This window comes from Pinus tabuliformis, chromosome X (genome assembly GCF_031772625.1).
Source record: "Pinus tabuliformis cultivar Carrire ecotype Pingquan chromosome X, CPIR1, whole genome shotgun sequence".
NCBI classification, from domain to species: Eukaryota; Viridiplantae; Streptophyta; class Pinopsida; order Pinales; family Pinaceae; genus Pinus; species Pinus tabuliformis.
Window position 1 is genome coordinate 1241469947 of NC_142308.1, and position 72089 is coordinate 1241542035.

Consider the following 72089-nt stretch of genomic DNA (forward strand, 5'->3'; position numbering starts at 1 on the left):
AAATTGCTTTTACGCCCGGTGAATTATCGCTAACCATCAACGGTCTCGTTTTAATGTTAACATTAATTCAATTCGTATTATCTGTAGGGGTATGCTAAGGTTTGGTAAGGTTTGGATTTGATCTTAACGGGTGTTGTGCAGGTGTCCGTGCATGGCGGGAGGTGTCATGAACCACCGCCTACCCGCTCAGCATGGGGGTATAGATAGGCTACGGCTGGTAGGGATCCCCAATATCAACACCTCTGACGAATGTTCATATGGAGCAGCAAAACCCTTTGGAGCAGTGAACTCATGGTGAACATGATGGATCTTTTCAACCTTGAAATAAACTACAAGCTGCGCAAAAATTTCCCACAGGGAAGGCAATGGCAGGCCTGTTCTGATACCTACAAGCTACATCTAGATATGTACCTGGCTCAGATGCTGCTGATCAAACTTTCACTGCCCGTAGTTGCCTAGCTTCGTTATTAAGCCCACGAATGTGATGTGAGCAAAGAAAATAGTAATTATTCAGGGTTTAGGACCGGTTCTGCTACGCGGTCAAACTAATGGCAAGGGATCTCAATATGATGCTGGTAGCTCTGGATCCGTATAACCTGAACCTGGTCCTGTCGCTGCGGTGGAGATTGAATCAAAACCAATGCTCTCTTTGCTCCCTTCGCCTCAAGGTTTTTGGTTCCAGAAAAAATTGTTGGTTGTGTAGCGATTTTCAATATAGAGAGGTGATAAATTGCCAAACTCTATTTCTCCCCAAGTACTTAAAGATTTCCATAAATATAATTAAATTGAAAACAATTAACAGTACTGTTTTGATGGATGAATACAGATTTGCCGATTTAACAAGTACAGAGCTCATTTTGTTCATACAGCGTGAACCTGGGTGGGCGGCGGGCCGGGGCATACCGATGCGTACGCAGGGAAGGAAAGAGGAGAAGGTAGAGCCTGACGCTAGGGTTTCTTGGCCTTCATGGCCTCTAGACTTGTCATAGGCGGCACTCCAGGCTTTATGCTCCAGGATGACATACACAGAAATCCGACTAAACAGGGAGGAGAGGATGCCGAATACTGCAAACGCCACAGACAGACACGGTTAAGGAACCAGATCCCGCTGAAGAAGGAAATAGAAACGAGTTACACCAAGGATCAATCCGAACAGAAGTAGCTCCCGACCCTTACAGAACGCCCTTTACTTTCAGACATATTGAGAGGGCCTAGAGATAATCACAATGGGGGTTCCTGAGCGGCTTTGCATATGGAGTTCATTCCTGGAACACCCATATATCTCTTTGCTGAATGTTTCTGCTAAAACAGGCAGGAAATTACTAGTACAGTGCACAAGCAATTGATATAAATATGCAAAAGGGGTTTTGGACAGGGGTTTCTACAGGAAGTAATCATATGGCATTGACTATCCAGAGTAGCAAGGGCACTTCAATACATGGTTACACTGTTTCCCTTCTCCCTGTTATTTTAGTTGGAATGCCAGAAGCACCTTTTCCTATGGATATGGAACTAGGCGAAAGGATTCGATATTCAACTAGAACAATGACAACAGACGGGTCTAAGCTGGAAGAACAAGACAAACTGACACAGGTTGGAACTGGGCAAGCAGCACTCCCCTCAGCTTATAAATTAGTAGCCTGTCCTAAATTTATCCGCACCATTTGTTGGGCCATCGCCTAAGCTGATTTGATGGGGGTTAAGGTAATTCAGGTGATATCCGCAACATCTGTTGGGCCATCAGCTAAGCTGATTTGACGGGGGTTAAGGTAATTTAGGCCATATCCTTAACATCTGTTGGGCCATCACCTAAGATGATTTGATGGGGGTTAAGGTGATTCAGGTGATATCCTCAACATCTGTTGGGCCATCACCTAAGCTGATTTGATGGGGGTTAAGGTAATTTAGGCCATTTGTAGCTGTCTTGTGTACACATTTCATTCCAGCTGACATTATACATGCAGCGTCCGCTACGTGTAAGGTAATTTTGTTGTTATATAATAATCTTATAGATGATTTCGTGGTTACTTCGCGTCGGCTTGTTATTTCGCTTCGGGTCCACTACACTGGTTTATTTCAGGTATTGTTTATGTTTTCGCTCTGCTACATTGTATTTGTATTCAAATTACCTCTTTTGTATTATCCTTCATGTAATGTATGCATTTTTATAATAATAGATTGTTGCTGATATCTAGACTCATATATTTGCATAAAATATAGAGTAGTGATCTGTTATCCAGTGATCATAGAATACGCTAGCATGCCACAGGAAGATTTACCATTTTGGGATCCTTCGACATTGATTTACCCTGCCCTTCTCAGAAACAGCTTTAGGAGCTTGCCTTCATCTTTGTGTGCCATTTGTAGGAATTTACAGGGTAAGTTCCACAGAAAGAATACCAAAAGACACCGCTCACAACCAGATCTCAAATCAATACACCAGTATTTTTGACGTGGTTAAAACCCTCAGAGTGCAAGGAGGGAAACAGTCCACGGCCTGTCCCAACGTGGGTACTACAGGCAATTTATTAATCAAAGAATGAAAATTTACATAAGCTTCTCTCATGCACGGATTACCCGAACAATGACCCTCCATGCGCTTTAAATAGAACTCATGGACCAATCGGGTGTCAAGCCACGGATCAAGTGTCGGTAATACCGAGGTGAGAGTGAACCGTCGGATCACTACATATCGTGACCGTCGGATTGTAAGTTACAAAATGTACAACGGTAAAGAAACACACTTTACCTAACTCTAACCTAACTCTATACTAGACCAAGTTGAACTTAACTATATCCTATGTGTCGGAATATCCTAACATCCCCCCTTAAGAACAACTTGGGATAGGATTGAAGGATTTACAAATATGACACAATAGGAGAAGGAAGGAGGCACTAGAGCCTATCCCCCCTTAGTGACAACTTCCTGAACTCCAAGCATATATCGAAGTTTAGTGAACTTCGCCTCTGTGAGAGCCTTTGTGAAGATGTCTGCAACCTGATCATCTGTTGGACAATATTGCACTTCAAGAACATGGTCATGAATGAGCTTTCTGATGAAGTGCATGTGTAGTTCAATGTGTTTGCTGCGCTGATGCTGGACTGGATCTTTGCATAGCTGAATGGCACTTTGATTATCACACCAAAGTGTGGTTGGATGCTGCTGCTCAAAGCCAAACTCTGATAGGATCTGACGAAGCCACAAGGCTTCCTTACTAGCTTCCACGGCACCACGATACTCTGCTTCTGCTGACGAAAGAGAAATGGCAGCCTGTTTCTTACAAGCCCATGTAATAGGTCCTGAACCAAGAGTGAAGACATAACCGGCAGTAGACTTCCGATCATCAGGGTCACCAGCCCAATCAGAATCAGTGAAACCAACTAACAGAGGAGCTGCTTTGGCACTGTAATGAATCCCAAACTGTACTGTACCTCGAACATAACGAAGTATTCTTTTAGCTGCTTTCCAATGACTTTCACGGGGGTTTTGCATAAAACGAGCAACAAGGCCAACAAAAAAGGAAAGATCAGGACGAGTATGGGTTAAATACAAGAGTTTTCCGACAAGTTGACGGTATAAGGTAGCATCAACTTCAGGAGAAGTACAAGAGACTGAAAGTTTGACTCCAGACTGAAAGGGAGAAGGGGCTGGCTTACAGTCTTCCATGTGAAAATGACGAAGAATATCACAAGCATACTTGGACTGGGAAAGGAAAATACCCTCTTGGGATTGCAAGACTTGAAGACCGAGAAAATAGTGTAAGTGTCCTAAGTCTGTCATTTCAAATTTCTTTTTAAGGCTGGACTTCACATGGTTTATAAGGTTGGGATCACTACCAGTAAGAATAAGATCATCAACATAAAGAACAAGGATGATAAGAGAGTTGCCCACTTTCTTGGTGTAGACAGTATTGTCAGAATGACACCTAGAAAAGCCAGATTCTAAAAGAAAGCTATCCATTTTGGCATACCAAGCCCGAGGAGCTTGCTTGAGGCCATAAAGGGATTTCTTAAGTCGACAAACAAGGCTGGAGTCTGTTTGTATGAAGCCAATGGGTTGTTCCATATAGATTTCTTCCTGCAAGTCCCCATGCAAGAAGGCAGATTTAACATCCATTTGATGGACTTCCCATTTTAAAGAGGCAGCAAGGGAAAGAACAAGGCGGATAGAGTTCATTTTGGCAACAGGGGAGAAGGTTTCAGTGTAGTCAATGCCTTCAACCTGTGAAAAGCCCTTAGCAACGAGACGAGCTTTATGTTTATCAACTTTCCCATCTGGTCCATACTTGGTTCTGTAAACCCATTTACATCTAACAAGTTTGCGTCCCTTTGGTAGAGGAACAAGATCCCATGTATCATTTGTCATCAATGAATGATATTCTTCATTCATAGCTGCTTCCCAATGTGGATGGCCTGAAGCTTCTGCAAAAGTGTCAGGATCATGATTTACTGGAGCTTGAGCCAGTAAAGAAGAGGCTCTTTCAAACTGAGAACGTGTACGTCGCTGATCTGTAGGATCACCGGCAAGATCACCTGCTGCATCCCGAGTAGCACGGACCCATCTTGGAAGTTGAGGATCCTGAGAAGGTGGGGGAGGATTATCATCCTCGCTTTCATCATCTGAAGAAGAAATGTTTTCAAAGGTAGAAGAGATAGGAAGAGGTGGCACATCCGCCGGACTAGGCTCGCAGGCCGATTTATTTTCATCAAATTTTACATCTCTTCTAATGATAACATTTTTGGACTTAAATGGAATAAGTCTATAACCTTTTACATCTTCAGAATATCCAACAAAAGTACATTTCTCACTCTTAGGTTCTAAAGCTTTATGCTTTTCATCTGGAATATGGGCCCATGCTTCACTTCCAAACACACGAAAGTGACTTACATCTGGTTTAATGGAACTCCAAGCTTCTTCTGGAGTGATATTCTCTAGAACCTTAGTAGGAGTGCGATTGATTATATAATTTGCACAATTAATTGCTTCGGCCCAAAAACTAAGACTGAGTCCTTTAGATTGCAGCATACAATTAGCCATTTCCTTTAAGGTGCGATTTTTCCTTTCAGCTACACCATTTTGTTGTGGAGTGTATGGAACAGTATGTTGCATTTGAATTCCATTTTCGGTGCAAAAGTTGATGAATGTGTTTTTAACATATTCTCCACCATTATCAGTTCTTAGCTTAAGAATTTGATGTCCAGATTGTTTTTCAACAAATGCTTTGAAGGCCAAAAAAGTGTTAAATACTTCGCTCTTGAGTTTTAAGAAGTATACCCAAGTGCGTCTGGAGAAATCATCAATGAAAGTTAAGAAGTACTTGCAGCCAGAGAATGAAGCAACAGGAAGAGGACCACATAAATCACTGTGCACAAGCTGTAAAGGGGCTGAGGCGTGCCAAGAGGCACGTTTGTCAAAACTGTCCCGATGATGTTTTCCGAGTACACATCCGGAACAAACACCATCTCTGCAAGATACCATAGGAAGACCTGTCACCATATTTTCTTTACATAGATGCTGAAGGGAGCGATAGTTTAAGTGACCAAATCGCTCATGCCAAAGTTTGCTCACTTCATCATTATGAGCAACAAATACTGAGGGAAGATTTGATGACCCAAAGTTGTGAAACTTATACAACCTTTTGGAATCATCAGCAAGACCAGTAGCTAGAATCTGTTTAGGATCTTTTAGATCCTTGATTACAACATCATGAGGTGAAAATTCAACAATTTTACCTTCACCTGAATGAGTTATCTGATAGACAGATAGAAGGTTGCAGGATAAGGTTGGAACACATAATACATCATTAAACTGACCATTGTCTAGATGAACAGTTCCAGTCCCTACAACATTAAGAGATCTATCATCACCAATATATATATTTTTGGTGTTACAATCATTTAAAGAAGAAAACATGGCTTGGTTTTTGGCCATGTGACAAGAGGCTCCAGAATCAATGAGCCACTCATGAGAATGAGAAGAAGAAGAAGATACATTTAATGCATAACCAGACTGAGATGATTGACAATGACATGCAGAAAGTGCCATTCCGGAAGTTGAAGTTGAAGTAGGCTCCACATGGATGTTATGTTTCTTCATTGCGGCTTCCAAGGCTTCCATCTTCTTAAAGCATTTAGATTCTAAGTGGCCATCTCGATTACAAAAGTTACAATGTCTATCAGTCTTCTTCCATTTGTTTTTATTGGTCTTATCATTTTGCTGAAATGATCTTTCATTTTGAGGCTGAGATGGTTTAGGACCATTCTTTTGAGGATATGACTTCTTAGGATTCTTTGAATTTGGTTGCTGCTGGGCGGCTAACGCTTTCGTGGAAGAGTTTCCAAGATTAAGAAGACCAAGGTGTAAGAGTTTTTCTTGTTCTCTTATTAAGGAATCACAAAAGGAGTCAAAGGAAGGGGCCTTGTAGTCTTGTCCTTGACAAATGAAAGCTTCCCTTGTAGAATGGAAAGTGGAAACAAATACAGAGTAGGCTGGTCCCAACTTAGTAAGGATGGAATAAATAAGGTTACCATCTTCTTTCTTAACTTTAACACCTTCCAAGAGATATCTAAGGGTCTTGAATTTGGACAAGAAATCTTCAATGCAAGAAAAATTATTAGGATCCAAAGTAAGCAGCTCATTTTCAAGTTGATGGGCTCTAATTTCATTTTTAATCCCAAAAACTTTAGCAAGTTTTTCTAATGCTTCATGAGGAGTCTCAAGTTCTGCAATGTGGAATCTAAGATCAGGAGAAATAGACATCCCTATCAAACCACGTGCTTGATCTTGTCTATTTTCCCATTTTGCCGCCTTGTCTTCATCTTTTGGTTTCTTCTCTTGGTCTGTGGCTATTCTGAAGAGACCTTTACTTCTAAGTAAATCTTCCATGTAGGCTACCCATTGGAAGTAGTTAGTGCTGTCAAGAATGACTTGGCATGGACTTTCCATTTTTTTTAAAAACTGAAGCTGAAGATGCTGAAAGTAAGTGTTCCAATGGATAGATCTCGAAAAAATAGGCGGTTTTAAAAAAAACGGCTCTGAAAAAGGCTTCCGGATGAAGAAGTTATGGCTTTTTGAAAAAAATTGTTGACGTTGCCGGCAAAGTGCGCGAATGTGCGGGAATGAAAAAAATCCGCCCCCACAAAATGGAGACTTGAACCCAAGACCTCTACTCTCTTAAAATAGCTTTGAACCAATTGATCTATACAAAAAATTTGAGAGAGAGAGAGAGAGAGGGGGGGGGGGGGCCTTGGTTTGCGTGCTTGCCTTGAGAAAGCTCTTTTTCCCTACAAAACACAAAACACAAAACCCAACACGAATATGCAAAGAAAAACGAACCTTGCGGCTCGAAGTTAGCTTTAGCCAAAAAACTAGAAATTTTAAAAAAAAATCTCAAAGTTAGCTTTAGCCGAAAAACTAAATATTTTTCTCAATGTTTCTGATTTTCCGAGATCACACTAAGGTGCAGGGAAAAGAGCATACGCATGAGAAAAATCCTTCCTTTCTGTTTCTGATTTGCCCAGATCGCACAGAGTCGCAGGGCAAAGAGCATACGCAGAAATGAAAGGTATAGATCCGGTTAAAAAAAAAGGCTAAATAAACTAAGACCGAAATAAGCAGAGAGAAATTAACAGTAAACTGCAAAAAAACTGTATACCTCCCGATCTGAAAAATGACGCAGCTAGGGCTACCGGAAACCTTTTCGCTTGAAACGAAAGGGGTTCCTCACTGGAACAGATGCTCCGAACGCAACAGAGCAGTCCTCTCGGCCCGAAAGCAGTCAGAAACAGCAGATCTAGGAAACGACAGCCGCATGCAGTTCTACCGGCTTCAGATTTGGATCACCAACGGACGCGGCCCTCAAATAGCTCTGATACCATGTAGGAATTTACAGGGTAAGTTCCACAGAAAGAATACCAAAAGGACACCGCTCACAACCAGATCTCAAATCAATACACCAGTATTTTTGACGTGGTTAAAACCCTCAGAGTGCAAGGAGGGAAACAGTCCACGGCCTGTCCCAACGTGGGTAGTACAGGCAATTTATTAATCAAAGAATGAAAATTTACATAAGCTTCTCTCATGCACGGATTACCCGAACAATGACCCTCCATGCGCTTTAAATAGAACTCATGGACCAATCGGGTGTCAAGCCACGGATCAAGTGTCGGTAATACCGAGGTGAGAGTGAACCGTCGGATCACTACATATCGTGACCGTCGGATTGTAAGTTACAAAATGTACAACGGTAAAGAAACACACTTTACCTAACTCTAACCTAACTCTATACTAGACCAAGTTGAACTTAACTATATCCTATGTGTCGGAATATCCTAACACCATTGCCATGTATAGCTTCGATCTCAACATCTTTGTGTTCATTACAAAGGAAGGGTGGTCTATAGACTGAGTGTTTGATTGATCTCCTTATTATTTCTCAAACCTCTATTTGCATAGAGAAATGAAAGCATTTTGGGTTTAACTGTAAAGGTAGCAACCCTGAAGATGGCCCGGCCGTTATTTTAGACTTGTAGGGTTTCTGATTGATTCTTCTATAATAGAAATAAACAGTTAGAATGTTTGATTATCGTTTCACCATTTCGTTGATTATTATGTGAGATTGCGCTTCAATATCTTTGGTAAGGTTCTTGAATTTCTAGTCATTCTATACTATCTAGTTGAGGTTTTATCCTTTTCTTCTTTGAGTTTAATTTTAAGCACTAGCTTGCTTAACAATCCATTATGGAATGTTTTTGCTGCTTTTATGTGAGGTTAGGGAACTCCTTTACATAGTTTGCTGCCTCCCATGCTTCTACTATAAAATTAGCAGAGCAGTCAAAAATCAACGCAGCAAATAACAGGATCAGCCATTCATAATTTAGCTCCATGAACTATAACATGCATTGGCATTTCCCAGACATCCGTGCACAGGTTTTATATTCATCCACAGAAATAGCAGCAACCCAAGTTTGTATCTTAAATGATAATATTTTCATGTATGGGAAAGGGAAAGCCTCCTCAACCTCCATTGGCAATAGAGTTGGCCTTCTCCTGTCTTCAACAAACTCTGATTTAAGTCTGTGATGAGGCAGACTCTAAACCAGCCCTCAAATGCCATGAAATAGGCCTCGGCCTACTCTCCTTCAGCTGTGGTTTGCTTCAGCTTCCAACATTAGCCTTCTTGATGGACATATCTAGACTCAGCTCCTTCTAGAACAGACTTTCCTATCTGTAGTCATCCTTCAAGGCCTGTGGCTCTCCATGAGCAGAACTCAGCTCTCTAGGGCTCTTGTACTCCACACAAGAAGTCCTTCTCTAGTGTGTGTCTAGGCCTCTCCTTTTGGCCTCTATTTATACCTTTCTCTAGGGGTTTCTTAGACAAAACCCTAGATCCTTTAAGGTTTTGTCACTTACCCTTAGAATAAACAATTATTTTCTTTTAGGTTCTAAACTCACATCTCTGGGTTCAAAACCCCACTTTGATGCTATATACATGTGCAAACTTTGCAAATTTGGTGTCTAAAGGTTTGAATTTACATTTAAGTGTGTGTGTGTGAACAAAGTACCTTGTGCATTGGTTTCTTGGACGAGTTCTTGTGAAATCAACCACCGTAACAATGCTGCAGCAACCCGTCTATCTTTACCAGAGTTTGCCATTTTCTCGTTAGAGATTAGTCATAATCCTCATATTGAAAATTCATGGGTTCGAATACTAAAGCTTATTTATATCTATAGTCACAGAGACATGATACATTTTGTTAGCAAGAGGGAATTCTTCTTGTCACAACCAGTGTTAATGAAAACAGCCAAATCAGATTCTGATTTGGAATTTCCCTCAGAACCAAGGTCATACTGGTGCGCCCTCCTACCTGAGTAACTGAAAATATGCAATAAAATAGGAGAGAAAGGCCTTTGCAAAGTTTTAATATGCATATAGCATCAAAGGCCTTTTTCTCCTATTTTATTGCATATTTTCAGTTACTTAGGATGACGGCGCACCAGTATGACCCTGGTTCTGAGGGAATTCCAAATCAGAACTGATGGCCAAACTTGTCGATCCAGCCAGTTTGGGAAGGAACTTGCCTATCAGTCCAGATCACTCTCTCTCTCTCACACGTACATTATATATATATATATATATATATATATATATATATATATATATATATATATATATATATATATATATATATATATATCTATGTATTTTTTATCAGGCTAGTTTTCCAGCTGGTTCTGGTCCAGTCCCAGTCTGAGCATTAGCCAGTTCCAGTTCCGGTTCTGACCATCTTGGTCACAAGATGCTTGTAAATGCCAAATACAACATCGCGGAAGCAATAGAATCATATCAACTCTTGAATCCCTTCCACCAAGTCAACATGAACTATGATATATAGTTCCAAATTTCACAAATGAATTCCAAAAGAATTTGCACTTAACATTGAAATGATAAAATCAAATGAAATGCCAATATCTCGCTCGACAATTGGAGACAACAAACAATTGCTAAATGCACTCTCCAAAAGTGCCAGCATTTTGTCTATTAGAATCAATGACTGGAGGGAATGCTAATAGAAAACGGTGCATGGATCAAAACCTAGAACACAGATCAACCTGTGAATGATGTCTAAAACTGGAATGACCAAAATAATTGCATAACAGTTTCTGATTATGTCACTGCAAGCATTACAGCTCTTGACCATTGTCTAAGGTTGTATGGTGATATTCACATCCCCAATGGTAAGCATCTTACCAATGGTGTAACATTGTATGTAATTCTAGTGCTCTTCTGTATCATTTAATATAAAGTTTGTTTGAGGCAAATACCCAGCTTCTTTCATCTGCCCAGCTAACTTTTGCAACATGGCATAGATCTCTTGTATTTGTGGGTGTGATCTATCTCCTACAGGGAAAACGTGTACCCTGCTCTTTACCTCAATCCAACTGCATCCAGGTTCCTTCTTTATACCTCTGTTTTTCATTGCTTTCCTCAAATTTAACATGTCCCCCCACTTACCAGCTGTAGCATAAATATTTGACAACATGACATAATTTCCAGCATTTTGTGGATCTAACTCAAAAAGGTGTTCTCCTGCAACTTTTCCTAGCTCCATATTGCCATGGGCTTGGCAGGCACCAAGTAAGGCTCCCCAAATAGTAACATTAGGTTTAAATGGCATTTTTTTTATAAAATCATATGCCTCATCCAAAAAACCAGCACGGCCAAGGAGATCAACCATACAGGCGTAATGCCCTGCTCTTGGTGGGATACACTGATCTTGAGTCATGGTATTGAAATAATGCCAACCTTCATTCACTAGACCTGAATGGCTGCAAGTAGTCAGAACAACCAAGAAGGTGACATCGTCAGGCTTCAAGCCCGATTGCTTCATTTCTTCAAAGAGTTGGAGAAACCACATCCCTTTCGCTCATTATCTTGTATACAAGGAGCGCATTGTCGAGGCTTCCACACTTAGAATACATGTCAGTGAGGCCATTCCCTAAAACTAAATGCAACTTAAACCCATTTATAACCATATGGGCATGGATCTGCTTGCCTTGCTCTATGTCTCTAGTTCCCCTATAGATCCAGTTGGTTCAGTGAATGAAGCAGTTGCTTATGTCAGTAAACTGACAGTTAGGAAGAAGCATGTTGCTATTCTCAACCTTGATCATAGCGTTTGCACTCCCCTTTATGTTCAATACTGTTGTCTCCTGATGCAACCTGTGTTGAGCTGTTTGTATCAAGAGCATACCTTTATGTTCAGTACTGCTGTCTCCTGATGCATCTACACTACTGGGCTTTGTACCTGCATATAGTGTAGTGGCTTGGCTAATTACAATTTTGAGCCCAAAGAGGTAAAATCAACACACTTACTGTAATAGGCATAGATATAAAGTACATAAGCTTAGTTGATTACATAGGTTAATCTTAGTTAGCTTCATTAAAACACTTTCGAAAAGGTAATGTGGCTATGTAAGCTATGAAAAGGGCCATTGGTTCATATGCTCTTGCTTCTCCTGCTTCTTTGTCAAATCAATTAATTAACTACTAAGTCTCAAGGAACAGATGCAAGTGTAACAAGGGTACTTTTCAGAAAACATATAGAAATATTTCTTCTTCTTCAATAAATGTCAAGGTTGAAGTACCAGTTTTGGTAACGTATATAGGGGGGTTGGTATATCGGTGTTTTGATAAGACCTGTAAGTAGAGACTACGTCAACTTCTTCTGAAACTCAGACAATAGGCAATGATAAATGTCAAAATAGTAAACAAGAAAGAGTGTAAGACTGTAGAACAGATCAATGAAATAGGGATCAAACACGAGCTCCTCCAAATAAACTCGAGCTGTTTCATTAACTATGGCCTGCAATATTACATGATATATTACTGGAAAGGGTCATCCACAAGCCTATTGTGCCAACTCAGGAGATGTTGCAACATCTATTGAAGTTTTGGGCTTGCACCAGTTTCAGTAATACATAAATCGAGGGCTGTCGAATAATATAATATGCCCTGCAATATTTAAAAACAATGCACCAGTTTATGTTGCTAGCCCAAAATCACACAACTACTTTTGATAGTATAGGCATGGACTTGCTTCCCAAATTCTAGTGCTACTAAGCTAGCACACACCTTGAGAAAACTTCCAAGAGAAAACTCATCCGGTGTCATGTTTGTCTCTCCCATTTGCCCAAAAAGACTTATAACCTCCTCATCCATGCCACGATGAGAGTATTCTGCAAGCAGAACATTCCATGAGACGGAATTTCGTTTGGGCATTTTGTCAAACACTTGGCGTGCATCCTCCAGATTGCCAGACTTCTCATAAAAAATGATAAGTTTTGTGCTCAGAAAAACGTCTGGTTCAAATGCATCTTGGATCATGCGAACATGCAATCCCTTTCCCTCTGCAACCTTTTTCTCATAAATGCAGTCCTGCAATAGGCAACAATAGTTATAGGAATCTGTCCAACTCCCTCTTTGATTACCAGTAGACAGAACATTCAAAGTTTCATTCATTGGCAGTTCTTCAAGCAGTGTGTTATCATATTCCTGAATGCCACTTTCATCATGGCCACCTCCCAGTTCTTTGCTAAAAAATTTCAATGTCTTGGGTTGTAATTTAAAGCCATTATTGTCAGTTGTGCTTGCAGAGGGATTACTTTGCTGATGCAGTAGCTTAGCGAAATAAGTCATTTTCTTTTGTCTTAAATGCCAGCATAAGAAAGAGAAACAATATACCTGTAACAATTTGGTGTGGCTTGCTCCATTGCATCAAAAGCTTCCAACCAGTGTCAAATTTGATGGTACTACTGACATTACATTACTTTTAGTTTGTTTCATTTGCCTTTCCAAGTTATGTGACATTGCATTTACTTGCATAATTAGCAAAAACAAGGGCATTTGGTTGATATAGATTGATCAATGGATTTACAGTGACTTATCCTAACGTACAGCAGGGACTGCAGGTTCTTTTTTTATCTTGGCAGTCATATTTTGAACTTCATCCCAAAGGTGCACACAATCACTTCGTGTTCTATATTCATTTTCATTGTTCAACTTGCTATTATGATTCTGTGGTTGTAATTGCATTGCATCAATGGATTTACGTTCTTCTTTATCTTGGCAGTCATATTTTGAACTTCAGTATCAAACCTGTGCAGTGGATGCTACCTGACATAAGCAGTCTCCGCAGCTTAGCAGGCATTTGCAGTCCCAAAGGTGCACACAATCACTTCGTGTTCTATAATCATTTCCAGTGTTCAACTTGTTATTATGATTCTCTGGTTGTAACTGCATTGCGTCAGTAAACATAATATTGCATCGAACACTTAGTCGTCATCATGTCTTCTATGTCTGATAAACACAAGTTGCAATTAGTATTGCAAAAGCATCACTTATTTCGTGTGGACAATTTCTCATATCTAATTGGAGACTGTTTATTTGATAGTTTAGAACTTTTGCTAGATTTCCGATACACATCAGTGGAGCTAAGGAAAGGAACAATACAATATTTTAGAGACTATCTCAAAAAACAAGATAGTGAGGCAATTTTGTCTTATGAACATGAACTGCATGAAGCCTCACTTAAAGAAATGCATAACATTAGCAATCGTGAAGTCTATTTAGACAAAATGGCTAGATCTGCCTCAAACAATATACCCCTAGCATCTAGAGGTCAATGGGGAGATATTTTCTGCATCCATTGGCTGTCAAACTGGTTGAAAATTCCAATTAGGGTTTTGTCCAAAACAAAGATGCGAGTGTATTTGCACTTCAATTCAGGTATTGCAACAAATACTCGTGACATATTGTTCCATGACGAGGACCCTTTGAATGGGCACTTCGAGCCTTTGGTTCATAGGCAGCTTACAATTGGTTGTACCTTCCAACAACAAGACGATACCTCAAAGAACAATATCGAACCACAACTTGAGACAAATGTTGTGTTATTTGAGCAATATCAATCTCCAATGGCCATACTAAAAGTCTATTTCTTGTAGCTCCCTTGCAACACTCTGCGTTAACTGATCTAGGTATGTAACGACACATAGAATAACGTTATGCACAAATTTATTATTACATGGAACACATTTTTCTTGTAGACCTAATAGAGTACATATTTATTATTACATGTAACATATTTTGCTTGTATACCTAATAGCTTGTACTCATGTTGTACAGATAACTAATAAGAAAACACAGCATGAAGAAGTAACTCCTCCAGAACCTTGCTGCCTCTCAGATCAGAGACTGATAAACAGATAATTAATATGAAAAGACAACACGAAGAAGTACCTGCTCCAGAGACATGCTCCCTCTCAGAGACTTGTGACGTCTCAGAAACTGCTAAAAATTAACTAAAAAACCTTCAAATCTATTCTTACAAGTTTTGTAGTATAAACATAATGTTAATTCAGATTCTTCAATATTGTTCTATAGGCAGAAACAGGAAAGTACATCAAGTTTTGTAGTACAAACATAACACTAATTCAGATTCTTTAATATTGTTCTACAGGCAGAAACAGGAAAGTACATCTGAGATAGCAGCTAAGCATCAACTATGCAAAACAATCACAATACAGGAGTTGAAAGGGCTGAAAATGGGAACAATTTTTCACGGCCAGATTCTAGTAATATACAAAACACTGGTCGACGAAGTCCACGGAATTGAATTGTTACGTGCTGACCTAGTGGACAGCAGAGGGAATATGACAATCACGCTAAATGTGCCACACAGCCTGATTGCTGCTACTGAAGCGAAACTTGTAGTGGGCCAGGCAATCTGTATTACAGATTTCAAGGTCTCTCCCAAGACAGTTTACGACCATGGAGACTGTCCGTGCATACTTGTTTTGCATGGGAAGAAAACCTTGGAAGCAATTTCACCTATCTGTACGGAATACAGATTTGTTCCCACGACGACTATTAACCAGCTCACCAACACAACAGCTGCATTTGCAATCGGCACAGTAGTCGGCCTTGTAATAGCTGCGAAAGAAATAGCTGGTCAATATGTCCTAACTATCAAGGACGGCCCAGCTCAAAAAGACAAAGCCACGGTATATACAAATTCAACCATTTATTCTTTTTAACATTTAAATCAACTATACATTTTAAGTAACCATTTACTTAAAAGCAATTACATTTAACACTAGTACATTTTGCAACGCAGGTGCATCTTTTTAGTACATTTCAACCAATTTTCAAATCCATCCAACAACAAATTTCGAAACAAGAAGCACCAATGATGCTGTTTCCAAATCTTGCCCGAGGCAAAGAACGTGGGTCATTACGCACTTGCAGATCCACATTCATTACAGCCGTCACTTCACACAGGGTACTTGCAGACCTGAGAAAACTACCTGCCTCAACAACAAAGGTTCTTTCATACTCCACAAAATATATATTATAAATCTTTATTTCCTGTTCTCCTAAATTACGCTCGTTCATTTAACATCCTCTTAGCATTTTTATTACAATATCTAACGCTAGGCTTGTAGTGAAACATGGACCAGGTTAAAGGAATGCTGACTATAGCAAGCATACATGCAGAACCCTTTGTTATAATCTGTAACAATTTCTCTCTGCCCGCCGATACATTTGGAACAGTTATCATCGACCAACTTAATTGTTCCACATGCAAATAGCTAACCACATATCGACGCAGTTTGCAATTGAATTGCATTATCCAAACAGAGGCAAATGTTCAATACAAGTGCATCCTAAAGGACAGTTTGCTGCTCGAACTTTTTCCATCCTTAACAGGACTGACGTATGAAAAATATCTCGAAGAGGTTGCCGACGTTACATACAGTTTACGAGATTTCCATGTACACAGCAGCTTTCTGTTGGATAGTTTGGATGTCATTGTCTATACAGATTGACATATTTTATCCTCTGTAGGATTTGACTTTCTCTGGTCTACGAGTTCATATCTGGTGGAAGCTTGGAATACCATCTTCATGATATTGTTATATCTGTCTTTATTATTATTTGAACATAAGAACTCTTCTTCTGGGCATTTTAGTTTCTGTTGGGCTGAAAATAAACAACTCTGATGAGTGTTTTGATGGTTCGGATTACCATCTTCATCCTACTGTTATACCTATAGTTATTCTTCCTTTGGGCATTTATTTTCTATTGGAATGAAAAGAAAGAAAGCTCCTTATTGTTTAACGGCAGGAGTTTGTCATGCCATTTTCATATACTGGTGAGAATGCAGAATATTGTGTTCTGGAAATAGAAATACGTTCAGATCTCTCTACATCGGTCTGGGTATGCCAAGTGGGTTCCTCTGTATATGCGTCTAGATTTTGTGTATGTTCTGTTCGACTGTCCAGTTCATCTTCCACATTCTTTGTTCCTACTTGGTGGATGCCATGCTGGTTTCTTCTCCTCGACAAAGAATATTAGAGAACAAAAGTCTTTTATGCAACTGAGTGTTGGTGGGCATGTTTCTGCCTCTGAAAAATGGATTGGGGAGGAGTAAAGCCTCTTTTTGTTGAGGAAGACAAGTTTTTTTTGGAAAAGGAGAAAAAAATTACAGGATCTGGAACATGAGCTAAGCGATGCTTCTCAGCAGGTAAGCAAGGAGCATTTATTCTTTTTTGTGTTTCTATTGTCCATGTATGCATAAGGTTGTTCTTAACACTCTGATTCTTGTTAACTGGAAATTGAAACCAGTGTCTAAACTTTCTTTAAAATATCGCAAAATATTGTGTTCTGGAAATAAAAATACGTTCAGATCTCTCTACATCGGTCTGGGTATGGACTTGTGGGTTCCTCTGTATATGCGTCTAGATTTTGTGTATGTTTTGTTCGACTGTCCAGTTCATCTTCCACATTCTTTGTTGCTACTTGGTGGATGCCATGCTGGTTTCTTCTCCTCGGCAAATAAAATTAAAGAACAAAAGTCTTTTATGCAACTGAGTGTTGGTTGGCATGTTTCTGCCTCTGAAAAAATGTTCTCTCAGAATTATACTTCTCTAATTCTTCATGTTGTTTTGAATCTGGTTCTTGGAAATGTGCCTAGGACATGCTTTTTGTTTCTTGCTTGTGAATAAAATGTGTCCAGGGCACAATTCCGTGTCTAAGTTCAGGTGGCTTGGCTTCTGCTAATATGATAGCCTCAGATCAATATAGCGCAGCTTGCTTGCTTCTTCTACTCGGGTGTTTAACTTCCTTGGATGGTTAAATACCTTCAATGTAATGGATGCTATAATGAGTTTGTAAGTCAAGGTTTTGAGTTTTCCAAACTGATGGTGATCACTACAATTTCAGGTGGATCTAGGACAAGTCCAACATTTGTCCTTCTTCCTAGTCAGTGCTCCTACTTTAACTTGCTACTTTGGATTACTGGATAGCCTGCCTAACTCTGTCTCCACTAATCTGTTCCTTATACAACGATGGTTGTCATTTTAATATATTTTCTCTCCATAAAGCTATACATTAAACAGGTTATATAACAATAAGATTCTTTGACTTACATGCCTTCCCGAACAAGTAGGCCTTCCTGAACATGCCTATTCACTTCATAGGTTTTGAATCAGTAGCAGTAGTGGTGGTTAATCAATTGTAGCTTCTAATATGATCAATATGAAAAAAATCCTTCTCAACTTAGCCTTCTCAGTTTTGATATTTCAAAACGGATGGTCAAATATATTTATATGTATAAGCTATTGATCATCCATTCTCTCAAATGCAATTTCAGAAAAATGATTACTGCGCTAGCACAGGCTCATCAAAACTCGGGTCTGGCATGCGTCACACCTTGATCCCCACCCAATCTGTAACATGCTCTTCACTTCTGTCAGTGCATTAATTTTCCTTATTAGCTGATCGATACATAGATTGCCTTTGTGTTGTACATAATTTGATGTTCTAATTTATATCTGCATGCCTAAAAAGCACAAAAGTTCATTCCGGCCTTGAGAAGCAGCATGTAAAGCAATTAATTCTCTTTGTATTACTACACTTTCCTCTTAATTGACAATTGAGTGAATAATTTCAGTAAGGAACTGGAAATTTTCAATTATTTTAATAACACGTGAATTTGAATCTTACACAAAACTCTCTTGTTTTTCTTTGCAGTGAAACTGTCCCCTCACTATCCCACTCTCTCTTGCAAATCCAAGCTATAAAGAATGATTCAATTCAATTTCTTTCTGCCACATCTTCAAGGAACAGAACTCTCAAGTGGACCTCCTATCTAGGAGGGGGATCTCCTTGCTCTTTGGACTGATTAGATGTCAATGCATTGATCAGGGATCAGTCATCTCTCTATAGTTCATTTTGTTCTAGGTAAAAATAGAGATTGATCTGATCCTGCAACTGGAAAATGTTGTTGTAACTATTGGCAACTCAATGAAAATGAAGCAGGCTACTAATATTTTGGACTCTTGTATCAGTTGAATTGACTTAATATCCACTTGAAACATTTTTTTTACTACTGTTTGATCTGAATGACTATGCTGACTGCTTTTTATCAAATACCACCATATTGGCTTAAACATACATTCCTATTAATTTAGATACTAGCGAATCACCTGGCACTTTTTGATACTAAACCAGATTGTTGGTTCACTGGACATTGTGGGATCAGTGAAAACTCCGCCAACAAAGATTTCTGATGAATTCAGGCGACCTGTTAAAGTATGGTCCTCTATCTTACCATAACTAATTAACAACCTTAATTACTCATATCTATGTATCTATGCTTACAACTATCCAACATTCAATATTGCTGCAGGTGATACACCCATTGCAAGATTTGAATTTAAATTGCTTTCCAATATACCACCTCCCTTCAATTCCGTTTAGCTGAGTGAATAAACATGACCACGCTTATTTACCAGGTTATTGAGCTATTAATACGCGGGATAATATATGTTATATGTTTATGGTTGGATACTATTTCGAATCAACAGTGCCCATATATTGCTTTAATTTCTTTAATATAGGTTCAATAGACTTGGAAGTATTGCTCCAATTTATTTATGGCTCAATAGAATTGGAACTATTGAAATATTGCTTGCCAATAAACATGAGCTGAAGTTGCAACTGTCTCTCCACATGGATTCAACCCTATCCTCTGCTTAACATACGATGCACACGAGCTTCTGTACAGTTTGTCAGGTATGCATTAAAGGCCTAATTGACTGAGTCACTTCTCATTCCATTGAAAGAAGCTATTCCCATTTCATTTATAGAAGCTAAGGCAACGTTTAAAAAGTTGTGAAACAGACCTCTGGCCATTAAAACATACATGTTTTAGGTTGCAACAACGTCTTATTTTGCCTACTGTCTGTGTAACCCTAGGCCTTTGTACAACATAGGATACACACATGCATGTTGTGCACTTTTTCAGGTACGCATTAAAGGTCTATATCCTATATGCTGTTGTATAGATACATTCTATGTTTCCATATTAGCTTAGAGCTTTATAAGGTTGGTATTCAGCTCCATTATGGAGATAAGCATAGTGAGTGTTAGACATACCTATACCCATTGAGCTATGAAACACATTGGCTTGTTACTCATCAATATGAGCTTAGAGGTTGTGATATCATGCAAATAAGGCACATACACGAGCTTGGTTGATTCAAACACAGCTTCTATACCCATACGTCTTACCTATGATCTCTATTGATTCGGGATAAAGAGTGGTGAGTAATGTGATATCCATACTTGAGTAGTCAGATAAGCATTAGATTAGTGCTATTCTCATTGCTTAGACCATTGTTGTTGTTGCATATTACTGGGTTTCCTATATTCGATCACAACTCTCATACGTAAATCACTACTAGCAACAGGTCAATGGTAATAGGGTAACATAAACCTAGCCTCACTTGTTAATCATTGTCTATTATGGTTCCACATTCAGTGTTGACCGGTATTGTCTAGTCCTATTTGCTTAGTCAATCCAGAAGTTTGATATAAAATTATACAGAAGGATGTTTTGTATAATGTTCAAGAAAGCCTATAGGACACATAACATTCAAGTACGACTCAATTGTATGATAACAATGTCTTAGACAGTTGTGGCATATGTTTTGCCTTACTGTCTTCTATAACATCAGCATATTTAATCTACCGCAATGGGCTCAAAGGGGCTATCTTCAAGAAATTTGGCTGGTTAAGATGCTCTTCTTGTGGGCACACTGGCCACAGCCACCTAATTTCGCATTTACTACTGCCGCCACATCCATCATTCCATATGCCATTTGCTCCCCATGTCAGATCGATCACCTAATTGCACCGATCGCTCACTTAACGTAAGGTTCTCGTTTTATGCCCATCATTAAATACTGGCCTGCTCCAATATGATCTTCAAGTATTTCAGCTCCATTCCAAATCAATCTGTATATGTACTTATTTCTGCACCTAGATATTGACATAGATCTCCTGTCTAGCCAATTGTTTATTAGAATAGCTTGGACCCAATCTACCACCAAGATTGCCCGATGTCAAATACATCACCTAATTTCGCATTTACTTCTGCCGCCACATACATCATTCCATATGCCATTTGCTCCCCATGTCATATAGATCACTTAATTGCACCGATTGCTCACTTAACGTAAGCTTTTCGTTATATGTCGACCATTAAATACTGGCCTGCTCCATCCGAGCTTCAAGTATTTTAGCTCCATTCACACTTAAAACCAGCTTACAAACACGTTGAATTTTTTTATTAATTGGCCTCTTCTGCACCTGGATATTCACATACATCTCCCCGCTTCACATAACATGGAATCCATTAGCATAAGTCAACTTACTCAACTCGCGGCATTGTTTCTCTTAGAACTTGTTCTCATGGCTCTTCTGATTATTGACATCGTAAAAGTCGAAAGACAAAGAAAAAAGAAACCAAGAAAACAATAACATCTCTAACGAAGAGCATATGAATATACAACAAGTAATTCTGAATCTCAAGCCTATTTTTGCATTATTTTACGCATTGTCTTATTTCCCTGCTTCCTTCTCTGTTACAGGTGTACGACGGATGCTTCAAATATGCATTTGGGTCTGCCATGGTGGTGCAACTCGCATTTTTTATGCTTCTATCGTCTCTGCTCGGATGCTGGTCTAATGTCCTAATTGTTAGAATTCGTGCTTGTCTTGTATTCTTCACATGTTACAGTCTGTCATAAGAAATGCTTATTTTCAAGGTCAAATGTAAGCTTCACGGCGGTTTTCATGTTACTCGTGTCTTGAATTGATGATGACTCTCTGCAAGTTAGTTATTCAATAATGTTCAGATCTTTGGTATATAGTGCTCATGTGACTATTTCTATTGCAGTTGTGTGATTTTGGGCTAGCAACATAAACTGGTGTATTTGAATTGATGATGATTCTCTGCAAGTTAGTTATTCAATAATGTTCAGATCTTTGGTATATAGTGCTCTTGTGACTATTTCTATTGCAGTTGTGTGATTTTGGGCTAGCAACATAAACTGGTGCATTGTTTTGAAATATTGCAGGGCATATTATATTATTCGACAGCCCTCGATTTATGTATTACTGAAACTGGTGCAAGCCGAAAACTTCAATAGATGTTGCAACATCTCTTGAGTTGGCACAATAGGCTTGTGGATGACCCTTTCCAGTAATATATCATGTAATATTGCAGGCCATAGTTAATGAAACAGCTCGAGTTTATTTGGAGGAGCTCGTGTTTGATCCCTATTTCATTGATCTGTTCTATAGTCTTACACTCTTTCTTGTTTACTATTTTGACATTTATCATTGCCTGTTGTCTGAGTTTCAGAAGAAGTTGACACAGTCTCTACTTACAGGTCTTATCAAAACACCGATATAGCAACCCCCTATATACGTTACTGAAACTGGTACTTCAGCCTTGACATTTATTGAAGAAGAAGAAATATTTCTATATGTTTTCTGAAAAGTACCCTTGTTACACTTGCATCTGTTCCTTGAGACTTAGTAGTTAATTAATTGATTCGACAAAAAAGCAGGAGAAGCAAGAGCATATGAACCAATGGCCCTTTTCATAGCTTACATAGCCACATTACCTTTTCGAAAGTGTTTTAATGAAGCTAACTAAGCTTAACCTATGTAAGGTTGAGAATAGCAGCATGCTTCTTCCTAACTGTCAGTTTACCGATCAATTGCAGATGCATACGCCAACTTTTGAATTTTGTTCCACTACACTATATGCAGGTACAGAGCCCAGTAGTGTAGATGCATCAAGCTAAGAATGGGTATCTTGCAAAAAAGCTTATTGGAGCCCAGCTCAACACAAGTTGCATCAGGAGACAGCAATACTGAACATAAAGGTATGCCCTTGATACAAACAGCTCAACACAGGTTGCATCAGGACACAGCAGTACTGAACATAAAGGGGAGTGCAAACGTTGTGATCAAGGTTGAGAATAGCAGCATGCTTCTTCCTAACTGTCAGTTTACCGATCAATTGCAGATGCATACGCAGAACTAGTAGATCTTTAGCCCTAGAGCTTAAATGTTAACTTCATGCAGGGACTCGCTGCCTCGCAGCTTCCCTTGTTTTATATATATTTTTTTATATCTAAACTCATTTTAAAATTAAATTGGTTTATTTTATCATAAGCATAAGCATTGACTTTAAATTTGAATAACCATTTTGAATTTACAAATGTTTATTGGTAGATAATTTTATAATTTATTAATTTTGAATTTCTAATATTAAAATATTATAAAGCAACTATTTACTCCAATTTAAAAAACAAATATATTTTTTTTCCCAAATTCAACTAACTGATAAAATAAAATACATATTAATATTAAATAAAATTGATTTTTCACCGACCAATTCTATAGTAAAACAAGGCCCTACCAAATTCCTAAACCATAACCTTTAATCAAATAATACTAAAGAAAACTAAAAGGAAAATAGTTATTTTAAAATGTTAAATACTATGTTTTATAACATTTCACTTAAGTCCACATTACAATTTAATTTTAAACTATTTGTAGCAATATTAATTTTCTTTAATTATAAATCCATCAAATTTATATAAATTGATGAAAGTGTATCTTCCATTCTTTTAAACATTAAAAAAATTACAAAATAGATTAGTTAAAAGTTTAAATTTTTTATTAATATAAATTAAGAAAACAATAATCATAAAAAAACATCTAAAATTTAAAATAATTTTATTATAATTTTATTAAATAATAAATTAACAATGTATTATTTCACAATGTAATGACATGTGAAATTATATATCTCCTCATTCAAGTTTAATTAAACTAATTAAAAAAATGTTTATTATGTTTTATAATATTTCACTTATACTTCTCTTAAAATTTGATTTAAAAATATTAATAATAATATCAACTTTCTTAAACTATTAATCTATAAAAATTATATAAATTTAAGTATATATCTTATTCTTTTTAAGATTAAAAAAAAATTCAAAATAAATTAGTTAACCTTCTAAAAATTTTATTACTATAAAGCAAAAGCCGTGATCATAAAAGGATCTCACATCTAAAATTCCATTAACTATTTTCTTTAAGTAATAGATTACAATGTAATAGCCATACTATTCCAAAATATAATTACACATGAAGTGATATATGTTCTGATTCAATCTGAATAAAATGAATAAAAAGTTGTAGACTAACACACTCACTGCATGTAAATGTATGATCAACCATACAGCAAGACAGTAGACTTCCCTAGAAATGATACGTTAATCTGATCTACCATGAATAATTGTTTTTGCCATTGACGGCTTTATTATCCTTCAGGCGTTGATCGTTGCTAGTGAGCCACGTGTTAAAGTTCATATCTTTGTCTCTTAATATTGTTTTTTATTGATATATTAAAAATGAGATGTTAATCTAATTATCATGAGCAGTATCTTCTGTATGGAATATCTATATTGATTCTATTGAGATTTCTAACAACGTAGGGAAGAATTCTAGCAATATCACTCATAATTACTGCAGATCACCAGTGTAGAAATTTATCACTTTTAACGTCCTTCTAGTCTCGCTTGTTGCCGATATTTCATTTTGATGTTGATCCTGGCATTTCATGAAATCCAATAATTTCTCTGTGCTCTCTGTGTATATGTAATGTAGGTTAACTGTGTTCCCTCAAAGCATACTGTATTTGATTTCTGTTATATTATTCTAAGCTCCATATGAAATATCGGTATATTTGAGAATATTATCGAATATTTGTGATGAAGTTATAATGAAATAAGTAAAAAACACAATTTTTTCTTTGAACAAACAAATTAAACTATGTGCTTTAAATGAAGAATTGAGGTAACTGTATGAATTTTCTATGTATGTCATAGCTCATGTGGTTAGACGTTTGAAAAGTGGTGAGTAGTTGATCACGAGATACGAACGCCGCCTCTATTGAATTGATTTTGATACGAACCGTTGACATTTTTCTCAGATTTAGATGGCAATGAATTTATATTTGACTTTTTATATCAACTTGGATCCATAAATCTTTCCCCCGTACAACTCTCTAACGAAATTTCCTGTTCATATCTTGACCATTCGTCGTAATAATGGCCACTCAATTAAAATTTAATGAGATAATGACGTAGAGAGCCACCAGGCTTGAATGAGGCAACACAATTTAAATCAGGCGATGAGCTAATGGCGACGCATACCGCCTGTATTGAATAAATTTCACTTCCGTTATCAAAATTTTAGATCAGCTCAAACAAAGTAAGGTATGTGCTTTACGACGCAAAACAAAGAACCACGGTATCTTAACATCAAGAGTCCACTTACTGCGACTAGGTTAGGTTTAAAAGATGCTAGAAATATCATCTGCATGGTCGGAATATTAAGAAATTTTGTTTGGTACACACTACTTTTATGTTAATTATATATATATATATATATATATATCTTCTTTCTACAACAACCCACAACAAGAGCTTTCTTTACCTCAATGCTACAGCAAGATGCATTTTCTATTCTATGGGCTGAACCGCCACACTCGGCACTCGAAATTGCTGTTAACATATTTCGCTAAATTCGTCTTTCACCAAGATACTTCATTTCAAATTCACCAAGATACTTCATTTCAAATTCGTGTAATAATTTCGTTGTGATCGATTAAATCAATAATACAGAATGAAATGAAAACGATTTTTCAATTCTATTTCTTCATGGGAAAATTTGGATCGGTCTTGTTTTTTATTATACTTTGATGGAAAATGAAAATGTCAATTTTCGCCCAGACATAGATACACTTTTACTTTTACTTTGCCATTCAAAAATGCTTAACCTTACATACAACAAAAAATAATTTCTAATTATATAGGGCAAACAATGTCATTAATCTTTTTGTACTGGTTACAATTAAAAACTTGTGACCGTAATCTATTTCTTCTTCTTTTATTTTATTTTTTATTCTTCTACATTTCAATTAAATTTAAACTAGTTTATCTTATCATAAATATGGAATTTAAAGTTAATAACAATTTTGAGCTTATAGGAATTTTATGGGCAGAAAATTTCATAACTTATCAAATTTCATTTTTGTTTATTGTACTAAAAGTGATTAATTTTAATTAAAAGTATTATAAAAATAAATAATTTCCAATAAACCTTTTTTTAATGGTTAATATTATAACTTAATATAAAAATGTGAAAATATTGCACTTTCACTCTTTTAACAATTAATAAAATATATATAGATGTATATGTTAAATAATATAATTTTATATCAACTTAAAAAAATAAAGTAATTAAAAGTACATAAAAAATAAAAATAAAAATAATATGTACTTTAAGAATATGTCAATATAAAACATAAAAATGATGTTTGAATATTCATGTTAATTAATATATTTCAATATAAGCTTCAGATATATAAGAAAAAGTATATATAGGAAAGAGTATATGTGTGTTGATCATATTAAAATATTTCAATACCCAAAAAAAATAAAAAAATAAAAAAGTATATATAGGAAAGAGTATATGTGTTGATCATATTAAAATATTTCAATACCCAAAAAAAATAAAAATAATAATTTAGTTAATGTGTAATTTATTCAATTCTTAAGATAAAGTAAATATGTAACATGAGAGAATTTTTATTAAAGTTAAGTAATATTAACGTGTATTTAAAAATATAATAATAACAAAAAAATAAATTTTAATATGAATAATATGATTCATCATTATTTTAATTAAAAAAAAAAAGAAAAAAATCAATCATGATTCATATTAAGTAAATATTTCAAGGTGACTCACCCACATACACCCATATAGAGAGAGTAATTAAAAAAATCATATATTCTAATGGTCAAAACATTTTAAAATATTTCAAGTAATCTCTCTATTTTGACCTAAGTATAATTTTTTTTTAGTAATTTTTGCCTAAAATATAATAAAAAATTGTATTGCAAATTTAAGTAATCTAGTCTGCACAATCCAAGTGCCCAATTTCTACTTTAAAGACATTGTATTCATTTATGAAATCAAAAATTGTAGTTTAAACAATGAAAAATTACACATGCTATGTGTATATATAGAACTAGTGTAAATCTATTTTAACAATAGATATATTAGGCCTCAAGAGAGATTGAATCTCTTATAGTGCAAACATTATTTTGAATTTTGTAGTAGAAAAAAGATTTTCATATCAAAAATATTTGATCCCTCTCAATGCTTGCTATATCTATAATTAAGATAGATCTACACTGGCGATATCATATTTTTATTTCATACCATCCATCCATTTCTTATGATCTTTTATTTTCTCCTAATTTAAGTATTCTTCTATGATCATAAATTTACACATCCTACCATAATATCTATGCTTAATAAATGCCCTAATTTCCCTTGTTAACCTTTAGAATGTCTCATTTATGTGCAACGTTGATCCATTCTTTCTTTGTGTGATTTCACTCTATGTTGTTCCAATGCTACCTTAATGTTAAATGTAATTTAGTTGATATGTACAATGCTACCTTAATGTTAAATGTAATTTAGTTGATATGTACTTTAAATTCCATTTGAGGAATTTTTTTGGTACATCTTCATCATCTTGTTTTGAAAATCATTTCCATATTCATGAAATATAAGTTTCTTATATAGAAAAACTTTGAGTAATATCATAATACATTTTGTGAGCATTAAGGATAGCATTATTCGAAATAAATATACATATGATCAATTTTTGTAATGATCTTCATTTTATATGTATTTTGGAATGAAGAAAAAATCCTTTACTCTTAAATTTTTTGAAATGATTAACAATTGATCTACAATAATAGCTTGCTCTACATATCCAATATAAAATTTTATTTTCTCCACCAAAGTGTGGTAGTTTCCTATTTTCCATATATATAATTTGTAGTGATAATAATTTATTAATATGGCTTAAATCTAAAAACTAAATAGAGGTACAAGCTACACAATAGAAGTAAGAGAAATCGACAACCTTTAAGAAACTCCCCATCCATAAATACAAAATTATAGAAGATTTTAAAAAACTATTCATTCAATATCTTAGCGGCATAGGGAACCATTGCAAGTTTCATTAGCCACATCCCTTGAGAACATTATTACCTCCATTACTATTCTCATAATCAATTTATAAGTATAATTTAATATAGGCCAAGATGAGAGAAATATACTAAGTTGGTATCTTATTAATGTAAAGAAAAGATAAATATTTGAATATCACCAAACAAATGATTGTGGGTTGTGGGGTTTCTTATTCACCATTGCTCCAACCAACCCCCTAGTACAAATACAAGACAACTTTGCATGGATTAGCATAGGTTTGATTTATGGAAAGAGCATTAGATGAGCTATAATTTATAATAATAGTGAGGTTCCATTAGCCTTTGCATGGATTATCATAGGTTTGATTTAAGGAAAGAGCATTAGATGAGCTATCATTTACAATAATAGTGATGTGTCATTAGTCCTTTCATGGGCCATGTTTGTGATTGGTTTCTAATATAACTATTTTGACATTAGTGAGTTCAAAGTGGTTTTTAATTACTAGAATCAACCAAATGTTAAGTGAAAACAATTGAGAGTGCCACTTATTTCCTATGAGTATGCCTAAGCCCTCTCCCATGGGAACTTAAGATTTTTAATTTTCTTGATGACAATATCACTGCAACAAAACATTTCAAATGTGTAGTCTATTTGTGGTGGCTTCTAGATGAGTTCCATTTGAGGAATATCTTAGACCTCCACATGTAGGTCCTTTGGGCGAAACTGATTTTAAACCATCTTCTCCATGTAGTGACAGTGGTGTTTCTTGTTCCAATCAAATAAAACATTTCAAATAGGCAGTCTATTTGTAGTAGGCTCTAAATAAGTTCCATTTAGAGAATATCTTAGACCTCCACATATAGAGCCTTTGGGCCAAAGTGATTTTAGACCATCTTCTCCATATAATGACACTCATATTTCTTGTTCCCGTCAAATATTATCAAATATATACTCTCATCACACCCATATTTTCCATGACTTAATAGAAAATCTTATTTATAAACTTTTTTATGGATGATATTAGTACAATTTTTAATTAATGCTAAATCATTAACTATATATTTAGTTTTACAATTTTCAAATATTTGACAATCTTAACTTTAAAATGCTATGAAAGATATTCATTTCTTCCTCAATACAACCATGGCTACAAATATAACATACATATATTTGAATTGCTTTATGCTCGTGTACTTTAATAATAACTTTAGTAGGTTTTAAAAATTGGTTGCTTCTATACAACACGGAAGAATAAAGAATAAAAGAGTGAACGACTTATTTGCAATAATACATACTTATCGTTGCATACTTTTATCCAGTTTTCTACGGAACCAATTAATATTGAATACTTTCGTTGAATTTTTGATCCGTTAGCCTTCATCTCTTTCATCTCGATATATATTTTAAGAAAAAGATTGACAACGAAATGGTAAGACATTTTTGCATTATATGATGAATTTTGCTGAAATTTTGTAATGGTTTTAAAAAATCACAAGTTTAAATTATTTTCTGAAAGGTTAGAATCTTTTTATAGGGCCATTTTTATATTTTACTCTTGTAGTAGTTTTAAAAAATTAGAAATGTTAATTTTTTTTAAATAACTAAATCAATTAAGAGTAATTAAAAGAATTCTTCACAAATAAAAAAAATAATAATAACAAAAATCATTTATCTATTATTCAAACCATTGAAATAATCATTTCTCTTTTATTTACAGTCTTATTGATCGAGATTGACCCTCGTTTTACCAGAGGCATCTTAAGAAATGACTTGTTACAGAAACAAGAACTATATGAAATGATAAATTGGCAAGATGACTTTAATGGAAAATACAGTTTAATTCAACTAAAAGTATTGGACTGTTTACAAACTAAAATTACTAATTGTTCTGTGAACGGATGATTGCAGTGATTCTTCGGGAATAAAAAAATATATGTTCGTATGAAAATTTCATTTAGTATTGCCATGGGTCTAAATATATTTGCACTCAAAGACTGCCATGAAATATGCTTACAGATTACATATGTACAGGAGCGCACTACAGATACATGCGAAAACATAAAATATTTAATAATATTATGATTGCATTTATATGGTTAAAGCTGAAAGTATATTTGTGCCCAAAAACCCAACAGGACACCGATATCGATACAGTCAACCAAGAAAAAACATAAATGTATTCTTTACCCAAAATATATTTATTTATTGAGGAACACATTCCAGATCTAGAAACATTGATATGGACACCATTTCGTCCGAAATGTATCCATGGGGCCTTGAACATTGTTGGGCTACCTAATAGATAACGCAGTTGTCTATAACTCGATTTTTTGAAAGTTTTTTTTGCGGGTTTCCGGTCGAATCCGGCAGGAATTTATTGGAATCGCAAGTTAGATAGCTAGCTTCTGCACAATGAAAGCGTTCCAAGGGTTTTCCAGGGTGCTGAATCCAAATATGCAATTAAAAAACCATTTTAACTGCAACAAATCAAAATTTAACCTGAATTTCTTCCGCCAGATTCCGTCACCGAAATCTCCAAAAAGTCACATTATAGACAACTCCATAGATAACACCCTGACACACTACGAGATAGAACAAAGCACGAGGAGCGTTCAATTTCATCGTTACGACAAGGCCGAGGAGGATTTCGAAAAAGTCCGTTTAACCCATCTCCTAAAGCCAGAGTTGGTGTTCTTACGCGCACCAGGACTACTAATTACTCTCCTGTACGTACGATGATCTTCATGACGATTGGCAGAAGCAGTGCAGGGCGCGAGATTCGATCCGAGGCTTCCGCTCTGATGCAAAACTTGATTTGTCGAAATCTGAGGCAGGTTCAACATATTTTCCGATAAAACACCATCTGCAGCAGCATGAATATTATTATTAATGGCCAGAGTTGATCTGCCATATCCGTGTGATTCCCGGGGAATACAACCGTCGCGCCATACAAAACCCGATGACCCCTCCCTTCTAAACGACAAGGATGATCTAGTAAAGGACGAAGCCATTGGATACAAAACAACTGGATTAGATTTGAAGGGTCCTCCCTCCCGTTTGCTGCTATTTAACAATGGCCACAGGTAGCATGACAGATTTGAAGGGTCGATGAGGTAATCATAGTAAAAACCCACTGTAATTCATTTTCTTCTGTATTTCTGTACCAGTCAATTAATGTAATGCTTACAAAATACGACCTGGTCAGCTTGAAAAAACGCTGTGAGATTGCTTGCACGGTCGGAGAACAAAGGAAAATTTGTTTCATACACGATAACTCTATGTTAATTATGTTTTTTTTAATACTTTTTAGCTGCTTCTAGAAACAAGGCGCAGGAAGATTCATCACCGGTGCTAGTGCTAGGGCTTTCTTTAGTTCAATGTCACAACAAGAGGTATCGTTTATGCTAATTTAGCTGTGCCTGAAATGTCATACTGGACTCGCGCTTTCTGGTTAGACGTTAAATTGTGTGATGACATATTTCACTAAATTGACCCTTGCGGAAATATCAAGATTTACATTTCTTGTGTTTACATGATTTCGCTCATATCCATGATATATAGGAAAATGGATATGCAGAATTTATAACTTCCAAAGTGGTTTAAATGTTAATAATTATTCATAGATGTAATTTTTCTCTTTATTTATTTAGATTTAATGGGTTAGAAACGTTAGTCATAAATAACTTGAGTCAAACTCGACTTAACTCGACTTAACTAAAATTAAACTGAATTTGACACTTGGAATGAACTTGACACTTGGAAGGGTGGTTTTGACACCTAACAATCGCTGAAATTAGATTTTCCAACACTCCCTCTTAATTACAACCACATAAAAATTCAATTAAGATACATGTTGGTCTATGTCTCACCTAGGTTTACAATTTAAAAATTGACCTCAACTTTTCTTTTTTTTTGAAATCCTATAGCCTCTAAATTGTTTTAACTTATTACAACCACATAAAAATTCAATTAAGATACCTGCTGGTCTATGTCTCACCTAGGTTTACAATTTAAAAATTAACCTCAACTTTTCTTCTCTTTTTTCAAATCCTTTTATGCAGATTTCATCAAGCATGGTGTTTCAAGCCATGGTTAAAGTAAATTTAATTTTTCTTCGTAGTCATTATGTGTACCCGCACAATTGAATCAATGGAAAGTTTAAAAACATCCACATAACCACATTGACTATGTTATTTCTACTCTGAAATGAAAGATTTTTCCTGCTGCGTTTCTTTCTCAATTGTTGCTTCTGCATGGGTCTTTGTTTTTTCTTTCTAGGCTTCTTTCTTTGCTTTTGCATATTTCTGCATGGGTCTTTGTTTTTTCTTTCTGGGCTTCTTTCTTTGCTTTTGCATATTTCTCGGTCTCTATCTTTTTTACTTCTATACTAACCTGTGCTGGTGCAAACAGGTTGCCTTCAACTATCTCACCAAATAACATCATGTCAATATGATGTTTTTTGTTGCATCACCTGCACCATTCATCATTAGCCAAATTCTCTTTATCAAATTTTATATTAGCAATATTAATTGCTTGATTCACCATAGCATAGAGTGCTCCAATGGCAGTTTCATTGCCTTCAGCAAGCTCTATTGGTGGATTCACCAAACTTTCATCAGCGAGCTTTCTTGGTGGAATCACCAAATTTGCCTCCACTTGTGTCTGTGCACAATGGAGTTCACAAGCATCTACATGCTCCTTCTCTTTTTCTTCTACGACGTCTTCACAAATATCATCCACTTGTGGCTTAACACAGTGGGATTCAACAATCCTTTCATATGGGTGTAGATCTGTAGCTATAGATCCACCTTCATCTTCAACTTCAATGCTCTCCCTTGGACCAAAACACCTCTCAAGGGTATTCGAAGCCTCCTTGGTTGTCTTGGCTTCTGAAATCAGGAGTAGAACGCTATCATGGACAAATTATTTTATGCATTTCAATGCAAAAGCATCATTTTACCTTTTTATTTTCATATCTAAAAACATCTCAAACATCTCTAAGTATAGTTCTGAATTTCTCATCCTCTTGAGTTTTCCCATTTCTTAATAATTTTTAACCCAAAAAAATTATAACTCCCTTTCTTTAATTCTCTTTTAAAAAAACCTTCATTTACACCACATAATGCCATTTTAAAAACGTTACATTATATCTCCTTTTCCAAATCACGTGGAGCCTATATAAAAAATTATATGAGAAAAAAACTCTTTTAATAATTTCATAAGCCCTTTTAAAATATTACTTGAGCACCTTTTTTCTTTTTCTTTTTTAAAATGACAAGGTTTTTCAAATCTTCCAACTTCAAACCTTTTAAAAACTTTGAAACTCATTAACGTGAGCCTTAAAAAAAATACGATTATATAAGAGGAATAAGACTTTGAAATAAGTTTTGTTGACTTTTGATATAGAATGGTGGCCGCGGACTTTTAACGAATGAATGGCCTAATTTTGTTACCTTAACACTATGTGCGTTGAACAAGGCCCACGTACTAACTCTTCTATCGATTTTGAAGGGCTGCGTTAGTGCTCTAACGCACTGCCCATCGCAACTAACCCGCGCCAATTTAAAAACGATGCAAGGAAATGTCGATTAACGTGCTTTCTCTTATGACTGGTCAGCGTTAGTGGTATTACTAACGCACTTGTTTTAACGCATGGAAAACGTTAATTTCCTAAAAGATTTCATTTTGTTTCATTAGCTTTGTTGTAGCTGGCTTCTTGCCGTTTTTTCGCAGGCTTTTTTAAATTTATGCTCCTCTCCTTGAGGCTTATTCTATCTTATGTTGCTCTCTCAAAGAGGTTTATATTTTCTCTTCACTCATTTCTGCCGTTCTCTCAAAGAGGCTTACGCTTTCTCTTCACTCATATTGTTTCTCTCTCACGTAGGCTTATGCAAACTCGTCTCTCTATGTTGTTCTTAAGTAGTCTTACACAGGCTGAGCTCCGATACCATGACAAAAATTGAAGAGAAACAAAATGTGGAGGAGAGGATTTTGTCTACTTAATTTTCTCAGTATTACAAATCAGTTAAATAATATTACATTGGAAACATCAGTCATATATTACTCGAGTCAAACTCAACTTAACTCGACTTAACTGAAACTAAACTCGACACTTGGAGGGACAGTTTTGACACCTAACAAGTGGCTGGAATTAGATTTTCCAACAAATGCCAATAACTTAGGATAACTCAATAAACACCCATTGTTTTGTATCTAATTTCATAGTAATTAGAAAAACATTTACACTATGCAGTCAATATAGGAGTATGAATTCACTTCGCTCAAAAACATAGCGAGAGATTCTCCATCTAACCTTCCAATCCTTAGATTATCCAATTACGTGGGATTCCAAAACAAATTTAAAACCTAACACACAGCTCTGAAAATTGTTAGTTGTAAGCGCTACAAGTTGATTTCATGGCATTGTTATGAAATCCTATAAGAGCTACGCGCTCATTTTGTAGTGCTTCCAGAAAACTATCTGTTCACATTCTTAGAAGGTGAAACTAGTCAGCCTTGCTACCAATTGGTTTCACTCAACATAGACTTTCCTCATAATATTACACATGAATTCATATGCCCTCCTTCATGGGGTTTACAACTCTAACTCGAACTTACTAAGTAACTAAGTAGGAATTAATCTAATGGGTTTGGAGAACACTCAACAAAATTGGTGCTTTGTTTTCTCCATATGTAGACACTCTACCACCACAACTACTCAAACAAAGCTATAATCTATAGGCATGGTTGCTCAACTCTTTGAACACACTATTTCTAACCTCAAGGGAACCAAACAAAACATATTGCATTCTAGTCAAAATGGCATGATGACGTCCAAACGGTGGTGCTATGTTTTATTCTAACAACATTCAACTCACACATAGTTGCTACCAAAACACAAAAAATATTCCATTATGGGGGATTGAAACCATTTCAACTAGACCACAAAATGTATGAACAAACCCCAATGATCTATGGCTTCAATATTTAAATTATTTAACACAAATCAAATTACAAGTGCAGATTTCTCATGACAACAATGCACATGAATAAAATACAATTGCAACAATTTATAGACAAAAATTGATTTTCCCCAAATACTAGCACTTCATTAACCATATACAAATAGAGAAGTAAACAACCACAGAAGCATCTTAACGAACTCCTCATTAATCAAACTCAACATACACTAAACTCGCTAGATTATACAATGTGGGCATGTACAGACTAGGCCTCTCGACCTCTCCCTCTTCTCCTCATTCTAGAGCTCCTCTCATCCTCTCCACAGCTCCACTATTGTTGTGTTCTCTCTTCTCAAACACTCTTTCTCTTTAAAAAGGAAACTAACATGTGACAAACAAGAGTCACGAGAGATGATTATTTCCCCCTTCTCACAAAATAAGAGAAATTGAAACTACATTTACATAGGAAATATTTCCCCTAACTTATTCTAAAAAAAACTCACGTCTTAATGTAAAAATTACAATTTCCTACCAAACATTTAAAATATCTCCAACATCAATATGTCACCATCCCATCAAATTAACTTAAATATTCATAAAATTCAACATTTCTCAATTTAATGTCAAATTCTCTCCAAGTGAAATGTTAGAATGAGAATATTTTAAATCATAAATATCAAAATTGGAATTTTTTATTTAACTTAAATATTAATATATTATAAACTTTCATAATCTTACATGGCATATTGTATGATTTGAGATATCTATTCTATGACCTAATTATACATATTTATTTTAACAAATCGAGTGAATAGTGAATTTTTTTCAACAAGGGGTTAATTTAATGAATGGTGTTGAACTTCTTTTAATATGGAGAATTATAAGAATGGTATTAAACTTTAGATCTCTCCATTTCAAATTAAGAATGGTATTAAACGTTAGATCTCTTCATTTCAACTTCAATATCAATAATATTGAAAACTTTGAATATTATTTCTATTAAATTTTATAATTTAGATATTAAGTATGGTATTGAATTTTGTTTTGATTTAGATGTTAATAATGAAAATTCTTAATGTGGATATTTATTAAGCGTAAATTTTATTGATTTTTAAATGGAATTTGTTAATATTTTTTAAAATGATTATGAAAAATAATTTATAAGTGATTTTTTTTTTTGGGTATTTTTTGTTTTTTTTAATTTATTTTAGTTAGAATAATAAGTTAAAATTAAATTTATTTAATTTAATGATAAAAAAAATAATAATAGAATTCCACCCATATCATGTACAACTTTTTATTAATGTTATTTTTTAACAATATGCTATTGAAATTATATACACAGTAAGGATAGTGAAGTTCACTTTGCAGTAATTTAATGTGGATAAATGATAGGGTGAAGTTGGGTTACTCCAACTACCCATAACTCAGGAAACTCCAACATAAGAACCCACAACTTTGTATTTAAACACATTCTAGAATTTTAGTAAATTAATTAAAATATGTATCCAAAATAAGAATGGAGATTTCCTTTGCCAATTTCCATGAGAGATCTTTCTCAAGACTTCCAACCCTTTTATTTACTGCATACAACTCACATGGGGTTCACTTATCAAATAATATGCTAAGCAGGCCAAATAGGCTTTAGAAGCCCAAGCTTGTAATCCTAGAATATGCTTGTTGTAGTGCAATCAAAATTGTGTAGGTGCTGCAAAATATTTTTATAGCGCCCCAAAACATTGTCTTTTCATTTTCCAGCAAGCTGAAACGACTCCAACCTTCGTAGAATCAATTAATCATAACCTATAATTTCTCCCTAACATTACAAATGACCTCATACACCCTCCTTCATGGCGATTTACAACTCTAACTCGATAGGGACAAATCAGAAATGGTCTTGACAATGTGCAAACAAAATTGTGTGCTCTGTTTTCATACGCACATGAAGACATTCCACCTTTAACAATAGGAAAGGGAATCAACTAGCATACCCACACATACCACGTAGCCTTACATATGCTGCACAAACCATCTATACAAATCACAGTTCATGGTCTTTAATAGAGTTGACAGTGTTCACCAGAAATTGGCACACACATCAACATCTACATTGTAGGGTCTAATTTCTAACAGGCATATAACATCTGATAAATTATCACAACCCACCTACAACACGACCATATACAAACAATAGTAGCACACATTAATAGCCCAATAGCTTAAATTCATAACACGTCAACAACATTATGATAGTCTTGTGAATCTACAACTTCATACGCACAAGGTTGAATATTTTTAGGCCCAGATCATATTTAAACCAAAGCATCACTTTCACATAGTGACAAACAACCACGACACATTCTAGCATATTTCATATTCTTAACAACTGCAGACAAAAGACTTACTTAATAATCGATAGACAGTGAAATTACCAACACATAGGCACATAACACATTTGCTCATTATTCAACTTGAGTATATATTAAACTTAGCCAAATATAAAATGTGGGCATGTGTAGCCCAGGGCTCTCATCCTTTTCCTCTTCTCTTAGTGTTGGATCTTCTCCTTTCCATTGTTGCACTTATCCTTTGTTGTACACACACTTCTTCTCCAACACTCTTGCTCTCTAAAAAGAAATCTACATGGGATAACCAAGAGCCACAAGTGATGATTAATTTCTCCTTCTCACAAAACATGGGATACTGAAATTACATTTGCATTACTAAATATTTCCTCCAACTTATTCTAAAAACAAAACTCACATCCTAATGAAAATACCTATAAAACATCTAAAATCTCTCAAAACATCACCATATGACCATCCCATTACATTAGAAAGCTCTGGTCCAGTCTTCATCAAATTTTGTGCTACACGTATGCACATGCATCAATAAATTAATGGAAAAGTTTAATGAAAAAAAAAAAACCATAACACTAATCAAGCATACATTCATCTTAATTTTTTATACTAAAATAAATTTCTATTAAGAGGGCTATCAAAAGGATTTATGGGGTCACTTAAAAGGGGTGGTGAAATTTTCATTTGAGTGGGTTAGTTTGATTATATTTTTTGGGTGAGATTTTTTATTTTAATTTCACTAAAATTTAAGATTATGTTTCATCTTAATGTTGTTAGAAAGAGAGGAAATTTTTTATTGGAAAAAAATATAAATTAAATTGAATTATTGTTTATTTATATTAATATTATCATAAACAGTTTAGATCCTTCTTAATCTCGAAGCACCTTCTTAACCTCGAAGCACGGAGAGATACCAAATCTCTCGAGGAGTAAAATTCAAAATGTTACATAACATAATATAGCATAACCTTACAACATCTCTTCCATACTTAACTAGAGAGATAAAAAACACCACTTAATACAGTAACAACTAAAAAATATACAATTATAAAATAAAATAGCAATAAACCCTTTATATTAAAAATAAAATAAAGTTAATAAAAATAAACTGAAATTATTATATGCGACCTAATAAAACGTAAATTGGAGAAATTGTAATATATATAGATAGATAAGTGATACGGTTGTTTATATTTTTTAACTTATATAAAATTATATTTTTTCATTACATTAAGATTGGTTGGTGATACACTTTATATATTTTTTACTTGTGTTAATTGAAGTGTATGTATATTTTAAATGTTTAATGATATTAAATATTTTTATATGAAATTTATTTTAATGTGTATATAGACAATGTAGTCCCATAAATTGATCATAGATTTACCATATATATATCATTTTCATTTTGTGATTTTAGAAATGTTTTCTCATAATAATATATCTATTTAATAAGGAAAAGCGATTTAAAATAAAATATAAGGGATTCTTAATATTACTTCAAACAATAGTGAAAACTAATTACTTAAATCATGCACTACCTAGAACGAGATGTGATGAATATCCTAACTCTAAGGTAAGTTGTCGAAGAATAGAGGATGAAGCTAGTATATTAAAATCACTAATCTTATGTATCTTTATCTTTAGGATATCTTAGTACTTAGTGCTCACTATGTTAATTAGTTATATCTAGATATTTTAAGAGAGTTATTCTAGAAGAAATATCTTTTTATAAGTATGTGTTCTATGAATCAATAAATCATCATATTCTATGTTAATAATTTTATATATTGATCATATTATTGGTTCATAATATTAGTTTTTGGTTGCGCTCTTTGATTTTTTCATGGTATTAAAGTAACGTTTGAGTTTTTTCTAAAATAGTAAAGCAATATTGACATTGTGCTAATGAATGGATAGTGGGCAATGTTTGAGTGTGAGAGAGCAAGGAGTTTTATATTGGAAAGAAACTAGCTAAAAACAAAGCTAAGCTATAATGAAACATATGTAGGAGAGCCAATTCCCTTAAAAAGAGCCATCTAAGTCCCTATCAAGTTAAAGACAGTTTAGGTATATTTTAGAAAATAAACACAACTAACAAATCGATAAAGTCCATCTATAAAATTTGTTGCATGTAGGAAGAAAGAAGCTATTAAAATACACTAAGAAATATTTTAGCAAGTTGTCATAATATAGTGATTAAATTAAACTATGAAGATTTCTTTATAGTGGAAAAAAAAAACAAAGTGGTGGGAAATTTTTCAAAGATTTGTTAAAGAAAATGTGAGTATTAAGCACCCATGTCTTCAGACTAATCGAAAGTGGATTTCTTAAGAAGGTGTTGAGTTATTAAAATATTACTTATATAATTTATTTTTTTTGAAATATTTTAATATAAAGAAAATGGATGGTGGATTAGAAAAGGAAAAAGGAAATTGTTTTATTTTTTTATTTTTAAATTTTATAAAATTTAAAATAAAAAGTAAAAATTGGCTTGGTCAAATTAAAAGGGGTTTTATTTAAAAAAAAGGATTCATAAAAAAGACAAAGGGTTTATGTAAAAGCAAGAACAATGTGAACATTGATTTAAGGAAACAAAAACATAACGGAATCTAAATTCAAAACAGGATTCTAATAATCATTTTCAGATAAGAGTATCAATGCAGACATATGCTCAAATCAACAAAAGAAGCATTCTAATCTAGTAGAAATTAAGGATAGTCATAGGGCCCAAATTTGATAGATATGAATTTTTACCTCTTATCAATCAAAATGAATAGTTTCCTTCATTCTCAGGAATGTTGGGATATTGTAGTAAGTAGGCTCATATAAATAGATTACAAAATCTTAGAATACAAATTACAAATAGATAGATGAAAGTTGTTACTAAAAACAATAGAAATATTTAAAGGAATTGTGGCTTATCCAGTAAGGGATAAAATATTTATTTTTTCCAAAGGTTGCAGTAATTGATCATGGGAAGCAAGTTTGAGATAGCGTATCAAGGCACAAATAAAGTAAAAAAATGCCAAATTGTAACACTTAGAAAGAACATCTAAATTGTCGATATGAAGAGCATAGATTTTATAGGCCATTTTATGAAACACATTGAGAACATTGACAATAAATTTCGAGCACATGGATAAAACATTTCATATTAAAAGGTTATTTTAAATGTACATAGCAGCCTTACTAAAAACATTGATATGACTGTAGTAGCCATAGAGGAGACTAAATATCTATCAGAATTACTTATAGAAAAACTCGTTATGTATTTATTGAAACATGAGATAACAACCAACATAAGTAGTGACTCTTTGGAATGTGAGTTTGAATATCAGACCTTCATTAGTTGAGGAAGAGGTGGAGGAAATATAAGTGAAGGAAATTGAGGAAGGGTTCACTCTCAATTAGGAGACAAGTGAGCATTAGAACATAGGATATAGTCAGATGATTTCCCCTAGAGCCAAATAACATGAAGAAAACATTACAGTTAGTTAAGGAGGACTCACAATTCAAAAATACAATTATATTGCTACAATAAATTTAGATGCTACAAAATGGTTGCAATATAAAGAAATCAACTCTAAATAGGCAAAGCTAATGTGATAAACACTAATGAAGGTACATGAGAATCCATGTTCCATTCATGTCAAGTATCTAAAGAATGCAAGAATAATTATCTTTGGTTGTTGGAAAGCGGCTACAACAATCACATGATAGGTAACAAAATCATATTCCCAATTTTAGATAATTCATTCAAAACTAGAGTAAAATTAGTGAATGAATATTTATTAAATTCTCAAGGAAAATAAAAAGTATATATTTTGATCAAGAAATATGAAAAGAAGACATCTCAAATCTCTATTATGTACTTGGTCTCACATAATATGATGATTGTTGGGAAAATAAGTGAAAATGGCTATGAATTCATATTTAAAGGTCCCATTTGTACCATTTTAGACAAGCCATGTAGTAGGAGATTAATTGTAAAAATACAAATGAAAAAAATACATTGCTTCCATTAGTAATGAGGAATCTTAATTGGTCATAATCATATGCATAAAATGTTTCAATAGTAGATGATTCCTAGCAATAGAATTTTAGATATGGTTATATACTTAGTAATAGCTTATTATTTTATAAAAGGAATATATTATCAAATGTATCCCCATGAAAAATGTCCAATCTCTCATGTGAGTTGCATCCTGGCTAAACAACATAGAGATATTTTTCCATCAACTACTTCCTACACATCCAAGGAATCATTTGAATTAATGAAAACATACCTCTATGGTCCAATGTAATCACAATCAATAGGAGGAAAATTTTATATTGTAACATTTATTGACAACTTTTTGTAATGAACTAGATATATTCTATCAAGAATAAATCAAAAACCTTTGGAAAATTCAAGAAATTTAAATCCATGGGAGAAATATAGAGTGGAAAGTATATTAATGTAATTATATCATATGGAGATGGAGATTATGATTCTAAAGAATTTTCATGGTTATGTGAGTAGGAAGGAATCACAAGGCAATTTATAACAAGGTAAAATTTACAACAAAATGGAGTAGCTAAATGAAATAATAGGACGATCATAAATATGGTCAGAAGTATGTTTAAGGCTAAAAATATATGTAATGAATTTTTGGTATAAAAAATCTCTAACTAATGTCCAACCAAGAGTGTGGAGGAAAAATTCCATCAAGAAGAATCAACTAGCATGAAATCCAATATGTCATATTTTATGCTTTTTGGTTATGTAGCTTATGCACATGTTCCATAATAATTGACAAAAACACTTGATAAAAGTGAAAAATATATGTTTTTTGGCTATATTGAAGAGTGTAAAGCATAATTGTTGTAGAATCCTCTTAGCAAGAAGTTTATAGTAAGTAGGGGTGTTAAATTCTAAGAAAATCATTCATGGGATGATAATTTTAATAACATAGTTGGAAGCTGGATTCCTTTTTCATAAGAAAAATAGGTGGACTCTAAAAATTCTACAAGACAACAAGATATTCCACCAAGTCTCCAAGGTCAAATGTATGAAATATTGAATATAGGAAACACAAATAGGTCGATTCAAATAGCCTCTCAATGGAACAAAAAAAACAAGAAGTTTGAGAGAAATTTATGTGCAACACAATGATGTGGATTAGAAATCACACTTTCCTTATTATCATGTCATCTAATGTCTCTTGAAGAAGAAATAAAAATAAATAAATAAATAAAATAAAATAAAATAGCAGGATCAAGCTATGAATTAAGAAATGGATGCAACTGAGAAGAACCACAAATAATATCTTGTAGGTTTACTGATAGGGGAAGTAAGTGTCGTAGTTATCCTTGATTATTGGGAGACATTTTCTCCAATGGAAATGTTATACATAATTAGAACAAATTTACAAATTGTGGCCCAAAATGATTGTTATGCTTATCAAATGAATGTTAAATAAAAAAATTTAAATGATTTTTTGGAAGAGGAACTCTATGTAAATTGGGCACTTAGATTTAAATCCAAGGATCAAAAGCACACATTTTATGGGATGAAGAAATAATTTTATGTTCTAAGCAAGATCTACAATATTTTTATAGTTTCATTCATTCCCCTTTGTTTTGGAACGAGTTAAATAGAAGTAATAATGAAATCACAATTTACACTAAAATAGATTATAAGGTAGTATTCTAATTTTTTCCTTTATGTTGATAATATGATGTATAGAATAGATTTAATATTGGATGATTTCAAAATATCCATGAACACAGAGTCTGAAAGGATGGACCTTAGAATTATGAAGTTTGTTCCTAAACTGAGGTTCAGAAATTTGTATAAGGTATTTTTATTTGTTAGTATATGTATGTCATTGATATTTTTAAAATGTTTAGAATAGATAAAAGAAAACCAGTAAATACACAAACTCTAATAGGTACAAAGTCATGTAAAGAAAATAAAGGATCAATAATTGATCAAACTTTGCAATATTTCAACCATTCCATTATGTAAGGATCATTTGTTTGATCAAAAAAGTAAGCACATTGACACTTACTATAATTGTATTCATGACTTTGCTAACAATGCCAACATCATTCTACAATTTTGTAAATCTCAAGACCAATTGGAAACAAATTTTCCAAGCCATTGATGATTTTGAATTCTAAGAGGAAAAACTTAGGTATTATTCTTTTTACTATTTGTAATAGTTCAAACTAAGAGATTCAGTTAGTTAGTGTGATTTTTGTCACTAGTTAGTGTTGTTTAAAAAGTGTTGTTAATATTGACTATATCCATCTTTTTGTTATCTCATTGTTTGGTGGTTAATCATTTTTTGAATTAATCAAATTTCAATTATCTCATTGTTTGGTTGTAAGTTCTCATTTTTTCAATTAAAAGCATTATAACATATAAATTTAAGAGGAAAGAAATTGTTTTAATTTACAAAAATAAAATATCTTTTTCTTTAAGTTTCAACTGCCTCATAAACAAAAATATATATTAATATTAAATAAAAATGATTTTTCATAAAAGACATACAAAACGGTTAAAACATAACTTATAACTTTTATTTTTATAATATTAAAGATAGAGAATGAAATTTGTTTTTTTTTTAATGTTAAAGGCTATATTTTATAATATTTTACTTATATACTTATTTTAATTTGACTTTAAAATTTTTGTAACCATATTAACTTTCTTCAATGACTAAAGCATCAAAATTATATAAATTTAATAAAAAAATCTCATTCTTTTAAACAGAAAAATAAAATTATAAATTAATTTTTTTAATTAAAAATTAAGATAAATATAAAAAAAAATGACACATGCCAAGTATGAAATTTCTTTAACTATTTTCTTTAAGTAATAGATTAACAATGTATTAACCATGTTATTCCAAAATGTATTTGAATAAACATGAAAGCATGAATAACATATCTCCCAATTTAATTTAAATAGAATGAATAAAAGGTTATGGACAACACACTCACACATAGATGTAAGATATGTAAATAAATGATCAACCATACAACAAGATAGTAGATTTCCATAGAAATGATATGCTAATCTGATGTACCATGTAAAACGTTTCCATTGACCGCTTTATTGTCCTTCTGGCATGGATGATTGCTCGTGAGCCACATGTTAAAGTTCTTTGCCCGTGAAAATATTTTTATTGATATCTTAAAAATGAAATGTTAATCTGATTACCATGAACATTATCTTCTATAGGGAATATATATATTAATTCTATTTATATTTCTAACAATGTATGCAGATGACGTGTAGAAATTGATCATTCCTTATTGAGAGAAATAATGGTGTTCACAGGCACCTTGCTTGATTACACTGTTCTGCCAGCTGGACTACTTATGGAATTTTTGAAAGATACATTCCACATAAATATTTTGGGCAAAACTATAGATTGTCATATGCCTGAAACCCAAACACTTCTAGTCTTGGGGTAAATAAAGTTTAGCTGAACCACCTAAACCCTTCTAGTCTGGCTTGCTACCAATATTTTATTTTAATGTTGATCGTGGCATCTCCAAATCCATTAATTTCCCTATGAGCTTTGTGTATATGTAATATATGTTAAGTGTGTTCCTTTCCTACAATTTGCAGGTTATTTTGAGAACTTCTACCGAATCAACTTTTTTAAAGTGATATTTAAGTTGAAAGGCACAGTAAGTCGAATGTAAAGGGTTACGGTTGGTATTCCCTATGAGCTTTGTGTATATGTAATATATGTTAAGTGTGTTCCTTTCCTACAATTTGCAGGTTATTTTGAGAACTTCTACCGAATCAACTTTTTAAAGTGATATTTAAGTTGAAAGGCACAGTAAGTCGAATGTAAAGGGTTACGGTTGGTATGTTGTAATCGTTTTGATGGTTAAATATTTGTAATCGTTTTGATGGTTAAATATTTGGGAAATCAATAATCGAGTTTTTCTATTGGAATCACAAGTTTGATAGCTAGTTTCTGCACAATGAAAGTGTCCCAGGGTTTTCGAGGGTGCTGAATCCAAATATACAGTTAAAAACCCATTTTAACTTCAACAAATCAAGATTTAACCTCAATTTCTTCCGCCGGATTCAGTCACCGGAATCTCCAAAAAATCACATTATAGACAACTCCCTTCTCTACACACCATTTAAACTATACACTTTAAATGAAAATTTGAAGAAGCTATATGAATTTTCTATGTATGTCAGAGCTCGTGCCTTAGACCTTTGAAAATTGGTAAGTAGTTGATCCTGAGCTACGAGGGCCGTCTCTATTGAATTGGTTGACGTTATGCGCTGATTTAGATGGTAATGAATTTATATTTGGCCAATAAATGTATTTGGATCCATAATTCTTTCCCTTAGGGTATAGTAGAACAAAATTTCATGTTTATTTTTTTTTTATTATTTGTGGTAATTTATATTATTTTTATTTAAGTTTTTGTCAAAGTTGGTATTTTCATTTGATTGTGATGATGAACTATATTTGTTAATTCGAAATCTGTTGGTCAAAAATTTCTTCTATGTAATTTTTATCGAAAAACTTTACCTAATACAATAATTAAGTATAATTAATATATTTTGAAAACTTATTTATATCTACCGCAGACAAACCATTACTATAAATATAATATTAAAAAATAATTGTTAACCATAACCACTCAATTAAAATTTACATTTACGGTAATTTTTAAATGTGATGACACTGAGAGCCATCACGCTTGGATGAAGCAGCAAAATTTAAATGAGGTGATGGCCTCTCGATCGAATATTCCACGATACTAAATGAGTTGATGGCGACGCATACCGTCTGAATTGAATAAATTTCGATTCATTATAAAGAGACATCTGCATGGTCGGAAAGAAGATTTGTTTGGTACGCACTATTTTTATGTTAATTACATTTTTTAATCTTCTTTCTGCACCAACGAGATGCATATTATATTCTATGGATTGAAACGCCACACTCGCCTTTCTTTTCCTAGAGTTGAAATTGCTAAAATGAAGTTGGAATTTCTGGCTAAAAATGAAGTTGGAATTTTTTGATACCAAAAAATTTTCAAGAAATCTTACTCTGGGAGCATAAGGAAATAGATTCAGCACTATCAACCACCTCTAACTCAAAATCATAAATTTTAAGAACTCTAACCTAAATTTTTTAAAAATTCAACCCAGTTTTATTAAAATCATGTCCAAACTTATATTATTTTCAAAAAATTCATTTGTTTAGACTATTATATTAAGAATTAAACATACGCTTTATTATTACATGTACAGGAGCCCAGTACCTCTACTTTTCCATGACGAAACATATGATTTCATTTATATTGTTAAAGGTGAAAGTATATCTTCCCTCCAATACCAACGTGACAAAGATATGGATACAGTAAAGAAAGAAAAGACATAAATATATTCTTTATACTATATATGTGTTCGGGAGTACAGTACGGATCCATGCGGAAACCATTGATATGGACACCATTTCGTCCGATCAAGGCCAAAATGTGTCCATGTTCACTTGAGCATTGTTGGACTACTAAACAGATAACACCCTCACACAACATGAGATGTAGAAAAGCACGATATAACACCTCTCCATTGTATGTAAGAGTATGTTGACCTAAGATAAGAAAAACTAGGTCTAAGTTACAACAATGAAAGTAAATATTTTATTATTAAATAAATAATATAGATAATGTAACGGATGAGATTCTTGCCAAATCAAATCTTATTAGAGAATGGGAATGGATAACACTTTCATGATAAGACTTCAGATCCAAATATAGATAAACTTAATGGATTGGGAGATAAATATCCATTAAGTTACTTAGCTAAAGAAGGATGCTAAGTTTAAGAAAAGCATAAAATCCTTGTGGGAGAGAAAGGAAATCTTTTATGAGGAAAATTCTCACGAGAGAGAAAGGCGAGCTTTTTTGGGAAAATCATAGGAAAATGGATAAAAATATCAATAAAAGAAGGACGTTGCTAAAGGAAACCATATCATGAAATATGGCATTAAATATCCATTGAAGAGCCCAACAAGAGGTAGTTGATCCATGGCAAGAACTCTCGGCTCGTGGTGAAGTGGAGGAAGTCAGTTCTATGTTAGGTGGCAGTGCTCAGTTTTCAAAGTGACATTCCCTCGACTAATCTGGTTTGATTTCAGTGCATAGGATGCTCTGTATGTTGGCTCCTTACTCTTTATGTTGTCAAATATTTAATAATATGTGTATAATTTCTTGTGTTATCTTAGCTCATGAGATGATTGAATACTTATGCGGGTGACAACTATTGAATATAAATTTAATTGAAGTTAAATTTAGTGATGGGAGCATAGTAGGTGGTTGTTAATATTGGGACAAGGAGCTATGTGAAAAATGGTATCAGAGATCTAATTTCAAATTTTTAGGCTTATGGGCCAACCCACATCGGTAATATATGAATGGGTTGTAGGTCCTTAACTAGGTCCTAAACGAATAAGAGATTTCACTGAAGGGGTTGGTCATAAAATTGTTATAAAAAAATATTCCAATGAATTTTATAGTAGTGCCTTAAGGCATTATAATCCATAAAGGTTGAAACTAAATATTAAAATAGTTTGGAGGAGGAATTTGAAGCCATAGCATGTGAATATTATATTGATTACTTACAATCAAAGGTAATTTTGAACTAAGGTTGTTTGAAATTATGGATTTTGAAAGAGATGAAGGTTGATATTTTAATGAGGAGTGAAATATCTTATATTGTTTGTTAAGCATGTAACTAATTGCATAAAGGGATCAATTAAAAACAAAAGTAGTCCATTGGATCACTAGATAATTAATTAGAAGGGAATAACTAATCCTAGCCATTGTGCCATGAAGGCTAGAATTTCAATTATATTTGTGGTTTGCATTATTCATATGGCATCGCTATAGTCAAAGAAAAATCTGTGACTTGCTTTATATATTTAAGGTTTGCAATGGCATACCTTGTGGCTCAGGTTATCTATGCTATGCATTATGCATAATGGGTTGAATTGCATCTTTTGAGGCTTGTTTTAGCAATGACAACGTAAGCATGGTGTGTGACAGCTTAAACATTGAATATGAAGTTGTGATTTAATGCATTAATGTTTGTTTTGGTTATCAAAGGAATGAAATCAAAATTCATAATCTTATCATGTTGAATGCCCATGTTGACTCTTTCCTTTGGGATGTAATGTATGGATAGTAAATGTGGAAGGGTTGATTTGGAATGTAGTAAATAAATATGTTAATTTGTACCTAAAAGTCCACATCGTTTGATCTAGAGTAGCCACTATATATATGGAGTTAAAATACATATCTTAATTACCGTTGCAAGGTTTGATGGAGTGAGTTTTAGAACCAGAAAAGGATTACTGTGTGCATGGATCAATAAAAATAGTGAAGGTCGAAGTGTCATGAGAATTTTGTGTGTAATATTGAAGGCCGATTGATATATTGTCTTTCAAAGATTGACATAAATGATACATGTTATAACTATATGTAATGCTAGATACTTGAATGGTATTACATGAAAACATAACGAGCCACACGCTATAGATTATGCCACCACCGGTACCTAGCCTGAATAATCAACATCATGCTCCTCCATGTAGCCTCAAGACCAAAAACCAGTTTAAGTAACCGAATTAAGAGTATTATCAAGTAAAGAGTGATTTACAATCCAAATATTTCATATATACCATTGGTATATTTTACTGTGTACTTTACAAGCAAATGGTGAATGGAGTGATCGCACACCGAGATTTGTTGCAAGCAGATTTGTGGATATAAATACCACACTTGCAAATGATGTGGAAACAAGGCGATGGCTCATAATATTTCATATATTGGCAAGCATGCCTAAATGAATCAAAATTCAAAAATCGTGAAATAGGGGTATGGAAGTTTGCAACCAAACAACAACCTATCAAATATATGTTAACCACATATTGTGGATAACCATTGCGGTTTCTCATAGTCGTAATTCTTCCAAATGGTGAGAGGCTATGACATGCCAGAGAGGTGGCACCGGTATTACCAACCTATTTTTTTAGTTAATAGATACTTCTGCCTTTTGCTTGAATTGAGTTACTTCTTCTGGAGTTTTTTCAAAACCCCGCGCCATTAATCTCTGTGGTTATGAAAAATTTTGGCAACATGTGATTTAAAGCACAACAACACCTTTCCAATTGGATGGATGGAGAAAATCACCTTAATGATGGTTGTTTCCCTTTCAATCTACAAAGTCATTCTTTTTTGCTTGTATTATCCACTAATCTGAAAGTGTTCATGAGCATTTGTTGATTGAGTTTCCCTTCAAAGCAGTCAGTTGGATAATGTTTATCCCATTGACAATGTGCTCAAAGCTCTATTTTTCCCTTGCGTTGTAGTTTTAGAACACAGAGGCTACGTGTATTTGGATCGGAAAGACCGTTCTAAAGACCTCATATATCCATTTGATCTGATTTATTGATGTCAGGGAAACACGTGAGGTATTATATTCAACAGAGTGAGTTTCATGGGGGAAGAGAGACAAAGTTTAACACAAAACTACTCTGAGATTCGAAGTTGGCGACACGAAGGCAAATAAATTGAACGTACAATATGCAGCCGCAACCAAGCCCAACATCTCCTCCCTGTCGACGAGCTTCATGAGTTCTCAGGCTTTGTCTCTATTCAGTAGTTCAGTAGAACAAAAAGGTGACCCTCCTGCCAACGGTATCTAGGGATACATAGGAGACAACTAATATCAGAATCCAGGGGATTCAGAGTCTTCGCAGGAAAATTATTTACATAACATTATATGTTTGTTCGTGAATTATCATTTGTTTATGCATGCACTGGATGTTGACGCACACACTGGTATTATAACATATATTCTGTGTGCACGTTTTATTTCACATGGTCTTTGTATATTACAGCGCTTGCAGCATGTAAGTGTTTTATTTTTTTTTATCAACTAACATCTTCCACACACACGTCTATGCATGGCCATATGCAAGCTTAGTATATATGTGTTAAATGTTGGCCTGCATGTAGAGCGTATATGACTAATTGATTATCCTGTATAGTTGCATAAAAGTATAAATTAAAGGCTAAACATTGGAATCACTAAAATATGTGATGCGTTAGTATACGTATATTGTACTAATAGCATAAAGTGTATGCTTCTGCAAATCAATATATATGATAGCGCATTAAGGAGATGTAAAATCAATACCATACTTTTAGCTTTAGCAGCTCTCTCCATAGAGGCTTGTGGGTGGAACATCTTGTGGAAGTGGCTAACAAGAAGCATTAGAGAAGCATTATTTAAGGAATGTTGCAGACTACAAGTAGCACAAACGACGTTTCTCACGTTGTAGGCAGCTTGAGTAGGTTCATGAAATGTTCAAGAAGATTTCAAAGGCAACAAGTTTCGAGGTTGACTTGCTACCTTGACTTGGCTCAAAGCTGTGAAGTATGCTCGCCAAGTGTTTGACACTTTTAGTTGTTCGAAGAAAATTTTAAATGCAATTTGAAATTTGATGGCAGCCAAGATTGCAGGCCAACTTCATGGTGAAGCGCTTCCATGCAAGCCTTCACTTAATAATCATATGGAAATGGTCTGAATGGCAGCACTATTGATTGACTAATGTAGTGTTTTTAACGAAACAAGCATCATGGTAATAATTTCACTCCCCGTAAACCAAATATTGCAGGTCAAACTTCCAGAGTTACGGTTGTGCATTGCCTATTTTTTTTCTAATATAAAATGGAACATATGGTAACATTCTAAGAGATTACTCTTTATACGCACTCCATAGTAGCAAGGTTGGATTTAATCTTTGCACATTATATTGAATTTCTCAAGCCTAAGTATTGTATTTCATACACCATGGTGGATAACTATAGTAGCATTGTGGGGAGAAGAAACACTATAAGGTTATATTGGAACAAATAATTTAGCAATATTGTTATATAACATAGAACTTTGCAGTGTTGTGATGGAATAGAAAGAAATAAAAAAAATAATAATAATTGACATGTTGATTATTTTCAATAAGTAGAAATGGTCAACCATAAATTGGTTATTATTTTATTGTGCCTACTTATTGAGTGTTGGGAATTATGTGAAAATTAAATTTTTATTTCATTATATGTGTGGAAGTTCTCACAAAACTTAAGTTATTGTTGAATGCTCTTGTGAGGGCACAAAGACTTTATACCATGAATTAAAATTGGTTTAAGATACTTGCACAGTTTTAGATATTCATAGTAGAGTGGGAGGAATGAACAATTTTGTAATAATTGTCAAGTATGGTTATTGCATCGAAAGTTGGATGATGCCTTTTAGTGGTGAGGTCATCATGGCTTATAAATATGAAAGCAAGTGTTGAAAGGAGAAACGGTGGATAAGGAAAGTTGGAATCATATCTGTATTAGCATTCCAATAGGTCTGTTCTTCCATACTTCCATCATATCATTTTCCCATATTAAAATTAAATTATGAGTTGTATGATTGTGATACAAGGACATAGCTGAATAAAATACAAACTAATGCCAGTAAAGGTAGTCCATCCAAGGAAATAGATTAATGGAATGAATTTTATACTTATAAAGATCTTAGGAAGGGATGAAACATAAAGGGAAGAAATGTTGAACTCTTATGAGGTAATTGGCAAACAAAAATAGATAAAATGACACGTGCTCTTTCCATAGATCATGGCCAACATGAGGAAAAATAAAAAATAAATATATATAGATGGAATCTATTTAGGTCATACAAAATAAGTTCATGACATTCTATCAATATTAGCATAAATTGATGGTTAATTAATTGGTTTCCATCCTAGAACAGATTCTGAAGGTTTTCTTTAAATTGTATCTATTCATGAAGTTTCCCATGAAACATCGTTAAGTTCCTAAAAGACAGGTCTATGTATGTGGTATGAGAGTATGTATTTTTAAAATTGTCTTTCAATTTAATATTTTTGTGTTAATTGGTGCATCTACATGTAAGGATGTAGTTCATTTTTGGATGTGGTTTTGCCACTAGTTGAACTGTTTAATTCACCCTTATGGGGAAAATACTCCAAATATACACCATTGAAGGGAACTAAACTTTCCCAGGTCATTATTCTGATATCCATTAGTAACATGCATATGTAATTAGATATGCAACCTACCAGTTTTTGTTTGAATAAAGAAATACTCTAATAATTGTAACTGAGATATGCAAGAGGCATAAGTTATATTTCCAATATAGACTGAACTAGGGTTAGAATTGTGATACACATGTAATACAATTTATTATATACATGTGGAAGAAGACATCATAAATTAATAATTTTATGATCTTTATAAGTAGGTCAATGGGACTGGCACCCAAAAGTACATTTAAAGTAAATACATGATGGGAGTATGAAAGAAACTTCTAGTGCTTCTCGATTAATAGTAGTAAGATAGTATTAAATACAAGATCAAGGGCACATTCTCAAATTCACTCCAATTGTAATGTGTCAATTATTATAACTCACAGTACACAACCTCAAACTCCACAACCTTGATGTGCATAGATGGGTTCCATTAATAATTATCTCACAAATAGGAATCTTTCAAATCTATAGCAAGGAAAAGATGCTTCCATTAGAATGATGATAGGTCTTAAGAATGTACTTTCTGAGCAAACATATATGATTGAAATAATTTTTATACTTCTACTATATATAAACAAAGTCCACACACTTTACGAAAAACAAAAATGTAGAACATATTAGATATGATAAAGCAATTCAGAGCAGCATAATGAATAATAAGAATTGTACACTAGATTCAGAACATGGTCGTCTGAATTAATAAACAAATTCTTGGTAAACCCAAAAAATTTCATATTAATACAACTTATGATGATCTAGGGATATTATGCTAGTAGTAAAATAATACACACACCAAGTAAGGTGAGACATCTAAAAGGAGACATCTAAAAGGTTCTAGAAGAGAGAGAATAATAAACCATGCAACAGCTCATTGTTAAATCAATAGAATGCTTTAACCATATTGGATGGCTAAGTGGTACTGGTAAGTGAGATTGTTGTGTACAAAGATAATTGGTTTCGATAAAATGATATTTAGCAATCTATTCAAATCAATTCACAATTGTACAATCTGAGATGCATATTTTGTACCACTATTTCCTATCAAGCAATCTTGGGAAGTTTGCCTGCCATATTGCATGCATTGTTTTGTCTCGTTTTGAATATGAAAACATATCAATTATTGCATAAACAATTTATTTTAAGGAATTTAAGAATTGATGGATGATATTCTACCATGTCATGATCTAGTGTAAAAAGTGGTATCAACATGCTAATGACCTAGGTTCACACCCTAGTACACATAGTGCCTAAAAACTTAGTGGGTGTGGAATTGAGAACATTGTAACCTTCATTTATAACTCATGTATGGGAGGTGTATGTACTTTCATACTGATTGTTCAATTGGTTTTGGATATACACTGAATTATTCATGGCCAACAAGGTGTTGGAAGTAGTGTTGAGTAACAAACAATTATTTTCTTAGCTAAAGACAAGGTTAAGGTTGTTATTAAACTTCATATATAATATTGAAGGCCATACTAGATTAGCTATCAAAATCATGCTTTATGATTGTGAAAAGGTCATATTCCATTGTTATTAAGACCTTGTCTAGTGACAATTTCAATCCCAAAACTTAAAGTATGGGTATAGTAAAATTGTATTATGCATGATTACCTCTACGTCATTATTTTCTCTTATTGTTGAAAATTTCCTACAACCACAATATATATGAACATGATTAGCTCAATAAAAGCACTTAAATACTTTGACATGAATTTATGCTCTGGTTGTAGAAGCTAAATAGGTCCATTAATTCTCTATTCTCCAATTGACAAACCGAGAATGGTTTGATTGGACTTGCCTAAAGGTAGTTTTGAATAAAGGAAATTTTTGGCATTAACTTCATGTTATGTTAATTATACTAACATTGTTTCAAAACATGTGCACAAGGTACGTGTTGTGCATGTGATGCTTTGGACATTTGGTATTGTGTACACATTGTACAAATAGTACTATGTATGTGTGGTTCAAATGGTACTGGTGTGGATGCAAGTATTGCATGATGTTAGATGACGTGTATAATTGTATGTGTGTGATGCATACTATGTGTATGAGCACATGGTTGAGGAGAAGGCATTGGGTAGTTGTCTGGTGTGGCAACCATCCAGAGGGTGTACGGAAGAAAGACAAATATGGAAGCTAAGGATTGATTAAAAGATAAGTATCGGCGTTTTATTTCAGTTTCGTATGCATTTGATTTATGAATCTAATCTATTGATGGTTACATATTATTTATGATTTTGATGGTTATGTTTTTAGCTAACTTGATGTGATATTTTTATACATGTTGATTGGTCAAATGTGCTAGTTTGACTTGTTGTGACTAATGCAGGGAGACTGTAAGAAGCAAGTGTTCGATGAGAACGCAAATGCATTGGAAGAACATGCATTTCTTCCTATTATTTAAATACAATGAAAATGAAGAATCATAGTTAAATTGTCGGTAATATTAACCTATATTTACTTAAATAGTAGTACTATTATATCAAGTGATGACATTAACTGTGGTAAAAAAAAATTGAGTTTTGTTTTTATGGCATCTAAAGTCTCTCACAGAATTGATTCAACAAATGTTATAGGTAGCAATTGAAGGAGAATTGCAGTAGAACTCCTTTGTAACCTATATATCAGAAGATTTGTTTCAGGTGGCAAGGCCATGGGAACCTGAAAATTAAGAAACAACTACTTGTGAACGAGGAAATAAATTGTAAGATGTAGTAATACACTAATGATGGTGTGAATTTAAGGGGGGAAGTATGTAACACCCCTCCATTGTATGTAACACTCTGTTGATCTAAGCTAAGAACAACTAGGTCTAAGGTACAACAATGAAAGTAAATACTTCATTATTAAATAAATAATAAAGATAATGTAATCACTTGGAAAACGAGACACCAAGAGATGATATTCTTGCCAAATGAAATCCCATTGGTGAATGGCAATGGATAACTCTTTCATGATAAGACTTTTAGATCCAAATCTAGATAAGCTTAATGGATTGGGAGATAAATATCCATTAAGTTACTTATGTGGAGAAATATGCTAAGAGTAAGAAAAACTTAAAAACCTTGAGGGAGAGAAAGGCAAGCTCTTATGAGGAAAATTCTCGCGGGAAAGAAAGGCAAGCTTTTCTGAGAAAAGCCTAGGAAAATGGATAAAAAATATCCATAAAAGCAGGACGCCACTAAAGGAAACCATATCATGAAAGAGAGCATTAAATATCCATTGAAGAGATCAACAAGAGGGAGTTGATCCATGGCAAGAACTCTCGGCTCGAGGGTGAACTGAAGGAAGTCAGTTCTAGGTTGGGTGATGGTGCTCAGTTTTCCAAGTGACATTCCTTCGATTAATCTGGTTTGATTTAAGTGCATAAGATAGTCTGTATATTGACTCCTTACTCTTGATGTTGTCAAAAATTTAAGCATATTTGTATAATTACATATGTTATCTCTATTGATGAGATGATTGAATATTTATGCTACTGACAACCATTAAATATAAATTTAATTAAAGTTAAATTTAGTGATAAGAGCATAAATATGCAGTTGTTAATATTGAGACAAGGAAGTAGGCAACAAACGAAGAGCCTTCAATTTGATCGTTATGACAAGGCCAAGGAGGATTTCTAGAAAGTTCGTTTTTTGGTTAGACGTTAATTTGTGTGATGATATATTTGACTACATTGACCATTACAAAAATGTCAACAATGGTGTTTCATGTGTTCAGATGACTTCGCTCTATGCAAAAAATGGATATGCAGAATTTATAATTAAGTTTCAAAGTGGGTTAAAAGTTAACCAGTCTTCATAAATGTAAGTGGCCACTCTGTTTTTCTAAATTGGATGAAAACTAAATTTTTTTTATTAAAAATAAAGTATATATTCTATTATATTTCCAAAGAATTAGATGTTAAGATTTAAATTTATTAAAATTTAAGATTCCTAGACTTAACATCAAATTCTCTCCTCCAAATGCGGATGTTTAAGAGGAAATTAATGAGGATTAGATAGGGGGATGGCAGGCGGCTAAGCCACATGGCCACCCGCATTCCCAACTGTGGTAATTTATGGCGAGCCACCATCAATCTGCAGGCGCCATTACTCTGGTGCATAGGTCGAGACACTCTCTGCAAGGTTAAGGCCATGGCTTTGGCAAGCCTGCATACCTTCACCCCTTCCCCTCTGAATTGCTCCTGCCCCCTGATGCTGTGCAGACAAGTTGTAATGTCCCTTAATAATAAATAATAAATAATAAATAATATAATATAATATTAAATAAATAATAAACAATAAATAAATAATAAATAGTAATAGTAAATAAATAATAATAAAATAATTTAATTACATGCTCTAAATAAATATAAATAAGAAATAAAATAAGAAAGCAGTAAAAATTAGTAAAGCTATTAAAAAGTAAAAACAAAAGAATAAAACAAGAAAGAAGTAAGTTGCATGTTGACACATGGAGTATGTGCATGTGGTTCCCCTTCCAATGTTTGCTCTATTTAATAGATGGGAAGGAAGATGAGAGGCATTCCATCATTCCATGATTCCATCATCCATTCTCTTGGGAGAATAGTGTTATGAGACAAAGGTTTCCCTAGCAGTAGTACGTTGATTGACGGCTTGGGGGTGGTCAGTTGTAGCAATATTTTGTGCAATTGAGCCTACGGTTGGGTGGAGAGTCATCCCTAGGACTTTGTTGCAGGTAGCGAAAATTCAACTAGCGATCAACTAGCGTTCCACAGGTAAATTGTCTCTCTTCACTCATATTTTTGTAATTTAATGTTAACTAGTTGATAAATTGCTTGTTGATTATAAATCACTTGATTAATCTAATTAATTATGTGTTGTTATTTTGGGGATGTTACATGAGCGCTCACACAACAACAAGGAGGCATTGTTGGCTCCTGAGCTGCATTGATTTAGGGGATGGCATCCATAATTCTCAAAATGTTCATTGTGCTTTGAATTCCTCCCAGAATGTCACTATCTCTCGCCTGAATAGCTCTGTAAACTCCCGTGCAGACTCTACGCTCATTGCAAGCACTTTTGTCATCTTAGCCCTCACCAGTCAGCTCCAACCTGGCCGCAGGACCATGCCGCGTCTTTGCCACCGGATGCACAGCAGGCATGGCAGCAGCCGAGGCAGAAACAGTCACCCTCCCTCACCACCACCTCCTAAGCCAACGACCCCATCGTCCACCCCTTCCTCCACTCCATCCATAGGCCAATCCTCTGGCAGATATCTCGCCACCCGCAGTGGAAGAGGTCGAGCCCAATCCTTTGGCGCTTGGAGAGTAAATGCTGCAACCCAAACGACCAACCCCCCTGAGTCCCCTCATCAGTCGCATCACGTGACCCAATTCCGCTTCCATAGCACCATGAACTACCTTGACATCATCGCCACTGTCATAGTGGCATTCAGCGAAGAGATCCGCCCGCAGGAGGCACAGACTCAGGCCACAGTTCAGGAGAAGGTGGATATCAGCAAGCAGAAGATGGCCCAAGAGAAGCAGGACACCAGCGAACAGAAGCGCTCGGACAACAGCTCTGGTTCTCACAAACGCAAAGACGCCCATGACAGCACTCAGCATGGTAAGGACATCCCTGATGGCACGCAGGTAGTCGGGGGCATTCCTGGTGGCACGCAAGCAATCGAGGGCATCTCTGATGACACACAAGCAGCTGAGGATGATTGGGATGAGTACAGATGTCTCATCGTGGAAGAGCCTCCTCCACCAAACGACACCTAGTGGGTCCATGCAGCCAGGTTTCAGTTCCCCGCTCCTACTCTCAGGGGCTTTTTTAATGTTTTTTCAAAGTATGTTGTCAATTTTGGAATATTCCACAAACGTCTCTTTTGGTTTTTGAGTTGTAATCCTTGCATGGGAAACACTTATCATCGGTTTACTCAGACTGGTTTCCCCTCGGTGGGCAGTCCTGTTTCAATTCTAAATGTCCAAACATGATATAACTCTGTTCCAGCACCGCAGAGGCCGGAACCTCACTGTATTTTACTGTTTTTATTAATAGAATTAATATTACGTAGAAAGAAAAACATCAAATGCTTTCCAAATAAAATGTTAGTATTAAGTTATTTTAAATCTTGGAATAATCATTGTCGTAATTTTTTTTAACTTAAATGTTAAAAATTATCAAAAATTTTTCGTCTTACGTGCTATATGGTATTTATCGCATAATTTGACATATCTATTTTAATAAATTCAGTGAAATGCGTTAAACTTTCTTCAACTCAGATATCATGATTGCAGTGTCCATTTCAATAAATTTGCATTAATAGTATTGGCAATATTGAATATTTTTCAATATACATTTACCCGCGATTAGAATATTTTTTATATTAAAAAATTGGAATAATTGTCATATTGAACTTTTTTTTAATTTGAACATTATGTTATTTTGTTATATTTATTTTAATTTTAAGAGTTAAATTATTAATATTTACTTTATTGAAATTTTCAATTTAAATAGTAGGTATAGTTTTGAATTTTCTTTTAATTTAGATATAAATTTTATAGATCCATCAATTGGAATTGTTAATTTTTTCGAATATAATATTGAAAAACTATTTTATATGAAAAGTTTAATTCTTAATTTTCTTTAAAATCTTTCTTAAATTTATCATTGTATAAATGCTGAGCCTAATATTAAATTTATTCAATTTAAATGATAAGAAATTTGAAAAATATTACTCGGCTTAGATAAGGCTAATATTAATCTTTTTTAACTTGATGATCAGAAATTATCAGAATATTTTTCCACCAAGGTTATGTGGTTCTTGTTCCAACAACATTCCGCTGAAAAATATGCATTCACCTTAATGGTTTACATCAAAAGTAATTTTTTATTAAGAAAATTATAGAAAGGAGTTATGAAACTACATTACAAAAAGTTTATTATGAGGTATTCTATTTTAATTTAACCAAAGCTTAAGAATAGCTATATCTTATTATTAAGACAGCATTTCAATATTTCATATTAAAAATAATGTGTTATGGGTTGTAATCAAACGAGCTTTAAATTATTACGTGAGATTTTAATGCATGCTATATATAATTTTTTTATTTTGATTGTAAGATATATATATGAGACATTTGTACATATTTCTTATTTATACAAATTGGAGTTTACATGAATTTTAAATGTTAAAGGAAATTAAATTTTTTTACATATTAATGAGATCAATTTTAATTTGGATATAGAAAATATAATCTCACAAATCAGTAAGGAGCTTATAACATATAATCTTAAAATTAAAAGCAATATTTAGTATCTTATTTTCTATTTTCATAGAAGTGGGTGTTTTGGTAGTGTTTTATCATGATTATATATCTAATTTATAGGAAAAAGATTATTAACATGAAATAAAAGGGGCTTCCTAAGTTTTTTTCAAACATTAGAAAAATCTATTACTTAAAACACATACTAGTTAAAATGGGATGTGATAAATATCATAAGACTAAGCTAACTTGTTGGAGAATAGAGGAGGAGGGGATTATATGTAATATTGAAAATATTAAGGGTAGATAGCGTAACCTTTATTACTAGTTAGTGTTATCTCAAAAAAATTAGAAGAACTTAGTTGTTAAAGTTGACTATGTCAATTAGTTAGATCGAGATAATTCATCTCTAGATATTCCAATAGAGTTATCCTAGGTTTTTATAGATGAAATCATATATAAGTATGTCTTTTATCAATCAATGAAGCATCTTCTTCTAGGTTAATCATTTTATAGATTGATGATCTTATTGGTTGATTATCTTAATTTTTATTTTCTCTGTCTAATTTGCCATCATATCAAAGTAGGTTTAAGTATCTTTGAATATAGGAGAGAAAGATCATTTTAATTATGTGAAGAAATTTTGGTAGGCATTGTGCTAGTCATTGGAAAATTCATAATGTTTGAGTGTAAAAAAGAAAGGAGTTTGTGCTAAGTGATTATACATTGGGTATGGTTTGAGTAGGAGAGAGTAAGGAGTTTCTTAGTGTGAATAAATGAAGAAAAATTAAGCTATAGTGGGCCCTATATGGTGGAGCCAAATCTCCTAAATTAGAGCCACCTAAATCCCTATCAAGTTGAGTAAAATTTGAGTATATTTTAGAAAGGAGACACAACTAACCAATCCATAGATTCATTGCATGCCAAAAGAAAATGGGTATTAAAATATACTAAGAAATATTTTACCTCGTTGTCATACTATAGTGATTCTATTAAATTATAAATATTTATGTATAATGAAAAAGGAAGACACAAAATGTTGTGTTAATAGTAAAAGGTGTGTTAAAATGCATGTAACTGTTAATGATACATGTATTAAGAGTAATGGAAAGTGAATTTGTTAAGACAACAGTTATTAAAAGATTAATTATATAAACCTTGTTTACTAAAATATTTGAATATAAAGAAAATGGGATGGTGGATTAGAAAAACGAATACAAACATTGCTTTATTTTTAAACATTAGAAAAGTTAAAATAAAAAGGAAAATTTGGCCAGTAAAATTAAAATAGAGAAGCATTCGTGTGAAATAAAGAAGGATGTGAACATAAAGTTATGGAAACTAAAACATAAGGGAATCTGAATTCAAAGGATGACCTAACAATCAATTCCAAGTAAGAGGATCAATGCAATCCTAAGTAGTGATTAAAAAAGGGAGGAACAAATGGAATCTAGTAGTAGTTAAGGATAGTTGCAGGGACCAATTCAGATAGGCATGAATTATGACCTATCGTTAATTAAAATGAAGAATTTGTTTCATTCTTAGGAATGTTGAGATACTGTGGTGAGTGGGTTCATATAAATATATTGAGAAATGTACAGGAAAAATGGCAAATGCATATAGACAAGTTGTTTCCAAATATAAATAGAAATATTAAAGGTTGTTATGGCTCATCCAACAAGTGATAGAATAATCTATTTTTCTTAAGTTTTCAACAATCGATCATGCCAAGTATGTTGGGATACTCTTTAGATAACCTACCAAGGCACAAACAAAGAAAAAAATGCCAATTTGTAGAAACTCAGAAAGAACACATAATTTGTCAATATGAAGAACATTTATTTTGTAGGTCATTTTATGACACAAGTTGAGAACATTGAAAATCAACTATGAGCACATGAGAAAGACATTTCATATTAGAAGCTTGTTGAAAATTTATTCAAGAGCATTCCCAAAAAAATTGTGATTTTAGTAGCCATAGAGGAGACTAAAGACCTATCGTGATTACTTGTAAAACAATTCTTAGGGTATTTGTTGAAACATGAGACAATAGCCTACATAAGTATTGAGTATTTTGAAAGTGCATTTCAATCTTAGGTTGTCATTAATAAGGAAGAGGCAGAGGAAATATAAGTTGAAGCAAACAAGGGAGAGGTCTATCTCAAGAAGGACACATGTGAGCGTCAAAATAGAGAATATAATCACATAATTTCCCCTAGAACCAAATATTATGACGTAGCTATTACAATCGGTTAAGGAGGACACACATGTAAAAAATACAATTATATATATATATATATATATATATATATATATATATATATATATATATATATTTCAAATAAAAATAAAAATTTTCATTGATAGTGAGGAGTCTTAATTAGTCATAGTCAAATGCATAGAATGTTTCATGGTTATATGATTCCTCACTATAACATTTTAGATGTGGTCATATACTCTTTAATAGTCTTATTATTTTATAAAATAAATAGATTTCTAGATGTCTCCCTAAGGTAAATTCTTATGACATGTCTCATGAGAGTTGCCTCCTAGCTAATCACTAGATAGATAGCTTTCCATCAATTGCTTCCTATAATGTCAAGGAGCCATTTGAAATAGTAAACACATACCTCTATGGTCCAACGTAATCACATTCAATCGGAGGTAATTTTTATTTCCTAATATTTATAAATGAGTTTACCCTAATGAAATGGATATATTTTATCAAGAACAAATCAAGAACTTTTAGAACATTCAATAATTCTAAGCCATGATAGAGAGATTGAGTGGGAAGTATATTAACATACATATATTAGATAGAGGTATTGACTATGATTCCAAAAAAAATGCATCCTTTTCTAGGTGCTCAGGAATCAAAAGGTAAATTCCACAAAAAAATGTAGTATCTAAAGGTAATAATATGACCATAATGAATATGACTAGAGGTATGCTTAAGGCTAAAAATATATCGAATCAATTTTGGATATAAGTAATCTCTAACCAATGTCCAACCATGTGTGTGAAGGTTATACTAGAATGAAATACAGTGTGTCACATTTAAAAATTTAAGGTTATGTAGCTTATGCACATGTTCCAATAAAATTGATAAAGAAACTTGATGATAAAAGTGAAAAATATATATTTATTGGCTATAGCGAGTTTTCTAAAGCACATACTCTATACAATCCTATTAGGAAGAAGTTTATAGTAAATAGGGATGTTAACCTTTAAAAATATCAATCATGGGATGATCAAATTAAATAAAAATTGGAAGTTGGATTCCTTTTTTATAAGAAGAGTTATTGGATTCTACATGACAATAATATCCAACACTAAGCCTCTAATGCCAAAGGTAGAAATATAATCTTTAGGCCAAGAAAGATGAATAGTTCATAGCCATTCTTCTAGAAATAGTTGAGATCCCACCATAGCCTCTCAATGGAATGTAAAAACAAGAAGTTTGAGAGAATTTTATGCCCAACATGATGATGTCGATTATAAATCACACTTTTGATGTGATATAATGTCCTTTGAAGAAGGAGTGAAGGAAAAATAGTGGGTTCAAGCTATGAATGAAGAAATTGATGCAATTCAGAATTACTACAAATGTTATCTTGTAGATGTAGCGATAAGAAAAGAAAGTTTTAGAGTAAAATGGATTACATAACATAATTTAATGACAAAGGGAAATTTAAAAGGAAATAATCCAAACTTGTTGCAAAAGAGTTTTCTCAACAACCTAGTCTTGATTATGGAGAAACCTTTTCTTTGATAGCAATGTTAGACATAAATAGAAAACTTTTGGAAATTGTAACCTATAAAATTTGGTTTATTTATCAAATGAATGTTAAATCAAAATTTTAAAATGGAATTTGGGAAGAGTAAATATATATGAATTGGGCAACAGGATTTGAAGTCAAGGATCAAAAGCACAAATTTTATAGGTTGAAAAAAGAATTATGGCATGAAGCAAGCTCCGCAATCTTTGTATAGTTATATGGATTCTTATTTGTTCATGAATGGGTTGAATAGAAGTAATAATGAAACCACAACTTACCCCAAAATAGATTAGTAAACTGATATTCTATTTATTTTCGTTTATGTCAATTATATGACATTTACAAAAAAGTTAATGTTCGATGATTTCAAAGTAACCATGAAGACAAACATTGAAAATATTTACCTTGATCCTATGTTTTATTTTCCTGAAATTATTGGTTAAAGAATCTTAAGGTACATTGCAGGTATAATAGATTATGGAATTTGGTATTCCACTTCAAAAGATAGCATTCTTTTTGGGTACATAGATAGTACATGGAATCCAAGAAATTACCCATTAGCACAATATGTTCAGTTGAAGCAAAGTATGTAGCAACCATACCAATAACCTAGCTTGTTACATTTTGACTCATAAAACCTTTAATTAATCTTACACACCAAGTTCAACCATTGAATTGTATAAAAATAGTGTGTTTCATCATGAAAGTAAACACAATGATAGTGACTCACATTTTATTCATGATTTTCCTTAGAATGTGAACATCATTCTACATTTCTTTAAATCTCAGGACCAATTGGAAGAGAATTGCACCAATCCATTGGAATGAGAAAGTTTTGAATGCATTATTTGTGCTATTATTTGTAATACTTGAAACTAAGAGAGAGGGTTAGTACAATTTTTCTAGCTAGTAATTGTTGTCTAAAGATATTTAAAAAAAGTTTAAATGCTAATATTGACTATGTCAATTGGTTAGATTTATATATTTCTTCTCCATATATTACTAGAAAGGTATCCTAGTTTTTTACAAAAGAAATTATATTTATAGATATATCTTTTATGAATTAATGAAGTATCTTGTTATTTTTTTTCAATGTGGCTCACGGGCACTGAATGGCCGCTACGTCCACGTAGAGAAGCGGGGCAGTTCCACCCGAAGGGATCTGCCGGTCGGCCATATCAGGCCTAACCCCGAGGGCGTCGAGGAGATTTGACCCCGTGACCTCCCAACTGGGAAAGTGCTTAGCAACGGGAACTCGACCATTTGAGCTATCCCTTGGGGCTAATGAAGTATCTTGTTCTAGGATGATCATTTTTTGAATTGATTGAATCTTATTGGCTGATTATATATTTTTTGGTTGCTAGTATTTTGTCAATTAAAATTATTATCACATATAAATTTAAGATAAAAGTAATGCTCGAAAAAATAAAGGAAAACATAAAATTAAAATACTATAATCAATCATTTACCCCATCTTAGAAATTCAAAATATCTCTTTTAGTCAAATTTAATATTAAATAATAATAATTTTTCACCAATTTCATAGTGAAACAAAATCAAAGACAATTCCTAAAACATAATTTATCATTTTTATAAAGTTAAAAAAATAAAACATGAAAAGAAATTATTTTAAAATGTTAAACATCATATTTTATAATATTTCACTTATTCATATATTACCATTTAAATTTTAAAATATTGGTAATAGTATTAAATTTCTTGAATTATTAAGTTACACTTATGAAGACTACATAAATTTAACAAAATTGATTTCCCACATTTTTAATTATAAAATAAATTAATTAATTTTTTAATTTGTTATAAATAAGCAAAAGCCGTGATCATAAAAAAATTGCTGACATCTAAGAATTCTTTAATTATTTTCAGTAAACAATAGATTATTTAACTTCTTTTTTCTATTATTTAGATTGTGTTAGCCATGATACTCCAAAATTTGAGGACACCTGAAAAGATGAATAATATATATCGTAAAAAAAATTTGAATAAAAGGTTGTGACAACACTCTCATGTTCATGGTTGATAATGATTAACTATATATAAAGACATAAGATTTTGTTAGAAATTTAGAAATTAAAGGCTAATCTGTTATACCTTCAATCATGTTTTTCATGGACGGCTTTATCGTCCTTTAAATATGGGTTCCTGCCAGTGAGCCACACGTTAAAGTTCATATCTGGGACTTTGTTTTTATTGATATCCTAAAAATGACATGCCAATCTGATCTACCATGAACAGCATCTCCTATATTAATTCCATTTTAGATTTTCTAACAATGCATGCAAGAATTGTAGCAATCTTACTAATAATTGCTGGAGATGACGAGTGTACAAATTGACCACTTTAACGTCCTCTCGTCTCGCTTGTTACCATTGACCTCCATGTTAATGTCAAAACATCGATATTTTATTTTAATGTTGACCCCCGTATTTCCTCAAATCCATTAATTATTCTGTCAACTTTGTTTGATGTAATGTAGGTTAAATGTCTTTCCCTTCCTATGTAGGCTTTTGCCGATAACTTCTGCCTTTCAACTTTTAAAGCGATACTTCCGTTAAAAGGCACAATTTCTGGAGAGCTCATATTTGCTCCTGTCTGCATGTCAATCACATTGGAGAGCATCCCGTTTTCTCCTAGCCATAGGTTGAATGACAGATCGGACGAAGCACAGGACGTTGTCGCGTTGAAAGGCCACTGTAATTTTATTTCTGCTCTATTATTGTACACCCCATATGAACTATAGGGGTATTTTTAAGAATATTTTCTAATATTTATGATGAAATGATAGTAAAACGAGGTTGTCAAAAAGAAAAACACAAATTAAACAATGTTCTTTAAATCATAGTTACCGAATTCGCCCGAATCGGATTTAAAACTTGGAAAATTCGCCAGTTCGATACGAATACCGTATTATTCATTCGCTTTTCAAGGATAAGTGGTTGGATAAGCGGTTAAATGAAAATTGAGATGCCTCAAAATCTGCGGTTGGTGGTTTAAGTAGACGGAACACATTGTTAATGGTGAAACAAATAGTGGAAGGATCGCATCTCAATTTTCATTTTCCGATTTTATTATTATTTTTATGAGTTAAAAAGCCCATAAAATAGCAAAAAGAAGAAACTGTTACACTCAATTTATAACAATTTGTTAATTTGTAATAGATGTTTTAGATATTTTTTAAAAACGTTTATGTTTATTAGGAAGGATTTTAGATAAATCAGTTTTGAAATTAGATAAATATTTTAGATTTAAATTTAGAAATAAAGAGGTATTGAAAGGAAGTGAAGTATATTTTGATGAATTGTATTTGTAAGACTATTATAATTGGATGTTATTTAAAATTGAAAATAAATTTGAATTGATATTTGAATTCGTATCTTATCAAATTCCAATTCAAAATTCATATTCGAATTCTAACTTGGTAACTATGCTTTAAATGAGAGATTAAGTGAGCTATATGAATTTTCTATACATGTCATTGCTCATGTGCGTTAGACGTTTGAAAATTGGTAAGTAGTTGATCATGACTTATGAACCCTGTCTCTATTAATTCGATCGCGTGGTTTGAAGCCATTGACATTATGCGCCAATATATATGATAATGAATCTATATTTTGACTTCTTTTATGGATTTGGATCTATGAATCTTTCGGCCATATTATTTTCGAATGAAACATCTCTTGACTAGTGGTCGTAATAATGGCCAATCAATTAAAATTGCGGTAATTTTTAAATGACATAACAAATTTTAAATGAGGTGATGGCTTGTCGACCGATTAGTCCACGATACTAAAAGAGCTGATGGCGACGTATACCCTCTGAATTGAATAAATTTCAATTCAGTATAAACAAATAATAAATCTGTTTCCATCTTCAAACCCTCTCATGAAAACTCGAGATCAGCCTTAAAAAAAAACACGTATGTGCTTGAGAATGCAACACAAGGGACTACAGTTTCTTGAAGCTGAGAGACAACTTACTACGACTAGGTTTAATTTAAAACACAGTATAGAGATCATCTGCAGGGTCGGAGTATAAAGAAAATTTGTTTCGTGAACACAGGGTCGGAGTATAAAGAAAATTTGTTTCGTGAACGCTACTTTTATGTTAATTATATTCTCTCATCTTCTTTCGACACCAACGCACTCTATGGGCTTTGCTTTCGCTAAAGTGGTACAACAAGAAGCATGTTCTATTCTATGGGCTTAAACGTCGCAGTCTGGCTTTCTTTTCATGGACTTGGAATTGCTGTCATATTATTAGTCCCTGCCATCTGGCAATGGCCAGGGACTATAGTAAACGAAATTGGGCGATTTAGCATTAGTTTGAATTGCTATTTCAGTGATTACGGTGGTTAGAGTAAAGTCGTCAAATGCTCCGTGCGAGGATAACCAAGCTCTTCTGCTGTGCCATGGTTTGCCATCTTATTTGGCCTCTTCCCAAGGCGGGAGAGGCCAAAGCATAGGTTATCTTCGTTTGTCGAGTTTATTATTGGTGACCGTCAGAGCCATTTCATATATTAATGTTAAGATTACTTAACATTAATTTGGATGGAGTTTGGATGGATTATCTGCAGTTGCAGTTTTAGGTTTGGCATATTCGCAAGTGGCAAGTGTTCAGAATGTAGGCTGCATGCAGTGCAGCTGTTGCATTAAGGCAACTTACAAATGCTTCCACTGGTGCTAACTTAGCTGGTTGCTAGTGTTTCCTTAAGAGTCCATGTTACCATACTGTTCGATTTGGTCAGGAAAGCCTCTTCGCGACTAGTATTGGGTTGCTCCAAGGAACACCCTAACTTGAAAGGTCAAACACGCTGGTTTCTGGAATTGGTGCTGGATAAACCAGCTGCTGGTAGATATCCTTACCCTGAGACTGCTCACTAGCATAGGTTGGGGCTCCACAACCTGTACAGAAATGTCCAGATTTTCTGAAACAACGGGCTCAGAAGAGACTAAACAACTTGCCGTGGGTGGTGAGGGAAAAGTAAAGCCAAGGGAAAAGCATCTGGTTGTAGAAAATTACCGTCACCTGCTATTACTGGTGTAATTCTGGTAAGGCAGTTGATTGTGGTTGTTTTCCCAGCTCCATTTCATCAATCTTCAGTTGTATTCTACTCTTTCATGTAAAAAAGTTGAGAATGAATCATAAGATATCCAATGCCATTCTTATGTGTTAATATACCTTTACAGCATGATGAGGAGCCGTTTTTCTACATTTGCAGCAACCAACCATATTTCTTATACCAGGGAATGTTTTGATGAGGCGACGAACTTGGACAGCCACATTTGGACTCGTCATATCCTCAGTTACTTGTTGTCTGACTAATGATTCCTCTGTGGCAACATCTTCATCATCAGAACTACTTTCAGGTAACGGTGGAATAGATCCTGTACAGGTACTTAAATCCAATTACCTTAAATCCAAATAATTGGAATCACCAACTCGCAACACAGACTTATCATTTTTACATTATTCCAACACTTATATGATTCGTTATCCATAACCCATTAGACCTTGAAAAAAACAAATGCATTACCTGCTTCAGATCTTCAAAAGCAAATACAAAAACGAAGCTAATTACAGATGAGCCATGAAAATTTTCAAGGAATATCAAATATGACCGAAAGGCCTGTGTTATTAGTGTATACGAAACCTAAATTATAAAAAGTAAATTCATCAATAAAGCCCATGATATGCATATCGGTCGGGTATCAAATAGTTCAACGATATTAACAAGCATAAGCCACCTCTGTAACATGCCCAACAGTATGGCTTAGTAAAGGCATTAAACATGACTTTGTGTACAAGGCTTTAGGCGGGATTAGAAGCTAATATAACAGAAGAAATATAAATGAGTGGCTCTACTGGAAAGCTTCGTAGAAAGCCAATAAATCTGGTATTTTAAGAATTATATTTATCATTTGCAGTTTCTAGGTCTTTTATGCACAATTGACATTACTCTTGAAGCAACTCCAAGCGTCAAAAAAAGGTTTTTAGCTCCTCAATCTAATGTTTGCGCCAACTGTCTCCCCAAATATCTGTTACAAAAACAGACCACCAGATGGCACATCAAGTGAGATCTAGACGAAAGAGGAATCATAATTATAAGCACACCCTGCCAAAATACCGAGCCAAACTTGCCAAAAGTGTATCGATATTTATGAACCTTTGCAGCAAATTCATCACTATAGATTTGCAATAATTGGCATTAGTGTATGCGTGACAGAGTTTATACTCTCAATTTTATACAAATCAGGCTACAGATTGAATGGATATGGAATAAAACATTGGTAGGAAGAAGCCCCTTTCGCATCTCTATCTCGGCATAACCAGTGTCCATGGATGTTCTGCAAACGTTGTGGCACTTTCTTTCTGAAATCCTTAATGAACATCGGGGTAAGGATTAGCTTATCCGTATCTCTGGATTGAAAGCAATCTGTTCAATTTTCGCCGTCTCTGCACTTTGAAGCTTAACAACTATAGGTCTAGACTGTGCATTACTCTGCAAAATTTCACGTTTCCTGCCTTCGCATTGATCTGGTTGTCACATTATTTAGTATGCATGCGGGTTGCCCTTCATCGAACGTGACAGAAAAGCCTCCCAATCTGGACATTTGGTATGAATGCACTTCAGATCCAGAATAAGAGATTTGATATGCATGCAGGTTCATGTTCATGTCATGAGAGATACGTGGCTGTGTTGAGTTTTTCTTATAAAACACGTGTATCAAGGACCGTTTCATGCCATTGTTCTATGCCCCTTACGGGTTGAAAGACTTTTTAGGACAGTCGTTATATATTAGTATGAAATCTCGTATTGGTTTGTCTTTTATAAGGTCCCGGTTTCTGAATTTGCTGTGGGCATGGAGCATCTCAAGGAATAGCATTACAGAAAAAACCATTTTAATTTACAACTTGACATGACTGGCCATCATGGGATGATGACTCATGCATCCCACCATGGCCCTCTGTGGGGCCCCTTCTCAAACTTTCCTGGGAGCGTACGAAGAAAAGAATGGTGATTAAGGAGAGATGGAAGCGAGTGTTGCGCTAAAGAAATGGAAATGATAACGGTAAGACAATGAGCACATACACCGTAACAACGAACTGGTATGGAAATTGTTGGTTTTTGCAATTGCGCGGTTTTCGACTTTCCAGTCCAAAAGCTCCGCAGATTAAGGTAAACCACTGTTCTTTTAAGTATTTTTTGCAATTACTTTACAGATTTACTCTGTTATAACTTCGCATTCCCTAAACGCACAAAACTTCATTGAACTCTTGTTCTTAGAAAATTCTTCTTTTGCTGCTGTAGAGTGATGGAATCAGTGTGTCTTTCTTGCTGCTCGGAGACTGTGATTCCATGGATTTGTAAGACGAAAAGGTGTAATATCTGTTTTTCGAGGCAAAAATTGGAAATTAGAAAAAACCATAACCCGGCACAGCGGCGAAAAGTACATTAACATATAGCCTAAAAAAAATACTTAAAAACGTCACCTACATATTCATTTGCTTCCAATAAATTGGACTGATAAAGTGACTTCCATTTGCACTATCTAATGATAACAATCAGAAGGAAACATGTCTTTTCACTGCTCCATATTTGTAAGAATAAGAAAGTAGATTAGCCGAAATAAATTGAAATCTTTCAAACCATACTTTTCAGCCGAAATAAATTGAAATCTTTCAAATCATACTTTTTAAAATAATATATTGATTTAAAGAAAATTTGTAACTTTAATTCAATGCGGCAGTAAAACACCGGAAAACTAGATTTCTTGGTGGACCGCAAGATCCATTTTGAACATTAAAATATTTAAAATGATATTTAAATGACAAGATCAAGATTATGATGCATTTGAACATAAAATTCGTATTATTTTGAAATGAATAATACTAAATACCAAAACTTTATAAAGTGATAAACGCGTAAAAGCACTAGGACAATGAATTATGTCTTGATGCACGACCCGATCTATACTTCATGACAACTTCCAGACTTAGCAACTTTTCTGCATGATAAAAATATTAATGTACCATAGTCCGATTGCCTTTATTCACATGTGGTTTTCAAGGAATCAGAATATTGAACCTATTTTTCTTAATTTCAAAGCTGTATTACAACCTTGAAACGGTGTTGTAGGTAGGTTGATTCTTTTTGTTTCTTTCCATCTATAACATGTTTCAAGCCATCTTTAGTCACAAGGATTTTGAGTCTTCAGTCAATTTGTGGTTATGATGTCAAAATAGGAATGTTAGTATGTTTTCAAAACTGGTATCTAAAATCGTTTTGTTCTCCGCGCGATCAACATCCATAAAAATCTCCGCCATAGTGCCTTCCGATTCTACTTGCAGGTAGGAGCCAGAATATGCATCCACACAATAAACTCCACGTCTCCTCCACCATCGCTGCTTTATTTATGATCCTTGTTTCATATTTACTTATAGTTAACGATGTTAGGCTCGTATATAACTAGTTTAACCCAGGTAGCAGACGCAGGGACTTGCTACGTCGTAGCCCCTCTCCTCCACCATCGCTGCTTTATTTATGATCCTTGTTTCATATTTACT

General features: G+C 33.8%; 1 protein-coding gene and 1 pseudogene across 1 annotated transcript; both read right to left on the bottom strand.

Annotated features, from left to right (window-relative positions):
- Nucleotides 1-10776: 10776 nt before the first annotated feature.
- On the bottom strand, nt 10777-11391 carry LOC149144459 (pentatricopeptide repeat-containing protein At4g02750 pseudogene; annotated as a pseudogene).
- An 822-nt stretch (nt 11392-12213) lies between these two features.
- Nucleotides 12214-13199, bottom strand: LOC149144460 (pentatricopeptide repeat-containing protein At3g24000, mitochondrial-like). The gene is made up of 2 exons (XM_089452166.1): nt 12636-13199; nt 12214-12366 (listed from the first exon to the last, which is right to left on the bottom strand). The coding sequence occupies exons 1-2, from the start codon at nt 13197-13199 to the stop codon at nt 12214-12216; spliced, it is 717 nt and encodes a 238-aa protein (XP_089308292.1).
- Between the last annotated feature and the right edge of the window lie 58890 nt (nt 13200-72089).

Excerpts from the sequence above, each read along its gene's own strand:
- LOC149144460 (XM_089452166.1), bottom strand. The coding sequence starts at position 13,199 with ATGACTTATTTCGCTAAGCTACTGCATCAGCAAAGTAATCCCTCTGCA. Across the intron at positions 12,367-12,635 it reads CTCTTGGAAGTTTTCTCAAG|GCCATAGTTAATGAAACAGC; the intron begins GTGTGTGCTAGC and ends GTAATATTGCAG.